The 69,730-nt window shown below is 41.0% G+C and overlaps 8 protein-coding genes across 10 annotated transcripts in view; 3 read left to right on the forward strand and 5 right to left on the reverse strand.

Annotated features, from left to right (window-relative positions):
* The first annotated feature begins 12,013 nt into the window (after positions 1–12,013).
* Positions 12,014–15,123, forward strand: LOC121055451 (dof zinc finger protein DOF3.1-like). Its single transcript, XM_040527923.1, has 2 exons — positions 12,014–12,091; positions 14,262–15,123. The coding sequence occupies exons 1-2, from the start codon at positions 12,014–12,016 to the stop codon at positions 14,898–14,900; spliced, it is 717 nt and encodes a 238-aa protein (XP_040383857.1). The 3' UTR covers positions 14,901–15,123.
* A 637-nt stretch (positions 15,124–15,760) lies between these two features.
* LOC102721604 lies at positions 15,761–18,422 on the forward strand. 2 transcript variants are annotated; one of them, XM_040519931.1, is made up of 3 exons: positions 15,761–15,827; positions 15,931–16,919; positions 17,013–18,422. In XM_040519931.1, exons 2-3 carry the CDS (start codon positions 15,940–15,942, stop codon positions 17,335–17,337), a joined length of 1,305 nt encoding a protein of 434 aa, XP_040375865.1. In that variant the 5' UTR covers positions 15,761–15,827; positions 15,931–15,939; the 3' UTR covers positions 17,338–18,422. The 2 variants fall into 2 exon arrangements, 1 of the variants encoding a protein (XP_040375865.1); XR_005810982.1 differs by having other exon boundaries at positions 15,794–16,919; positions 17,013–17,436; positions 17,516–18,422.
* Positions 17,638–20,117, reverse strand: LOC102701764 (F-box/LRR-repeat protein At4g29420). The gene is made up of 2 exons (XM_015841412.2): positions 19,571–20,117; positions 17,638–18,836 (listed from the first exon to the last, which is right to left on the reverse strand). Exons 1-2 carry the CDS (start codon positions 20,067–20,069, stop codon positions 17,989–17,991), a joined length of 1,347 nt encoding a protein of 448 aa, XP_015696898.2. The 5' UTR covers positions 20,070–20,117; the 3' UTR covers positions 17,638–17,988.
* Positions 20,118–22,477: 2,360 nt separating this feature from the next.
* LOC102721887 (uncharacterized RNA methyltransferase BH0687) lies at positions 22,478–26,890 on the reverse strand. Its single transcript, XM_006645531.3, has 10 exons — positions 26,172–26,890; positions 25,900–26,085; positions 24,979–25,088; positions 24,405–24,513; positions 24,068–24,223; positions 23,803–23,918; positions 23,477–23,643; positions 23,231–23,361; positions 22,947–23,132; positions 22,478–22,765 (listed from the first exon to the last, which is right to left on the reverse strand). Exons 1-9 carry the CDS (start codon positions 26,877–26,879, stop codon positions 23,025–23,027), a joined length of 1,791 nt encoding a protein of 596 aa, XP_006645594.2. The 5' UTR covers positions 26,880–26,890; the 3' UTR covers positions 22,478–22,765; positions 22,947–23,024.
* Positions 26,891–31,049: 4,159 nt separating this feature from the next.
* Positions 31,050–39,530, forward strand: LOC102702047 (protein ALWAYS EARLY 3-like). 2 transcript variants are annotated; one of them, XM_006643806.3, is made up of 16 exons: positions 31,050–31,119; positions 32,596–32,768; positions 32,889–32,984; positions 33,078–33,140; positions 33,415–33,492; positions 34,030–34,201; positions 34,386–34,766; positions 35,473–35,556; positions 35,634–35,782; positions 36,315–36,578; positions 36,647–36,828; positions 36,920–37,190; positions 37,898–38,092; positions 38,221–38,427; positions 38,525–38,677; positions 38,767–39,530. In XM_006643806.3, exons 2-16 carry the CDS (start codon positions 32,661–32,663, stop codon positions 38,962–38,964), a joined length of 2,601 nt encoding a protein of 866 aa, XP_006643869.1. In that variant the 5' UTR covers positions 31,050–31,119; positions 32,596–32,660; the 3' UTR covers positions 38,965–39,530. The 2 variants fall into 2 exon arrangements, with proteins under 2 accessions (XP_006643869.1, XP_015699150.1); XM_015843664.2 differs by having other exon boundaries at positions 34,033–34,201.
* Positions 39,531–39,650: 120 nt separating this feature from the next.
* Positions 39,651–43,118, reverse strand: LOC102702325. The gene is made up of 4 exons (XM_006643807.3): positions 42,672–43,118; positions 41,216–41,410; positions 40,665–41,084; positions 39,651–40,543 (listed from the first exon to the last, which is right to left on the reverse strand). Exons 1-4 carry the CDS (start codon positions 43,005–43,007, stop codon positions 39,695–39,697), a joined length of 1,800 nt encoding a protein of 599 aa, XP_006643870.3. The 5' UTR covers positions 43,008–43,118; the 3' UTR covers positions 39,651–39,694.
* Positions 43,119–55,160: 12,042 nt separating this feature from the next.
* On the reverse strand, positions 55,161–57,677 carry LOC102722169 (protein IQ-DOMAIN 1-like). The gene is made up of 5 exons (XM_040528848.1): positions 57,569–57,677; positions 56,725–57,012; positions 56,418–56,645; positions 56,182–56,322; positions 55,161–56,097 (listed from the first exon to the last, which is right to left on the reverse strand). Exons 1-5 carry the CDS (start codon positions 57,635–57,637, stop codon positions 55,504–55,506), a joined length of 1,320 nt encoding a protein of 439 aa, XP_040384782.1. The 5' UTR covers positions 57,638–57,677; the 3' UTR covers positions 55,161–55,503.
* An 8,675-nt stretch (positions 57,678–66,352) lies between these two features.
* Positions 66,353–69,730, reverse strand: part of LOC102722447 (BTB/POZ domain and ankyrin repeat-containing protein NPR1) — a 4,606-nt gene continuing 1,228 nt past the window's right edge. The window contains exons 2-4 of the mRNA XM_006645533.3: positions 67,852–68,599; positions 67,454–67,654; positions 66,353–66,668 (exon numbers count right to left, since the gene is read on the reverse strand). Coding sequence (XP_006645596.2) covers positions 66,430–66,668; positions 67,454–67,654; positions 67,852–68,599 — 1,188 coding nt within the window. The 3' untranslated portion in view covers positions 66,353–66,429. The remainder of the gene's footprint in view (positions 66,669–67,453; positions 67,655–67,851; positions 68,600–69,730) is intronic.

Genomic DNA, 69,730 nt, shown 5'->3' on the forward strand with positions numbered 1-69,730 from the left:
TGATTAAAGAAAGTGAGAAATTGGTGAAGCTCAAGCTTGACCTTCATAAGGTCGATTCTTTGCCCAATAATTGATCACTCCTCTCTCTCTCTCTCTGCCTGACCTTTCAGCAACGAGGAAGCTAGTAGTTGAAGCATAGCAACACACAGTGTAATATGCATTGCAGCGTGCTACAGCTGTAATCAGATCAGCTGCAAGGGCAGCTTCCGTTGTCGCCTTTCTCCTGCTGATCGAAGGAATTTCGCAGATGCAGCAGCTCAGGCGAGCGATCGTGTCTACAGGTGGAGTAGCTAGCTCCTCATCAGCTTCTCCTAACCCAACCCTTTGTTTAATCTGAGCTCTGATAGCCGCGTCGTCATCGTCGCGCCGTCGCCTCTCCTGGAGTTCAGCTATTTCTGTCGAGCTCTGATACCATGTTAGAATTTGATTTACGACGTAACGTCAAACTCGAAGTCTGATACTAATTAAGATAGGTTGGGTGGTTTATCGAAGAACCCTGCCGTTTGCCATACCTAAGTGACAGAGGACCGTCGACTATCTGTCTGAATGTCATTCAGAACTCTGAATAACAAGCATGGGATTTGAAGATTTCAATAATGGCGTTTGACCTCCAAACGCCAGCGATTAAACAAGGGTGTTCAAACCCTGTAACCAACTAACCATGGACGACTTGTCTAGCGATCTCGAGCTGTACGCGGAGCTTAGGTTTGCACTGAAACTAAACCTCATATTTAAACAACCGATCGATCAGCTTCTTCTCTGTTTGAGATGCCAGCCAAATTATAGAACTGGATTAACGACGGTCTCTGCTCACCGATTACGAGACCAGGCAATTTGATTATGCACCTCATGATCCACGAAAGTACTATGATAGTACGTCGGTTGCCGAATCATTGCATGTTCCACTGCAATATATATTCACAGCTAACCTTTTTTTCTCTTCTTTTTTGTTATATGTTGATCCAAAATCCTGTTTGCCATTTTGGATTTCAGGACGTACAAGTTAATTCCTACTCTTTTTTTTGGAGATAATAAAATGATTTGCATCTCTAGCCTCTAACGTTGGGCTTACAACCAATAAATCTTAAAATTAGAAACATAAATAATATGATGAGACAAACCCCTAATTTCCTCCAATAAAAGATAGACGATATAATGTTAATAAAATCACATGGATTAAGAGATATCAGGCAGCACCATTGAGCATAGACTCATAGTGTCAGTTAATTCCTGCTCTTACAAGTCAATAATACAACAGTTAAAAAGTTATTTGGGTGTAATGAACTTGATTACAACACTGAAGCTAATTGAAAAACCAGAAAAGCTCCGAAGCCTAGCAGCTGGAACACAGCGGTGGTTTTGCAAATCAGCTTTGACAGAAGAAGAGAAAACCACGGAACCTCTTCAACGGTTTTGGGAAATTGACATGCTATATTTAAAATTTTTCTCCCGCGGTGTTGATTGGGAAGCAATTGACAGCAAATAATCGACAAAAAAATTAAGTGGTAAGCCCACGTCAGCAACATAGGCATCACCGGCGTTGGTAGCACTAGAAAATGGATGCAGATTTTGGCAATGTTTCATGTCTCCTTGTTGCCATTTATGGTTGCACTTTTGGGGGTTTAAACACAGCAAATTGTAGTTAGGTGCTCTGGTTAGTTTAATTCATGTTGCTGTTTAAAATACCCATGTAACATGCATGGTCGTCTTTAATTAAACTCTCAGAAAAAAATCTTAAACATTATATTAAATTAGCAAATGGTTGTTCTTTTTAAGCAAGCTAAATTTTGTGCATGCGTGTGATCCTTGAAAAATGCAAGGTAATCTTAATCGTCCTTGTAGATCTTGTTTATTTCAAGGAAAAAAATACTCCTTTTTTTTCAGTGTTTTTGGTGGGCTCTGAAGAGAGAAACGTGGATTAGTCTAATGTCAGACAATAATTCTCCAATTAATCCCTGGAGGGAGCATTTCCTGCCTTAGAAGCAGAATCACATCAAGCATGACATCTCTGTTAGGTGAGTCGCCCAGTTGATCCCTAATTCTCCTATAGATCCAACAGCTAGAGCTTGCAGAATCAGATCATGATAAAAAGTTTCTTGATTACGATCTCATCCTCTTGGCATTATCTAAGATACAATACAGATTGTCATCTAGGTGCTGGTGAAATATAATCTATGCTTAAATGTAAACAGGAAATGCATGGCCCCACCATAACATAATCCATATACTCGTATTATTATTATTGTGTCATACGTCGTGAAGAGAGCGTAAACACAAGCTGTGCTGTACTACCGCTGTTGGAGCGTTGGAGACACTAGGCGGTGTATGCGTACTCCGTACGTCCCAAAATAAACCAATCTTTTGATTTCCGTACCCAGCGTTTGATCATCCGTCGAAATTTTAAAAAATTAAAAAAAATTAGTCACACATAAAGTACTATTAATGATTTATCATTTAATAAAAACAAAAATATTAATCATAATTTTTTTTAATAAGAGGAAGAGCCAAACATTATAGGTAAAAAATGAAAGATTGGTGCGACGGAGGGAGTACTATCGACGTATATAATTCTGGTTTCTGATGTTTGACGCAGTTGATTATTTATATTTATTTAATTATTTTTTTATTAAAAATACATTATTATTATTATTTATTCTCTTGTGATTTCTATAAGTACTTTAAATATAACTTATATGGTATATATATATTTACACATTGTTAATAATAAAATAAACGATCAACCCATTTTAAAAAACCATCAACGTTAAACGTTAAAAACTAGAGGGGGCACGTCATTAAGCTTCTGTCAATGTGCAAATGTGTCCATTAAATTGGAGTGTCGACAAGACGACTTGTGCTTGATTTGCCATGCTAATTAATCTACTGATAGCATTAGGTTAATGCCGGACGCATCCTCTCTGATTGATCAGACCAGTATATACGTACACAGAGTTGTACAGATGCTCAATGTGTACCACTTTTGAGAGCACTGTCTAGCTGGCTGGTATGCTACCCAAAAGGCAACTATGACAGAGAACCAGCTATGCATGCTACAACTTTATGTGTGCATAATTAACAGAATTAGACTATTAATTAGCACACGTTGGTGGAGTAGCTAGTGATAAGTATAGTTTGTTTACAATTGTTTGTGTGATTCAGCTGGACTGTACACATTACAGTACAAAGCAGCACACACATATTCAGAGATCAGAAGGCGTATGATCATGTTACTGGAAGATGAGAGACAATCAACAAACAGATGTCCCATGCATGTGTCCCTAGATGTAATTAACAATGCAATGATGTTGTTCTACTGTCGGCAACTCGATTAATTGGAGGAACAACTTGGGCCGTTTTTAACACATCTCACACATATCAATGTAATGTCATTTACTTCAGCAAACTTTATAAATTTCTTCTTTACCTTTTTAAATTATAATAAAGGTTCAGTACCTTACAAAATCTACTCAAAGATAAATATATTAACTTTTTATGTGGTAAATAAAAGGTTCAAGATGAAGCCTTCACAGGACTGATAGTAGGAAAAAGTGTTTTAAATCTTAGATGTGTAGGACGTAAAGGGTCTTTTCCACTCTAAAAGCTAACTATTAAGGTAAGGGGTTCCCCCACTTATATTCTAGGTTCTTTACCCTTCAACAACCAATGTGAGACTATTCAACAATTCTGCCTTCACACATTGGTGTCCCTCAGCCCTTCACCGTCCCTTCACCGTATACGTGCCCCCACCGGCCCCACGGGCCCCGTAGGTACCTACGGTCCACCAAGTCTTCACACACTGTGTCCATCGGAACAGAGATGTTAAACTAGCTGGGCTCATACCAATTGTAGGATCGTAAAGGGTCTTTTTCACCCCAAAGGTTAGCTTTTGAGGTGGGATAAACCCTTTATGATCCTACAAGATGTCATCTCGTTTCTTATATGTTATCTAAATAGTTACGAAAAATTAACAACATAAACTAAAATATGCTACATCATTCCACCAATAAGAAATGAATATGGATGAAAAGGTACGTGCACATTAAGAAAGAATTTTAAATTATAAATGATTGATATGATAGTCAGTGCTACGAATATAATCCTATAAATATTTATATATTAGAACCGCTAAAGTATTTGATATATGGAGGAAGTACAAAACGACCATTGGGCAGAAGGCAAACCTGTGACCTGCCCACTGCAAAGTTACAGTGCTCACAAGTGGCGTTTCTTTCATGTCTTTGTAGAGACGCGTCCGTACGTCCTCTAGTCTGTGCAGGGCAACAAGGTCTTTCTCCTCTTGCTCCAACTTGGCGGGAGGTGCAGATGCATCGGCCACCGGACAAGCGTGTATAGCACTCTCCTGTTCTCAAATACAATTATTTTTGTGTTATATAAGCGGTAACTATCTGTCTATTATCTATATAAAGTAATAGAAAAATAAGCATCTATCTCTCGCGAGCTAGGAATTTTAAGATTAATCGAAAAGATAAGAAAAGAAATATCAAAGAAGTAAAAAAGAGAACTGATTTGTATCTCTATTTCTCTATATAACTGATAAATAGATAAAAGGAGATAAAATAAAAGATAAAGATTACTAGCCGTGCAATATATGCAGGCCACGTACTAGTTAAGCTCTGGTCAAAACATTCTGTTTTTTATTTTAATGATTTGTTTTTTAAAAAATAAAATTATGAATGGTTTACATTCTGTGTGAACGGTCCGTGTATCGAGTATGACAAAAATCAGCGTAAAAATATTTGTATGGTGGTGCAAAATGTAAACATTTTTACGCATGTTTATACTATTTAAAACGGACTGGAGTAGAGACGCTAACGTTGTTTCGTGCAGTGCAGGTCAGGCACAGACAGGCATATTACATGAACCCGTACGGTGATAGCGAGTTGCCGATTTGGATGTGATCGCGAGATGTTTTATCGCTGCCGCGCGCGCGGCTTCGGCGGAGCGAGCAGCTGTTTCCCGGAAATTAGCAATCACTTCCCGACCACCGGCGGTTTCTTGATGTGCTCTGCTGCTTGCCGCTTTTGCATCCGTTGTAAACCAAGATTTGACGCCTCACGGCCACTGGGGAATCGTTTTGCAAAAGGCAAGTTTTAGGCCGTAGTCCGTGAAAGGGAGATTTTCGGGTATCATGTCTGACGCTTGACTGAATATTGGAATAGGCTTTTAGACAAGAAAAAAAAAACGAATTTCATAGCTCGCAGTTATGAACCATTTGAGCATAATTAGTTTATCATTAGCACTTATGATCCGTCTCACGATTTCCCTTCTAACTATATAGATAATTTTTTCATCTATTTTTAATATTCTATTTACATCTCCAAAATTTGATGTGATGGTTTTTAGAAAAACAAATTTGGCACTTAACGGGCCCTTAATTGTAGTTTACACCAAACTTTTGATTTTATAGTGCATTTTTTAATTTTTTTATTGTAGTTTATTTTTATAGCATTTATTTTTACAACAAAAAGAATATTTAGGTATTTTTTCCTTGTAATTGCTAATATGACTTTCGCTTATGCTGGTTATAACCGAAACAATAAATCCACTCTGCACTCATTGAGTCCGTTACCCTTGATATGCAACTAGCAGATTTTATACTCCCTTTATCCTAAAATATTTTATTTTTCACACATTCTATGCATATTAATAAAAAAAATAAAATAAAAGATAAAATGCATTCCTCCACTTTATCAAATGTTAATATATTTGACCTCCCCTTTATCTAGTTCTAATGCATCAGTTACTTTTTAAAGCTACAATGCTATGCTAGAAGATAAATTTATTTTGTGACAAACAAAAATGAGCAAAGATGATCTTATTTTTGGGCAAAGGGAGTACCCTCACTGTTGCTGTAGAATTCTTTTATTGAGGAAAATTGTTTTATAAAACTTTCATTTCGTATAATAATTTCTCAAGTTATAAATATTTTCTAGGGATAAAATTGCAATCTGGAGAGACTCCCTATAAGAATAAAAACATGCTCGGCAAATTCATACTCACTTCACTCCAAAATATTTTAAATCGTGTCCTACATTTCTATTACTATTCACATTACTAATTATCATATCATTCACTCATTCACTCTTAGTTCAAAGTTCTTCCTATTTCATCTCTAACTATCCTCCCATCCTCATAAAATTATTTTCTTTCTAATCTTAATTAGTTTCTAATGAACCACCGATTATATTTTGAAACGGAGGCGGTATGCAGAAAAGTCTATTTCGCACGCGCGTGCGAATACTCCTGAGTTGGCTGCTTAAGGCCCATGAAAGGCCCACGATTAGCCCAAAACAGCCCAAAACAGTTTTTTTTACTTTATGTGTATAAAGTTTTTTAGTTTATGGGTATAAAGTTTCCACATATAAATTTATGTATAAAGATTTTTCTATATTAAATTTATATCAATAATATATATATATATGTTTGTATGTTTAAAGTTTACGTGTCTAAAGTGTGTGTGTGTGTATATATATATATATATATATATGAAAGAGAGAGAAAGGGTACCGACTTACCGTATAGGACAAATCCGATCGCTGGCGCTAGGGGCGAGCGATCGGTCGCGTAATAGACCTGCCCGCAGTATGCCGTATTATAAACTGATTGGCACATCCGCCGTGTGGGCCGGCGCTCGAAGGCTTGCGGCCTGCCGCTGGAATCCGGCCAGGAGGGAGGCGTCCATTATGGGTTGTGCAGGGCCGTTGGTTGGGTCAGACCTCGCCGGATCGTTGCTTTTATGTATGGCCCTTCTCGAATCCCATGAGCAATCCTGGATCTTCGCAGGTGCTTTCGACCGGTCCGTTTTGCGTACAAATTTTGGATATATAAGTTATGTCTTAATTTCTGTTGATATGCGTGAGATAAATAAAAGATGGTGCTATTTTGAAATCGAGGGAGTAAGAACGTCTCCAAGAGAATAACTATTTCACTTGTCATATTTAAATTTGATAATTTTACAAAAAAAAATCTTCAAAGAGAGTGGCTATTTGACTTGCCATGCCGTTCGAATGACTAAACTTAAGGTCCTCAATGTTCAAATTTGGCAACTCATTCTCCCGCTAGAAAAATTGTTATCCGTGGATTACATGGGTGAGACCATTGTCATCCTTCCCTTGCCAGGATTTGGAGAGTAGGGATGGAGAGTCTCTTGAAAATAGAATGATAAACTTTTGTGAAATACTATACAACGGTATACCGTAGATGACAGGATACGCCAACAGTTGCGGCGATGACGCTACAGGTGCGGGGGTGACCCTGCCGAGCACGCTGGCAATGCTGGTCATGCAGATGATGCTGCCGCTACGGTGGAGCACCATGACGCGAGCGCCGTGCTTGACCCCGGCGAGGACGCAACGCATGTTGATCGCCATGACAACGTCGAAGTTGGCGAGGTCGAGCGAGCCAAGCGGGCGCTGCGCCAGGAGCCCACGATGTCGGCGTTGTGACGATGTCGTCGAGGTGGTTGTGTCGCGCCATCGCGAGGTCGACGGCCGCGACGACCTTAATTACAAGCTCACGACGGTGATGGCAGTAGTGGCCAGGAGCAGCTAGCGGCGGTCGATGGCAGCTACGGCATCGGCGACGACTAGGGGTGTTAACGAAGTGGATTCGGACGGATAGTGATACCTAAACCATATCTTTTAAGCGGGTGCGGAGCTGATACGGATGTTTTTGGATGCGGATGCGAATACGGATTGTTGCGGATGTCTGAAATGATGCGGAGTCGGTGCAGAGTCGGCTCGGAAACGGATTATTATGACTGGATGTGATATGTATATGCAATCAATGCATTGTCATTCAATATTGGATAAAAATACTTGGTTATTGATGGGCTTTTGGTTGAGTGCTTTATGGGCTAAAAAACTCGGATTATTCACCAAAATGACTTTCGGATAATCCAGTAAGAAAATCGTATAATCCGCATCCACCGGGTATTAACGATACAACATCTGTATCCGAATCCACAACTCACTATCCGAATCCGACTCCTTATCCGTCAGATAGTTGTAAACCCCTACCACATTCTCAATTTGAGTGGATTCGGATCGGATTGGATCGGATAATAACACCCCTAGCGACGGCTACGACGACGACGGTGACGACGAGGAGGATTCGCTACCGGTGATATGATATTATTTATGATACCACTAGTACCAGATATGATACTGTTATAGTATAATACATGGTGCATGTGAGGTACCATGTTACTTGAGAAGGTACCATATTACCTGAGCATGCTACCTTCAAGTATCATACACGATACACAGTGGCGGAGCTAGGATTTAGGATATGGGTGGCTCGACTGATTTTTTTTCGTAAACACAGTATGATATATATATATATATATATATATATATATATATATATATATATATATATATATATATATATATATATATATATATATATATAAAATAGAATAGATTACAGGTACACTAGAATATATGAATAAAGCATCTTAAAACATATAAAGTTATTAGTTAAGTAAAATTTTGATTCAAAGAAACATATATGGCTTCCCCGCAATAAAATAGAAGCTTAAATGCCTAGAAAAATTTAAAGAATATTACCGTACTATATTTCTTCTTATCAAGTCTATGCCTTCTAAATTCTAATGGCTATAAAAGTATTCATTATATCTTCTGCATCCATTTAAAAAAAAACATCCCGCTCAATAAAGATGATCATGTTACGTCATTTGCGAGAATACCAATCGATAAAAAATATTATTTTTTGGGTATTAAGGGCTGATTAGCATTTCTTTGGGTGGTCCGGGGACCACCTGGACCACCCCCTGCTCCATCGGTGACGATACATCTACCATGTTACCTGCATATGGTATCGTGTTTGATACATTTAAGGTACCATGTGAGCTAGGAAGCAACATATTACTTAGACAAGGTAATATGACTAGAGGTTATCCCATTGCTTAACGCCTTAACGGTACACCGTACCATAGCAGCCCCCAAACTTTTATATAAAAACATTATTTAAAAATTACTCCCTCGGTCTCAAAATAAACCAATTTTTCACTTTTTACCTATAATTTTTGACTCTTTGTCTTATTTAATTTTTTTGCGATTGATATTTTTGTTTTTATTAGATGATAAATCATTAATAGTACTTTACGTGTGACTAATTTTTTTAATTTCCTAAAAAAATTTTAAATAAGACGGATGATCAAACGTTGGACACGAAAATTAGAGAATTGGTTTTTTTTAGGACAGAGGGAGTATATGTTTAACAGTTTAGAATTTGTATTTTATAGAAATCAGGTGGCTCGACATAACGCAGTTGAACATGACGCAGCGTAATCGTGTATACTAGTCCTATTCTACTTGTATTCAGCCGGAGTAGTATAGGCTAGTAGCGCAGGCAGCTAGGTGAGGTACAGTAGCTGCTGCATGCGATCCTACGCACGGCAAGCCTCTGCAACCAGGACGGACGGCCTGGATCGTAGTAGGAGTTGGCAATCGCCATCCTAGCTACCCACGACAGATCATCGATCAGGGACTCAGGGGGACACGATGTGACCGACGCGACACCGAACCGAAATCCATACTACGCTCGCCCGTCGCCGGTCTGCCGCCGGCCGGCAAACACAGCACACGGTCACCGCCGATCGTCTTCCACAATGAGAGCTTGTTCCGAATAAATAGTTATAATTCCTATATTTTCTTTTTAAAAAATCCTTCAAATCGAAGAGGCTCTATGACCATAACGAGACAGACAATCAAGCATTCGAGCCAAACACAATTGGTTAGGTCAGGTTTTTTAAGGAAAAAAATCAAACAAACGTTATATTTATAAATAAAAGTTAATTTATAAATAAAATATTTATATGATTGTGCTTAATAATTTAAAAGCAAAAAACTACTGTATGAAATACTATGTCATAGTAAAAGGAAACCTTAAAATTAACGTAAAATTTAAGATTGGAATTTTAAATTTAAGTTTATAAATATAGGTCAGAACTAAAAGACGATCGCGAATTTGACCGTTGCGCGGCAAAACGGGTTTTGCAGTCGTGCTCGATCGATCTGCAAGTGCAAGGACTCCAGTTGCGTCCTGCATGCGCTCTGGACTGGACGCCATCGCCATGGCGCAGGCAGCAGCTGAAGACCGGCCTCCTCTTCCACCGCCGCAGCCGCAAGCAGACAAATCGCTGGACAACTTGTACCACCGCGGCATCAGCCCAGCCCGCGCCGTTGGCCGGTCCAACCCCTGCCCCTGCACCTGCACTGGACTACTACGCAGCTGCTTGCTTGCCTGCCTCTCTGTCGCCGGCTCGCCAAACCGCTTTGTGATAGAAGAGACACAGAGAGAGAGAGAGAGAGAGAGAGAGAGAGAGAGAGAGAGGGGTGTGTGTGTCAGTATGAGTGTATGAGTGTCAGAGCGTCAGGCAGGGCTGGGCTGGGAGCATATCTGTACAGCTTGATGCCTTTCCTTGTGCTGCATGGCGTGAGGACTGATCGATCATCTGTACTCGATCCTCCTGTCTCCCTTGCAAACTTGCGATTGCCCGTCGGTCTCCCGCTCCTGTTCATCGCGACTTCGGGAGAAAAATTTTCAGAGATGCCACCACTAGTATAGTAGTAGTAGCACCGGCGCACAACGCTCCATGGCCTCAAATCTGCAGCGTGCGCGGCAAAAATCCTCTCTGACTTTCGATCCATGCGAAAAGGGAGGAGAGTATAAAAGTTAGGGCAAACCTAACACGTTTTACGTGGCTAATCGTCCTATCTTACCAAAATATTGAAGACGCTGGAGGTGTTCGGATAGAGCGATTTTTTTTCTCGTCATATCATATCGGATGTTTGTATGTTAACTTGGAGTATTAAATATGGACTGGTAATAAAACTAATTATATAAATAAAGGCTATTTCGTTAGACAAATTTTTTAAGTCTAATTAATTCACGATTAGCAAATGTTTACTGTAGCATCACGTTCGCTAATCATGGACTAATTAGGCTCAATAGATTCGTCTCGCGAAATAGTTCAGGGTATAGGGTGGGTTTTATTAATAGCCTATATTTAATACTTCTAATTAGTGTCCAAATATTTGATGTGACAGGGTCTAAAACCAAATTGCCTACTTTAACCGAATATCGAACCCCTACCGAAGGATGGTGCCATATCCACTAGGAGAGAGGACGAGGGGAGGAGTAGAGAGAGCTAAGGGCTAATAGTCACAGGTTACCCCAAAAAAGGAGTGGTATCAAGTAGCTTAGTTAGAACAACTCCCCACACAATGTAGTGTGATTTTGGATGAGGCCCAAACAATCCAGAGATATCACTGGTAACACTGAACCCACAATGCTAATATCCACATCCCAAGCTATCGTAATATACCGGCAATTCTACCATTTTAGCCTGATAGAAGGGTCATTGAAACCGATTGGATCCCCCATGGAGTCAGTCGATTGAGCTTTTGACAGACTCCAGTTGCTTTCTTGCTTTTCATCCAATCCAACGCAGCAAGTTCTTGCCGTCCCGAGCGGTGGAGCTTGAGGAGCAAGAAGGATGTGGCTGAGGAGCGCATTGTTGACTCCGTATCTATACCCTTAATTTGGTCAGTCAACTTCTGCTGAAACTTGTTCATGTCCTCCAATTCCTCCTTCTGGTTTGAGTGAGCTTCCACCAATGCCTTCAGATGCTCCTTCACCTCCACTGCTATCTCATCTGATTTTCGCTTACCCTTCTTAGCCCTCTTGATACCAATGGGGTGCTTTATGGGCTTTGGGTTCCTATTCAAATTAGGGGTATGCTTCTTTGGACCCGACCCATAGCTTGTGACATGAGCATTTCATTTTGGTGAGTCCGCCACAATCTTTCACCAATGCTTGTACGCGAAGGGATGCCTTTATCAAACCCTGTAAAGCTCCAACGCCTGATCCATTAGCTAGCATGGCTCCTCTCCTTGAAACATAGGAGCCTCTAAGTTGAATGTAACACCAATTCAATAGACACCTTATTTGTGATCTTGTGCCAATGTCCCTTCAAATGCTGCATCTCCCGCCTCCTATTGTCTTGTGTAGTGGAGTTGTAAACCTCAGCAACCTTGGACCGGTATGTTTCACCTTTTATTGAATTGCCTAATATTGGATCAGTCAAGTTATTCAGCTATACACTGACATGTTTGTGTTTATAGGAAAAGACAATGTATGACATAGGCAAGTGCACAGTATCGATCACACAGTTAACCACAACAATCCTACAAAGCTACAATTTCTATGTCAGGTTTCTCCTTAAGCCTCTTTCAATTAACCACAACACATATCAACGTATCACTAACAAATCATGTCATATCTCATCTTCCATAAATCAGGCAACACATTCCCGAGAAAATCAACTGCAATTCAGCTAATACTTCTACCTATTCCATCACAAACATATGTTACGATGAATTTACATGTGCAACAAATACATACCAATCTTATGTACTCTTCTTGAGTGTATTCTTGAGTGTAGTACATCCTCCTCCGATGCTCGTCAGCTGGCTTTGGACTTGTCCTGACTCGACGACTTCTCATATTTATTATTTGACGCTGTTGATTCTTGAATATATGTTGGACTATTAGTCTTATTTCTTATAATTATTATTATTATATTATAATTTATTTTATTACTCAAGAAACTTTAAGCGTGACTTATTATTTTATATATTTGCATAAAAAATTTAAATAAAACAAATGGTCACACGTAAATTCAAAACTTAAAAGTGTAAAAACACAGAGAAAGTACTTATCCCATCGATCATCTTACATTCAATATTATTTATATTTATCTCTCCCTGCCATCTTACCCCATCTATTTGTTATTTATTAAGTTGTACTCCCTCCTTCTCTAGCTATTTGATACTGTTGATTTTTTGACATATGTTTAACCATTTGATTTATTTATTTTTTTAAAAAAATATGTAAAGCTATATATATGTGCATAAAAGTATATTTTACAATAAGTAAAATGATATGAAAGTAATTAATAATTATATAATTTTTTAATAAGATGAATAATCAAACGCGTATAAAAAAATCAACAACATTAAATATTTAGGGATAGAGGAACTATATTATTTTCTCTTCAACCTTAATTTCTACTCAACAATCTAATATTGTTTGCGAACCCAAATCCATACTCTATATTCGCATGAGAAGAAAAACAATCATACGAGACGAAAAATGGTTCGAATACTTCTCTCGGCCAAGTGACTGGAGAAAATATGGCGGTTACAGTACTACCTACAGCAACAATGATCATACGGTGTTTGGTTGCCGCTAATCACACGGATTGGCGATTGCAATGACACTGGCAGTTTGCATGCAAATACACTAGAGTACTACTCCTACTAGTAGAGGCGATGTGGAGTAGAGAGAATCAAACAAGAAATGCGGCCATGGCAGCAGCTGCTGCAACATTCTGCAACAAACCAAACGCTCTCTTTGACTGGCGGTTCCAAACCAAACCCTGAGCCGCGAACCACAGGTCTCAGGCGGTGTTTATTGAGAAAATTTTTAGAACAAATGTTACGTTAAATGTTTGTCCAAATATCGGAAGTGGTTTTCAGATACGAATAAAAAAACGAATTTCACGGCTAGTTTAGAAACCGAGAGACGAATCTTTTGAGTATAATTAATCCGTCATTAGCACATGCTGGTTACTGTAGCACTTATGGCTAATCATGGACTAATTAGGCTCAAAATATTAGTCTCTAGATTTCTTCCATAACTGTGTAATTAGTTTTTTTGATTCATCTATGTTTAATGTTTTATTTAGGTGTCTAAAAATTCGATGTGTTGTTTTTGGGAAAAAAATTTTGAGAACTGAATAAGGCATCAACCTATCTTGTCGCCTTCCCCGGAATAGAAGTCCCTGCCCCCGAATCGCCAGCGGCGATCAAACACCCCTCTGTTCCAACAGAGTCTCCATCTGCCACCTCTGCCCGCCTCTGCGACGCCATCAGAGCAGAGCAGCAGCTCAGCGAGATGCTTCTTGTACATGTCCTGCTCCCCGCCCGCCTCCACCTTGTCTTCTTCCTTGGCTTCCTTTTGCTGCCAAGCTCTGGTATATAGTGGTGTTGTCCGGCAAGAAAAGGCTGTGCATTTCTTGATCTTTTTGCCTGCCGGCGGTGGAGTGAGTGAGGTGTGCTGCTATGGAGGTGGTGGAGGGGAGGACGGCGGCGGCGGCGGCGGGAGGGGGTGGGGGTGGCGGTGCGGTGGGAGGAGGGGCGAGGTCGGAGCCGGAGGGGCTGCCGTGCCCGCGGTGCGAGTCGACGAACACCAAGTTCTGCTACTACAACAACTACAACCTGGCGCAGCCGCGGCACTTCTGCAAGGGCTGCCGCCGCTACTGGACCCGCGGCGGCGCGCTCCGCAACGTCCCCGTCGGCGGCGGCACGCGGAAGGCCACCCCGGCCTGCGCCAGCCGCCGCAAGCGCGCGGGCGCCGGCGCCGGCGCCACGCACGCTCCTCCTACTCCTACTCCTACTCCTACTCCTCCTCCTCCTCCTCCGGTGCAGCAGGCGCCGGCTCCGGCGCCGGCGGGGCACGTCTCGGTGTCCGCCGCGCTGCCGCTGCCGCTCCTGCCGCCGGCGCCGTACGAGCTGCCGTTCCTGGCGACCCCGCTGCCCCTGACGTCCATGGACCCCGACCGCCGGCTGCTCGACCTCGGCGGCAGCTTCACCTCGCTGCTCGCGCCCACGCCGGCGCCCCTCCCCGGCGGCCACTTCACCACCACCGGCTTCCTCTTAGGCATGGCGCCGCCGGCTCCTTCTCCTGCGCCGCCCGCACACCCGCCGCCGACGCACCCACACCCGCCGGTGTCGCAGGCGGTGCCGGAGGGCATCTGGGCCATGGGGTGGCCGCACCTCTCCATCTAGCTCGTCGCCATCGCCCGCCATTGGCAGCAGCAACTCGCCACTAATCTACACATCGCTCGAGTTTCATCTGTTGTTCCTAGTTGCACCAAAGTTATCTTTTTTTTGAGAGCTACTAGCTTCCAAGCACGCGGCCAGTAGAAGAAGTCATTACTAGCGTAGTGTTAATCACCTAGGTTAATTCAGTAAGCAAAACGGTTAGGAGAGTTACTACTACTCGACGATGGTTGATGCATGCATGGTAGCCATGCCAATCCGTGTCGTCGTCGTCTCTTGTATGAAATTTAAGCTTCAAGCTTGGGCTGCTTATGCATGAGAATGATCCATGGTGGTGTTGCCATTTTTTTTCTCTTTTTTGTTCTTGCGATGATGCAGTTGAATTCTGAATCCATGGAAGCCCGGTTCAGTGCTTGAGTTTAATTTCCTCGATCCATCAATTTTTGTTCGATTTTCCTTGATGAATTTCTCCTTTAGTTTGGGGATTAATGTCGCAAGTTTATGTGCGATGCCCATCAAATCTGGGCCGAGGTTCGGAGGCCCATATCGAGCCGGACAGAAGAGCTGTTACTTGCGGCCCAGGCTGCAAATTTATTCCCCAAACTATTAAATCAAAAGTACAACTATTAAATCAAAACCATCACTTTGCTGCAAATTTAGCCATATATTTCACAAAACTACAATAATAACTCCAAGAAATCATTATTCACAAATGGCGGCTTGACGATGGTTTGAGTAATGGTTTCGTGCTGCGAATTGGGTGGTTTCCCGGGCTCGTAGCGCGGGAATTTGCAGCGCGACGAGTCAACCAAAAATAGCTTCGAGACGGGACGGCGGTGTGCCCCCCTCTTTACCCGCAACGGTTGCGTCCGATCGACGGACTCCTCCCGCCATTTCGAGTCGGGGCTCCGGCCCCCTCTTCTTCCTCCTCAGGTGAGACACCGAGAATTCGATGATTTGATTTCGTGCTGTTTCGTGTCATGTCGAGAAGGCCAAGAATCTTGCGTGATCATGGTGCTAGTGTCGTGGATGACAGGGCGTGGTCATGGAGCCCCAGCCCGGCTCGCCGCCGGCGCCGTCGTCGACGGAGACTGCCGAGGTGTCTACGCCTTCGGTAGAAATGCTGCCGTCGGATGCGGTGGAGGAGGAGGCTGCTGGCGATAGGCCTGATAGGCGGTCGTCGTCGTCGTCGTCGTCGTCTTCGTCATCCTCGTCGGAGGCGTCGAAGGCGGAGAACTTGTTCCATCCCGACGCGGTAGAGACCAGCAGCATCCCGTTGGTGGTGGTCGTCACCTCGCCGGGCGATGAGGCTGTCGCTTCCGGTGACGGTGCGGTGGTTAGGCGACCCGACGAGGAGGCCGCCGCTTCCGGTGACGGCGCGGTGGTCAGATTACCGGACGATGAGGCCGCCGTCGCTTCCGGTGACGGCGCGGTGGTCAGACGACCTGACGATGAGGCCGTCGTTCCCGGTGACGGTCCAGTGGTTAGACCAGACGATTGGGCGTCATGGCCGCAGCAGCCGCCGGCCCAGGCCGCCGACTCCCCTGTCGTGGAGGACGGCGGCGTACCCGGGTTGACGACGCAGGCGCCGGAGGTCCAGACCATGGCGCAGCCGGCGGCAGAGCCCGCCCCGGCGGCGGGGTTCGATCCGGGGAGGATCCCGGCGTCCATCTTCCAGGCCAAGCCGCCGTCGTCGTCGCAGGCGGAGTGGAGCGTGGCGTCCAACGAGTCGCTGTTCAGCATCCACGGCGCCAGGCCGTCCACCGACCTCTGCGGGTTCTACGCCGGCGAGAGCAGGTCGCACTTCGACTACTTCTACGACGAGGCGATGGCGGCGGCCGGCGGCGCGGACCAGCCGGACTGGAGGCTGGCGACCGTCGCGGAGGGGTCACCCGGCAGCGGGAGGTCGGACTCCAGCGGCGGCGGGAGCAGCGACAGGGCCAAGCAGAAGGCGGCCATCGCGTTCCGGCGCCACGAGAGCGGCTCCGCCGGCAGCTCCAGCAACTTCTCCTTCGCCTTCCCCATGTACACACGCCATGGCCGTCCCGTCTCGTCCCCTTGATCTCACCTCTCACCCGTTCCCCGAGCTGACACGACGAATACAATACCCCCTCGCAGATTGCCGGAGACGACGACGTCGCCGAGGAAGAGGGAGTACGGCGGCGGCGGCAGCGGGATGTACCAGCCGCTGCAGAAGGAGCTGGAGCAGCAGTCGCCGCCGCCGGTGCCGTCGTTCGAGGAGATGACGACGGAGGAGGAGCGGCAGCGGCGGACGTCGAGGTGGTGCTGCTGCTGCGGCGAGTACTGCGGCTGCTGCTGGTTCGCCTGCTCCTGCTCCTGGTCGTCGTGCTGCTGCTGCCGCCGGTGGCGGCAGTGGTGGTGCTGCGACTGCCGCTGCTCCTGCCCCACCGTCTGCCGGTGCAACTGGTGCCTCTGCGCATGAGCAATTTGGCGGGAAAAGGAAACCGAAACGGACTCCGGCTAATCACATTAGCCGCCATAGTTAATCACCAGATTAGGCATCACTGCATCTGCATGAGAGGTAGACGCCATCCTGCACGTCCATTTTTCTTTTCTTTGTGTATTAATGTATTCGGAGGATCATATATATGTATGTGCAGATGGGTTGGAACGTACATGAAGATACACTGTAAATGAGGATCATATATATGTAAGAGATGAAGATAACACTGTACACTATTGACAAGGAAATGCTTGATCTACATGCTAACCTGCAGAGGGACTGAGGAAGCAATATCATGGTATGCAGATAGCCTATCAAAAACACAATTTAGCAGATTCTAGGTTACAAGTACTAAATAATTTCAACATTAAGTGAGTTGTACAACAGAAGGGGTAGATCAAGCACAGAGACTAGCCAAAAGTAAGTTATCTTACCACATTTTGTGTATAGGTGCAATGAGCAAAACAGAGCCCTATGTGCAATTGAGCATCCATCTATTCACCAAAATTAAGCAACAGCAAACCTAACAGTTTATAACACTTCGAAAGAGTCTACTACGTTAACAGAAGGTACCAGATGTAGTGTTAGTTCTGTGATCCTTTATCTCCATGTCGATGCATATATGCGTGATTAGTTCCAGGTACCCCACTGCCATATGATCTCCGGAAACCTTTGTGTCCAAATTGATGCCACGGCTCGGCGGATATCATCACTGGAATCGGCATGGAAAAGAATAGTCACCTCGCAAGATGGAGCACAGTTCTCAAACAAGGGTGCAAGCAGAGGAACATCCTTCACTGGTGGTAGATGCAACAGAAGTCTCCTCGAACGGCTTCTAAAGTGATTGATGGTGCACAAGATTAGGCAACGCATCATTTCACGAGAAAATCGTGGGGCCAACTTGACTTCGCTGATGCTGGCAAACAGCTGCAGAAGATACTCAGGCTTCACTGCTTCAAAAAGTTCATAGTCCTTTGTAGAGGCGGGCAGCTCAAGCTCTAATGTAGTGATATCACGATTGTCGATGAATACCTGCAATAGGGACTTGAGATCCAATGACTCTACCCTCAGATTTTTTAAACTCGCAAGGCCATCAACTATGGCATTTGGTCCAAGTTTGTCCATTGTTAACTTCAGAGTAGACATGGATGGAGTATCCAAAATGAGCATATCTGGTCGAACACATTTCAACTCAAGATGAACCAAGTTAGGTGCATGGATAGTTAAAGATCTTGGAACATTTGATACCTCCCAGTGGCAAGTATTTAGTTGATGAAGGCAAATTTTGGGGTCTTTAAGCCCTCCAACCCCAATAAGATTGAGGATCTGAAGGCAAGGGAAGCACTCGTTCAATTTGTTGAGGTCCTCATCATCTAATCTGATGAACTCAAGTGTCAGATGAGTAAGATTAGGCATTATCCTGAGCCCATCAACGGATAGCCATGCATTTTTCAGACGCAATTTCATAAGATTACTACCTGCATAGACAAAGTTTCAATCAGAGATCACACCAAGGAGGCAAGGAGGGTCAAGTTGATCAATTAAATATCTATATAATCAAATGTTCTTAAAAGCATATGTTTATTTGCTTGGGATTCCCACATAACGTATGCAAGATCAAGTTTTGACATGATAATGTTGAGTCAAACAGGATGTACTTGTTTCTGATTGTTCATGGCGTTAAATGAAATGGTCAAATGGCTGCATTTGATTCAAATTGGGCTAGTGAGAGGAATGAAAATATTCAGCCACCCTTTAAAGCTCTACGCATAAGTGAAAAATCTAATAGCCCACAAATACCCAAATCTATGAGCAATAGGTTCAACTGGCATGCGGCCATATTGCCATGAGATCATTATATCATAATTTTTCCTTGGTGATCAAACTATTTGATTAATTCTTGCTATGGAGTGGACTGGTAATGCGTAGCACAAATTCCCCAGATTCCAGTAGCAAAATAGCAATCATATTTCAGCACAACTTTGAATCTCTTCCATAATTCGATAAATGAATGAGTGATCAGTTTTCTCCATCAATCCTAACTGGACAACATAAAGTTTTCACTTTTCACCAAAAGTTCAGTTTCTATATCCACCAAGACTACAGTTCAACCAACGTGAGAAGCTAACTCTACAACGAGATTTTTAACACAGAGTTTATATCGGCAGGAAGATGAAACAAACAGTAAAAATGCAGAGAGAGAGGAGCTTACAGAAGTGGGAGATGACAGGTAGCGCCTCCGCCTTCCGCCAGCACGACTGCGGCCAGTAGTCGGCGACATCTACCGCCCGGAGAGCGGGGCCGGCGGCGGTACCCGCCCACGCCACCACGGTCTCCCGGGCCGTGAGGTGCAGGTCGTCGCCCTCGTCGAACTCACCCTCCTCCACCCACGTCGCGTCGTCCGGGTGGCCCCAGCCCTCGGACGCGTCGAGCTCGAGGGAGCGGAGGTGCGGCCCGAGGAGGGACGCGACGTTCCCGGCGGCCGCTCGGATGGCAGGGCGGCGGCGGGGCTCACCCCGCCCCCCGCCGCGTCGCCGTGCGAGGGCGGCGGCGCGGAGGCGGACCCGGGAGCAGGCGTAGGAGGCCGCGAGGAGTGCCCGCGAGGCGAGGCGGCATGCCCCGATGTCGGCGGCGTCGGCGACGAGGGCGAGGACGTCGGCGGCGATCGCCGGCGGTAGAGAATCGAAGGGGTCGCCGCCGTCCCCCGACATGTGTTCTTCTCTCACCGGTGGAAGCGTTCTCGTGTTCCAAATGAAGGTTGATTTTTTTTTTTTGGCTCTGGGAGAAATTTAAATAATTTAATATCACCTTAATGTTAGAGGAATCAACCCAACCATCAGACCCTGATTGGTTGGTGATAAGCCGGAGAAATATGGATGAAACAGCTATAATGTCTAATATATTATCTTTAAAAAAATTAAATCAATACTTTTATATGACTCTATTAATTTTATATTTACGTTTGATCATTCGTCCTATTTATTTTTTAATAAGTCATCACTACGTAAACGTAAACGGCGTTATATATTTGTAATAATTAATACTCAATTAAATATGTGGTAACTACATCTTATTTTGTACCCAAATGTAACTCTTAGGCTGCATTTAGTTCACAAAAAATTTTTAGGAGAGAGACACATCAATATGAACGATTACATATTTGAAGTATTAAACGTAGTTTAATTATAAAATAAATTTTAGATTCTACCTAAAAACCACGAGACGTATCTTTTGAGTCTAATTAAGTCGTCACTAGCACATGTTGATTAATGTAGCGCTTATGGCTAATCATGTCTAATTAGACTTAAAAATGTTGTCTCACGATTTCCCCCATAACTTTTAATGTTCGTATATATTTAATGTTTTATTTAGGTGTCTAAAGATTCGGTAAAAGAAAATTAAGAACTAAATAGGCCCTCAGCCGAAGAGCCGATTCGAACGTGCCTGATGAGATTGAATGTGAGAAGTAATATATATTCATCTCTTGTTACGTTACATTACATAACTATGAGATCCTTGTTCGGCTCATGTATTCACGCTTTGGGTGCAACAAAACGTACCTCTCAATTAAATTGTTTCTTTATATGAAGTATATCTTGTCTCTCTACCAATCCACCAACAATTGAATTATACTAGATTACTAGTAACTTCCATATCACTAGTAGAAATTTGTATTGAACGGTACTAGCATATACTTTGTTCAATCAATCAACGGCACAGGCATTCGTGTATCTTCTGCATAATGAGTACTTCGTATGTACCTTCAAGCTATCAAATATCTTCAGTTCTTAGCATATGTACCCAAAAGTTTTGAAATGTATCACATACAATCCACCGTTTATTCTGATGTTCATTAGCAAAGGCACTGCAAACTTTTGGAAGTAAATCCAAGCATTGGTCCAACCATTTTTCACAAGACCTTTTGGCCAGTTATTTACTCAAAAACCAGATAACTCCTTAATTTTTATTATACTTTTCACTAGTGTGGGGGCAAAAACCCTACATTAAATTATGTAAGTATCATAAACATCATTGACCTCTAATTTGGCTGAAGCAGCTACTCAAAAAAAATCTTCAACTCCGCTAAATAAAACATATTCCCATTTAGATTCTGAGATTAGTAGATACAAAATCTAGAAAATGAACAGGAAGACTACTTCTTTAGAGCATCTCCAAGAGAATAGCCACATACTTATATTTGACAATTTTTTTTAAAAAAAATATCCTCCAAAAGACTGACTATTTGACTTGGCATGTTATTTGAATGGTTAAACTTGAATCCTCAATGATCAAATCTAGCAACCCATTCCCCTACTAGCACAATTGCTATCCGTGGGTCCCACATGGGTGGGACCCTCTTGTCATCCTCCTCTTGCCAGGATTTGGAGAATGAAGATGGATAGTCTCTTGGAGATGCTCTATGAATTCGACTTGCCAAAACTAAAATGAATGACTAAATTTTAGTTTGGAGAGCCAAAATTTAGCCATTATCTTAAAGATGCTCTAGATCTCTAGGGCCATGTTTGGCTGCCGAGATAACTTATTCATATTCGCTTGTTTTTCGTGTATACGCTTCCCAAACCACTAAACGGTGTATTTTTGTGAAAATTTTATATAAAAAAGTTGTTTCAAAATATCATATTAATCTATTTTTAATTTTTTATAATTAATAATCAATTACTTATGTACTAATCTATTGATATGTTTTCCGCGTTTGGGTAAATTATCCCAAAACAACTCCAAACGAACGCAGCCCTCTGAAACAAGGCATGGCCGTTGTTTTTATTCTAGATACAAAATCTATAAAATAAACATTTTTCTTTATTGATTTTTTCCAGACTAATTGGTTGGCCCATTTGTAGATTTGAGGGATCTCGTACAGAAAAAGAAAAAAGAAAAAGAAGAAAAAAGAAAAAGAAGATGGCTACCAACTCAAACTTTCATGCCTTTTGCTTCTAGTTCTGTGCCCTACAAGAGTATGAGAAACTCTTCGATATAGTTAGCTGCAGCTCATCAGTGGTAGCCAAAATTCCAAAAATATCAATCAATTGCCATATATAAAACGAAGAACAAAAAAATAAAATTTAGCATTAGATGCAATTTTAGCCACAAGAAAAGAATCAGAAAACAATTTCTTTAACGTATGGGTAGCTCCAATCACAATTCAGGTTGATGAGCTACATCAAAATCCCTTCTCATCTGTTTGTTCTTTAAGAGAACCTCTCCTCTTAATCTGCAGGCATGAGATATGTCAACTGAAGAATTCATTCAGCGAAGCAGCATACTCCCAGCTGTACTACCATGAAACCCAAAACGTGATCTTCAAGTATCTTGTAACTCTAAACAGGCTTTAGTAAAAAAAAACACCAACTCCATGGCTTGTAAGACCACCATCCGATCTGCAAGTCTGTCATAAAAGAGAAGAAAACAGGTTCCTCAATCAGGTGCTTTATATCACATATGGGAAATGCCAGATCAAATACCTCATTATGAAACTTTGTGCATTATATCACATCAAAGGCAAAAAAAAAAAACTCTCTTCCCAGCATATCAACAGTAAATATAGAGCATAAGACATAAATAATCACCTAATTGTCAGGAAATGAGGACAAGATGGAGCATGTTTGAAATCCCTGTGCTTGTTTTCAGCTGAACAAAACAGACAATCAACACAGCTCTAGCACGCAGATACACTCGATATGAGGAGTGTGGGGGAACATATCTACAGGTACTACAGTCTTCAGCTGGTAGCATCCTCTCAAATCTTTATCCTCCTGCACACAAATTAATTATTTAATTTAAGTGACTATGCACTAGCAGAGCTAAAATAATACAAGGTAATGGGCATGTGCAATATCAGGGAAAAACGTACCACGCCATGACATAAGTAATCCAAATCACGTGCACAGGTAGCTGGATTACACGAAACATACACTATTCGAGGGGATTTAACTTCTAGTAGCCACTTGATTAGTTTCATGTGCATCCCTGGCCGATTAGGATCTGGAAATTTAATGATGTCTATTAGGATATAGAGCAAAGCACCGTAAACTCTACTAACCAGGAATACCTTGAATTGCTAAAAAGTATGTAGTAAAAGATATGAGCCAAGACAAACCTGATATGATTATGTCAGGCTTAGGAAATTCCTTCCCAAATGTTTCATTGATTTTATTAAGGTCTCCCTGAACAAATGTAGCATTGCTGATACCATTCAGCTTAGCATTCTTTTTAGCATCTGCAATGGCTTCTGGAACAACTTCATATCCATATACGTGCTTTGCCCTGGTCAAATCAGAAGAATGTTTACTAACCATGCTTTTAAATAAATGAGCTACCAGAACAATGAGTTTTGTGTTATAACTTGATACAAATGAAAAGAATTGGCTTCACATAGTTGGTAGCAACTGCTTTCTAATAACACGAGAATAGCAAGAAAAATACCTTCTTGCAAGGGTCAAACCAATGGTTCCGGTTCCACAGAATAAGTCAAGAATAATCTCAGAGCCATCTCCCTTAAGCCCAGCAGAGTCCCCGATAAGCTTGTACAGAACATCGGCCTGCAGTACATGCAACCATGCAGGTAACTGATCAACAGCTGAAATGCTCAAGCACTAGACACCATTTTTTAACCGACACATGAATTGGAACATAAATCACATGGCATAAGCATGTTAAATACTTCAAACCTATCAGAACATTAACAAACCTGTTTTGTATTAGTCTGGAAAAAGGAGTTGGCAGATATCTGGAATGTAAGTCCTCTCAACATCTCTGTAATGGTCGGTTTCCCATACAAGGTATATTCTTCTTCCCCCACAGATGTATTGCCAACAGATGTGTTCACATTATTCATGATGCTGACCTACATCAAAACTACAGGCGCATCAACATTGGAGACTAATACTTGTTTTAATTGGCAAAAAAGCTTGTGAATTTATGCACAGTAGAACTCTGACTGACATACATAGACAGCACATGAAGTAGTTTAAACATTACAGTTTACACCATAGTACACTTGAAATGAGAAGGCATCAATTACATACGACTTCTGGTATTTCTGTGATCTTGTTAATAAGAGGTCCCAGTAGCTCTGGTTTATAACATGATGTCACAAAATTAACCATGACTTCTGGAACTCCAGTGTTGACGTTTCTGGAAAATTGACAAAGGTCAAATGTTCAAAGTGCCATGCAAAACAATCAAATAGAGAGGAAATGTGCAAACGGAAACAGAAAGGTTCAAAGTTTTTTTTTTTTTTGAGGGAACAACATGACTTGTTTGGCTATCCAGTTATCCATTTTTATCAATTAAATCTACTTTTAACAGAACAATTATACAAGATGCGTTTGTAGATAGAGATGGTCGACAGAGCAGGTAATGAAGCCAAATGCACTAACTTGAGTAATATGATAGAATACCAAATAATGCTATACTGAAGATTGAAATATTTGCTCTGTTCTAAAAGCGCCTCATCAGTATTACAGTGCTAGAAATAAGTCCACACTTGTATACTGAATAACATTTGCATCCATTACAGATGTACTTCTGTATGATCAAAATGCAAGATGGCCTCTTAGATTCATGGGTGGAACTGCACAATCACAAAAGGCACCATACCTTCCTGTTCTTATCATAAGATGCTTGAGAAACCCAATGTGCTTGTGCACATCATAAGGTGTGAGACCAAGAGATGGATCCATCCAGGTTTCTTGAACAATGGCAAGTACCTACCAAAAGATAGCAGATATTTTAAATAGACATCCCATCACCAATAGGCAAGCCCTTAGAACCACTCTGTTCCCTAGTTTGATGATAACTTCCAACTCCAAATGATTAGCATGATGGTCCTGAAAATGTATCTGTGCATGTACTTAAACTGACTCCAAATATGTGTAGTGCATGTACTTAAACTGACTCCAAATATGTGTAGCTTTATGTAGTATGACACAAGCAATTTAGATTTCAACAATTTCATGTCACATAGTTCTATACTTCTTTAGTTGATGATACATCAGTTCATAAATAATACCATCCTTGCAACGCAAGTGATTATTTGTCCAACTCACGTCAACTCCAAAGCATATCAACAGCATGCATAGCATGAGCTGTTCTTGTTCTGAAATTATATAAGGATGTGATGCCAACGCAAATCTAAGCTAACCAACTAAGAAACTCATCTTTTCGCTTATGCTTATAAGCCAAATTTTGAATTCTCAACTTTAAATTTAGAGTTGATTTTGGGGTTTATTTAATCGTGGTTTATTTTTCAGCTTTGGCTTTTTCGTTACGAACACGTATATAAAAATTTTATTCACAATTTATGTATCGTTCGCAAGTACACCGTTTAGCCTTTTCAACTATCACCCCCTAAATCTAACTATAAAGGTTCAATGGTGGTGGTACTGCAACCATCAACAAAAAAAAATGGACTTTCAATAAACACACTCAAGCCAAATTTGTGTAATTCAACAAGAACCTAAATTTAAATTCTAGTACAGATGCACAGAATCCAAAACATCATCATTGACCAGTTTTTACCTTATCTGCTGGCTCGCTCTGCAGTAAGCATTTCTCTACATGCAGCACCTTATCAAAGAACCCTGGCGCGTGCAATCCAAGCGAATAGCCATCACCTTCAATCTTTTCCTCCCTCACCACCTCATCGTCCTTCTCCTCCTTCCACTCTCTTTTCATCCATCTCTTCGTCCCGAAAGAGAATTCCATCTGCAAACAAGTGTACCACAGAAAGGCGTCATCTTTTGTGCCCAAAACTTCGCCTAAACCCCCCACACCAAAAACCAAAAACCCACCTTGTTCCTGTACCGGAATATCTCGTCGCACGGCACGATGGGCTTCAAGATTGCGTCGGGCTCATCGCTCTCCAGTTTCTTGGGATTGAACTTGCCAAAGTTCACGAGCAGCTCGCGCACCTGGAGGTACTTGTGCCGGACTTGCGCGGCGTACGCGAGGGACTGAGTCTTGCAGCCGCCGCAGTCGGCGGCGAGGGGGCAGGGCGCGTCGACGGCGTCGTGGTGGGGCTCGAGGGTCCTGAGCTTGGCGGCCTCGGCGAAGGCGCCGCGGCGGATGCGGCGGACGCGGGCGACGAGGCGCTCGCCGGGGAGGGCGCCGTCGCAGAGCAGGACGAAGCTGGAGCCGTCGACCCTGCAGACGCCCTTCCCCTTGAACGCGAGCCCCTCGCAGGTCAGCTCGAGGACCTCGTTCCGCTTCGGGAAGTAGCCCTTGCGCGGCGGTGGGGAAGCCGCCGCCGGCGGCGGCGGGGGCGAGGCGGGAGCAGGCGAGGGGGCTTCCGGGGAGACAGCCGCGACGGCGAGAAGGCGTCCACTGCGGCGGAGCGGAAAGCAGCGGCGGTGGCGGAGGAAGGCGCCGGAGAGTGGGGAAAAGGCGGCGGCGGCGGCGGCCGTGGCCATGAGGGCGGGCGGCGGGTGTGGCGCGGTTTGGATGGAGAGTGGACGGCGGAGATGGCACGGCGGCAGAGAAACCGGCGACGATGCGGGCATTCGGTGGTAGGTGCTCTGTCCAAGTGGGCCCACTTCTGACAGAAAGCACACCGAGGACAATTTGTGGCATGAACCTTGCTAGTATTAGGCAAAAATCTACTAAAAATATATTTCCAATCCAAATCTTTTAGAGCATCCACGACACTTTATATATCTAATTTTTCGTCTTGAAAATAGAGGATGAGAGATAAAAAGTAAGCTCCAACAGAACATTTATTTTATCCTCTATTTTTAGATGTTATTCATATTAGGAGAGAGACTCTATATTTGATGTTCTTTTTTCATTCCCCAAAGAAATACGAAGGATGTCATATATGGCTCATCTACTGGAGTATGAAGAGATATAAAGGATAAAATTATTTTAGATGATCACCTAAGTAAAAATATAGATGATCATATTTAGATAGGCTGTTAAGGATGCTCTTAGGTAGTGCTACCTCGTCTCGGAGTTAGCGTGGCCAAGTACTATAGAGCAGGTACAATAGTAGAGAGTATAAGTCAGTTCTAAACATATTTTAAGAAGATAAGAGAGGAGAGAGAAGATTAACGGACTATAGACTTGTATCTAGCTACAACACAGACTCCAAGATACATGTATGTATGACATGTAGGACCAGATATTAATTATGTAGTATACGTTTATAGGTAACTATCGTATGAATTGACTATTAAATTGATATAGATAATTTAAAGTCAGTTGTTGGCGGTACTCTTGAACTTGCTATTATTATATCAGTATACCTCTACTACTCTAGTTTCGTGGCGTAGCTAAATAATGTTGTCATGTAGGTAGACTAGCGTAATGTTATGTAGTCATGATTCAGATTCGAAATTAAGTTTTAAACGTGTTTAGTTTAATAGACGAAATAAAAACTCTAGATTTTGTACGATTTCAATTAGCCTGTACAATTTGGCGAAGTATTGAATCTTAAAGAGATTTTGTGAAATTTCTCCTCCTAGGCAAGTTTTTGAGAAATTTTAACATGAGGTCTAAGCTCGTGGAAGATTTTTTTTTATATCTCTCATTAAATTCGTGTGGTTTTTATTTTCCTGTGGTCGCCATTAATGTGACTTCAGTATATTTTCTAATCTTTTGTTTTGCAGTCACATTTCTATCGAAATTCTTTTTCGCTACCCTGTTCGAAACAGGGGACTTAATCTTTTTCAGTTAATTCGATTGTCTGACATGAATTCTGTAAAAAAATGGTATTACTAAGGTTTTAGTTGCCTTCTCCTGGCAATGGTCACTCTTATACCATCTCTCAAAACAGACCCATGTTTTCCCTTATCACTTGTGTTTCCTGTATAGGCTCAAAGATACTATAGACTTACAAACCTTTAATTAGCCCCGTCCACTTAGAAAAAAATTTAGGAGAGATGTCACATCGACACGTATGGTCATACATTTGAAGTATTAAACGTAGTCTAATTACAAAATAAATTTTAGATTTCGTCTAGAAACCGCAAGACGGATCTTTTGGGTCTAATTATCCGTCTTTACAACATGTTGGTTACTATAGCACTTACGACTAATCATGTATTAATTAGGCTCAAAAGATTTGTCTCATGATTTCCCCTATAACTGTGTAATTAGTTTTAATGTTCATGTATATTAATTCTTTATTTAAGTGGTGTTTGGATCCAGGGATTTTTTAAGTTCTTATCACATCGGATGTTTGGACGTTAATTAGGAGTATTAAATATAGACCGATAACAAAACTAATTTCATAAATAAAGGCTAATTCATTATACAATTTTTAAGCCTAATTAATCCATGATTAACAAATATTTACTGTGGCATCACATTCGTCAATCATGAACTAATTAGGCTCAATAGATTCGTTTCGTGAAATAGTCTAAAATATGGTGTGAATTTTATTAATAGTCTATATTTAATATTTCTAATTAAGTTCAAACATTTGATATAACAGGACAAAAAAATCCCTGAAAACAAGCAGAGTCTTAGGTGTCCAAACACTCAATACGAACTAACCAGGGCCTTATTTCACCGAATCATCGTCAATCAGCACGCTATCAGTAAGCAACACTATTAGACAGAATGCGCGTCAGCCATTAAAATAAGAGCAAAGGTATGTTCAAAGGTACCGTTTAGAATTGACTTTTTACTCAACCATATCAGTGATACTAATTTTTTATTTTATAATGCTATGTATAAACTATAAAGATATATATTCATGTATGGTTTTTTCGTTAATAAAAATATTTTTATTACTCTTTCTTCCTTTTTATTTATCACGTGCAACAAAAACATCTTTAAAAAAAATAGAAGTGCTTTTCGTTTTCATCATTTATCTCTTCTTCGTATCATTATTTTTACTCGTGTAACACTGGAGAGAGTGAACTAATAATCGTTACGTGTCCTAAGGAGTACATGTGGATTCTATTCGTGGAAAGTGCAGCAAGAGCAAATGTGCTGCAGTAAGCTAATTAAATGGAAAGTAACTCAGGACAATACGTGTCTGTCCGAAAAAGGTGCACCGTGTACCTTTACCCTTCTTTGAGACACCATACGACCAACAGGTTTAGCTCTGAATTAATCCATAAGTAAGAACTAAAGAATAATTATAAATTTATCCCGGTTTTAAATCGTTATGGTATCACAAATAATACTATGAAAACTAAAATTGAAATGGAAAAACAAACAATAACAGATTTGTAAATGCGGCCACAACTTTTGCCGTGTGTGGACAATGATAAAGGCTCACACTTTCTTACTAGTAATGAGCCATTAGTCTACTCAAAATCTCAGTTAGTTTGCACCATCCTCCGTCAATCCTCAATCCGGTGATCTCCATCGTAGCTAACAGTATTGTGGCAGTAAAATTACCGCTAGTATGATTTATTCACATTTGTTGCTAAAATGTAGCTTCTTTTGAAAAAAAATGAATAATGATGACTTTTTTCCATAGCTTTTGTGTGAATGGTGTAAGTCTTCTTAAAAATTTAGATACCCTCATACTCACAAAATAAACTAAGAGTAAATTATACTTTGCGCTAGATCATATTGAAATAAGTTTCCCTTAACGCCATGAAACGTCATCAAAATCATGAAAAATTAATGAATTTTCATAGAACTCAGAAAATGTTTTATAAAATTAAAATGAAAGTTGGTGATAGTCTAAACGTATAAAAATTTCTCCTTAGTTTTAGGGTGTTTGGATACTCCTAATTTTTTTTAAGTACCTCTCACATCGAATATTTAAACACTAATTAGAAGTATTAAATATAGACTATTAATAAAACCCACCTCATATTCTGGACTATTTCATCAGACGAATCTATTGAGCCTAATTAGTCCATGATTAGCGAATGTGATGGTACCGTAAACATTTGCTAATCGTGGATTAATTAGGTTTAAAAAATTTATAATGAAATAGTCTTTATTTATACAATTAGTTTTGTTATCAGTCTAAATTCAGTACTCCTAATTGACATCCAAACATCCAATATATGACCAGGGACAAAAAAAAAAACCTGGAACCAAACAGCCCCTTAATCATATTTTACAAAGATTTCCTTTCAACTATGCGATGGAACGTACTGTAAAATAGAACTACCCCAGTGAAAAGTGGAAACATATGCTAAACCCGGTACAAATTAAAAAGAATATATATCCCATTTACCTGCTGCAAAGTGCAATGGACCATTTAATCCTAAACTAATTATATTATAAAAAAAAAGCCTTCCAAAATTGGCGTAACCGCTTCCATGGAAAGCGGAAAGATTAGCGTAAAAGGTAAACCTGAATTACCTCCGCACAAAACTGAAACCCAACACGGCCCACGGCCCACGGCCCACGGCCCAGTTTCCTCCTGCCCCAAGGAGAGGACGGGAGGACCCCCTAATTTTCAAAAAGGTAAACTTACAATCTGACCCCCGGAATCCCACCCATCTCGCAAATCCGTCCTTCTCTCCCCCTCCTCCTCCCTCCCCTACTTGTATCCAGCGCCCGCCAAGCCGCCGCAGCCGCAGCCGCAGCCGCAGCCAAACGCAACCCACCACCTCCACCTCCGCCTCCGATCCACCCCACGCCGCCCAAAACCTACAGCCACCTCCTCCCTGTCGGACGCGCGGGAGAGGGAGTGGGAGTGGGAGAGGGAGAGGGAGAGGGGGAGGGCGCGCGCGGCGGCGGTGGCGGTGGCCGTGGCCGAGCTGCGGGGCGCGGGGAGGGTGGTGCTCTCTGTGGGAGAGGGAGGGATTTGGGCCTGATCCGAGGAAGGTGAGCTCCGGTTTGGGAATTCTTCTTCTTCTTCGTCGTCGTGGGTTTGGTGCAATCTGCGGTGAGATGGTTCCCGGCTGGGGACTCGGGGGTTGGGGGGTTGGGTGCTGGTGATGAATCGCGGCGTTCGGGTTGGGACTCTCCCCAGCGAGTTGTTGGATTCTGCGTCCGTTCGTGCTGTTTCGGTGGTTTGCCGAGTCGAGCAGATTGTATGCTTCATCTCCCGCGGCTTTCCTCTCTCGCTTTTGCTCTCTCCATGGTTTGGAGGTTTCGAGTTTTTCTGTTACTGGTACTTCTTGAGGAGAGTAGGTGCGTGTAGGGGAATTTGAGACCCCGCGCGTTGCGGATTCTGGTGGCGTCTTCTCCTCCGACCAGATGCTTGCTTCATCCGCTTGGATTTCTGATAGACGATCTGGTTCCCCCCCCCCCCCCCAACCAAGTTCATCGTTTTGATTCGGCGGCAAAGCGTTCTTCTGCGTATCCGTCTGTCTCTTTGATGCGCCGTGATCCCCGCTGAGACGCTTGCTCGATTTCATCTCTGGTATCCTTAAGATCGCGGCTTGGGTTTTGCTTGATTTCCCCTCCTGCTTGAGTTGTGCTGCGGCAGCGTGGGATTTTGGGGGTTCTTCACTGTAGCTTCTTCGGTTGACGTCGTATCCCCCTTACCTCTCTAATGCCCCCTAATTAGGAATCTGTGGCGGAAAATTTTCATTTTCCTCCGTTCTCTAATCTTGGACGGGGATCCGTATTTCCGTTATCGACTCGCTGAATTGTCTAACTTACCAGTTGTAGTACCATCCATTGCTTTGAACAAACACCAGTGTTTAGTCATTGGTTCGGGAAAGTCCAGGTTTTCCCCTGTGACTATGAGTATCCCCTGGAAAATGGTCTATTTAGTTGGGATGTGGAATGAGTAGCAATGCGATATTTCTTGATTTTTGGTCTGTTGGCATGTCAGATATAACCTATGTGTAAATTTGGAAGGCCTTTTTAGTAGATTTCTAATGTTATACGTAGAGTTGATGTGAAAATCTTTAATAAAGTTTCTTTCTTTTGTACTTGCTGTCCGAAATCTTATTTTGCAATGAAATTCTCTTCACAATTGAGTCTTAATCTGGGACAGGCCTTTTGTTTTACCACTTCTTTCGTAAACTGATAACTTGCTTAATCTGATTACTGAATAGATTGCAGAATGAATTTTTCATTTGATCCTTCCTGCCACTCTTTTAAATTTTCTAGCTACATAATTAGCACTCTTTACAACTTGGTCATATTAGTTTAGTGGGTGAGGAACATATAGTTTATTTTGCTTTCTTATAGTGAGGATGTGAAACTTAGAAGTTAGAACTAATAGAACCTACTAATATAATTCATGTTTTCAGTTTTTGTTGTAATTTGTAGTCCAATCTATATAGGTGTTGAGTATATATGCTGGATTAACTTTTGTCTTACTGAGATTTCATATGTAACTTGCAGAAATATTTGTTGGGGTCTCAAGTCAAGGACGAATTTTCCTCTACAACAAGTCAAGGAAGATTTCCATGGGTCCAGCAAAAGGTTCTCGAACAATAACTAAGATCACAATAAAAGGATATGACGATCAACAGCATGACGAGGATCCAACTAGCTCAAGCAAGGTTAAACTGAAAGTAAGATGCATTGATACTTTTTAGATGACACCCAGTAACTGTAGTGCCTTAAAATATCATTCCACTCTGCAACTGTGTAGACATGTTATTCTCCTGTTTCACTAAAATTTGATTTTGCAGAAGAGAAAAATGTCAGATTTAGGTCCTCAATGGAGCAAGGATGAGCTTATGCGCTTTTATGAAGCCTACCATCGATATGGAAAAAACTGGAAAAAGGTTTGCAATTCAATTTTCCATCCACCTTTCTGTATTCATATTTCATTGCTGTCTTTGGTTGCAAGGTAAGAAAGCTGATTGTTGATTCTGCAGATCAGTGCATCTGTGGGTGGAAAATCAGCAGACACAGTAGAAGCCCTTTACAGTGCGCATCGGGTGAGTTTGTGTTCCATAATTAGACTGCCCTACTGATTTGCAAAATCTACCATCTTGCATCCTTTACTGTTTTTTTTTGGTTTCATGAATTAAAGTTGATTATTTGCTCATCTAGAACAGGACGGTATATTACAGGATGATTTATATGGAAGGTTAAGAATATTTGGTTGTAGTATATAATTCACCTTGCAGCCATGCCTAATTACCTAGATGGAAAAGGTTTAATTCGATAACAGAACCTAAAGTATTTACACACTGCCATTTCTTGCTGTAGACTTTCTTATCTCTTCCTGAACGTGAAGGGACTGCCATGGGATTTGTTGCTTTGGTGACTGGTCATCACAATGTTTCGGTAAGCATACGATGGATTTACTTACGTTGAATCTTTGATTGTGTCTACTCCTGGTTTCTGGATATGTCAGATTGCAGTAGTTTCTTGTTAGGAGTTTTCAATCATGTGTAAATATTTGCTGTTTGAAGCTACCATGCAGAGGTCAGTTTCATTTTAGCAAAAGACCAAGCGTGAACACTCCTGACCATTGTGGCTTTTGTTAATGTTTATAACAGAAAAGTTATATTATATAACAGTTGTTTCCATATGATGATGGGCATGCAGTATATTGTGATATAAGAAAGTTATATTATGATGATGGACTTTACTAACATTGAAAGTAACAGACAATATAGATTGTGTTGATAGCAGAGTGATTGTTTTGCATTTCCTACATTTTAGTCTCTGAAGAGTGATACCATGCCTTGTTCTTTTTATGTTGAGCTAATCTGTTTACCGCAAGGTCTGAATTGACATACAAATTTTCCCAACTTTTATTTTTCCGAAGAACCAAATTTCCCTACCTTTTACTTAAATCACTTGAAATTCTTAAAATAGCAGGATGAATCCAAGAGTCATAAAGAAAATGATCAAATGGGTAGATCATCTGGGAAGGCACGGAAACGTGGAGAAGCTACAGGGCAGAAAGAGAAGGAAGTATGCCATGTTCACAGCTCCTATCATGAAAGAACTTATGGATTGTCTTCTTTCAAGAAAAGATACTATGGAGGTAAGTATTGTAAGGAAAATATATTTCTCCATTTTATACCTTAATCTTCGCTTGCCCTCCTCAAAATGAAATTGCCAATGAAAGAAGCAAGAGTTAGTTTAACAAAAGATAGTGGTATGTTTCTATAGGATAATAACTTTATTCTATTGGCTGCATTGTTTTACTACTTTGTGTGGTTTTCCAGAACTTGTCAAGAGCATTCCAAGACATCCGACAGGGAGACGTACTCCTCGAGTACCAGTTATTGTTCCTGCAGACATGAATGCTGCTCATGCTGCCGCACCAGAAATAGAAAATGCTATCAACTATACCAAAAAGGATAGTGAAGCTATCAATAATGAGCTTGGATGCTCACCTGATGGAAGTTCTGGAATCTCAGAATCAGCTAAAGTTGTTCAAGGCCAGACTTCCTTGGAAACTAAAGGTACTGTAGACTCTCAGATACATCAGACTCTGGGGGGCTTGAAAAAGAGAAGAATTAAGCAGAGTATGGATCACGGTCAGGCAGTTAAAGATGAGCATGAAACCACGGTTTATCAGAGTCTTATGAGAATGTTTTCTCCAGGTACTTCGACACACTTCCCCCTGTCATTAGTGTCGAGCTTATTGTTTGACCAAGTCCATTTGAATATACAAGTTAAGTTATTGGTTCCATTTTCTGTTCACCAAACTAAGCAGTATATTTTTATATGAACTAAGCATTATTTACTGTGCTATTGTTATATACAACCTGTCCAGCATTTTGGATTGGGGGTAGCCTGTTTAGCATTTTAATAGGTAATTAGCATACTGCAAATAGGGTTTTAGACTATTCTAAGCTTATGCAAGCAATTTTCTCAGAAGTAAGTTCTCACTGGGATGCCCTTAGCTGCTATTTCCTATTTCTTTCAGGAACTGGAACAACTTTCAGGAATTTAAAATCATGGCTGGAGTTTTGTGCGATGGCAATCTAAGATGACCTACAAAATGAAACAAAGTGCATTACCATTTTGACACTAGTGAGATAGGGAAATATTACCAAGCCTAAACAACTCATTAGGTGGCCAACAAACTAATAAATACAAACTAATGAGCACATGCTCATAGTGTTTGATTGTCAAATCCATTTCTTCTGCTATCTGACTGGTTCTCATAACAGCTTCCTTTTCAGTTTTGGTTGGTGAAAAATCTTCAGCTACTTTGTTTGATCTTATATGAACTTTCAGTAGTAATGATTGGAACTGCTAAGCTTAATCCATAACGTTAAATATTTGATAACCACTGTTTTGCAGATGAAATGTTGGTCTTAGACGTTTTGGAGAGTTTGGTGACTGTACCCAGTAAAATTTCAGAGCCTAAAATTAATATTCCTTCAGGTTGGTTATATTATTTCAGACTTCTGGTCTGTCTTGTTTCACAACATATGTTATCTCATCCCGTGCGTATTGATCAGGTACACTTGGAAAGGATGATTCTGCATTGTCTCACAGAAGGGAGGAAGGCCCTTCTTCAGTTAAGAGATCCAAACAAGGGAAGCAAGCTGGTGAATGCAATTCTTCCAAGACAAGGAATAAAAGGAGAAAGAAGTTAATAGCTGAAGAGGTAAGAAATTGTGAATACTGAGCAATGTTGTGTTTACAGTCCGAATAAAAGGAAATTTAAAACTACCCTTTCTTGCTTGTGGAAAATAAACCAAAATTGATGAACTGATACTTATTGTCTAATTTGAGCCTACTGTTCCTTCAATTAAATGTTACCATTCTTACATATAAAAATTCAGTATGTCTTTGCACCCCCTTAAACTCATAAGGTTCTGGGCTTGGTGTCAATGTAAAAACATCCTCACTTCAATTTAGTAACAGGGTGCATTTTATCCTTCAATTAAATGCTTCCATTTTTGCCTTTAAAATTTAGCATTTCCCTTTATCCCCTTTAACTCATAAAATTCTGGTGGTTTGATGTCAATGGGAAGTCATCCCTTGCTTCATTTTAACAGGGTGCATTTTTATTTTGTTATATTTATCCTTTGTGATCTTGATGTGCACCTTAAACCAGTCAAAGTTTATGTTCGATCCAGTATTTGCTCTCTTCAGTTAGTCTGATCGCACCTCTGTTTTCACACTTCCTTTTGCAGGCGCCTACTGAAGAACCAAACATTTCTAATCATTTAGATTTGCTAGAAGAACGTCAAGTTGATGCCACTGGGTGTGCCTTGAATTCTGATCCTGAAAGGGGAATGATTAATTTACCTGAATCAACTGCAAATATTTCTTCCGAAGTCCCTGACCGGCTACCACCAATGAAGCCTGAGATAAATATGTCAAGGAGGACCAAAAGAAAATCCATGAAACAATGTGGGTCTAAGTATGCCATTTGCAATGGAGCAGATAGTTTACAGGTACAATCACCATTCATCAACACTACGGATTGAGTTCAACCGTAGACTTAACTCTGGCTTATTTTCAGGCTAGAAGATTGCATCATTGCTTGTCATCGGAATCACTTCGTAGATGGTGTACCTATGAGTGGTTCTACAGTGCCGTTGATTATCCATGGTTTATGGATAATGATTTTGTGAACTACTTGAATCATGCAAAATTGAGCCATTTGTCAAGGCTCACTCGATCTGAGTGGAGCACAATAAGGAGGTATTTACTGGCAAATTCTGTTAGCGTCGTTTTTCTTTGCCCTTCTTTCTTTCTTTTGTTTTTTCTATACTAAGTTTTTTTTTATCTGCAGCTCGCTTGGCAGGCCCCGACGCTTTTCTGATCATTTTCTGGTGGCAGAAAAAGAAAAGGTTGAAGATTATCGCAAAAAAGTTAGGCAATACTATGCTGATTCACGGGATTCTCTACCACCAGACCTAGCTCGGCCATTTTTAATTGGCCAGGAGGTAATTGTTCGTCACCCAAGGACACGAGAGCTTTGCGATGGTAAAGTGGTGATGATGGAACATGATGGTTATATGGTCCAGTTTGATAGGCCTGACCTTGGTGTTGATAAAGTAAAGGTACACCTTTGCAATTTTATTTGCTTTTCACGATTGTCAACTGTTATATTATGAGGTTATTAGGCCCTTTCTCATAATTCTTTCATCTATCTTCTGCAAAAGATTTCAACCATTCTTTTTGAACTAATGGCTGGCAATAAACTTTATAGTGTATTAAACACTGTCCTGCAATTGAGTATGATTTTTGTTTTAACTCATATCAAAGCGTGGTATCAAGCTTTTGAACTACAATAATGTTTGACACCCATGTACCGCATGTGAGTAATGGAGGGTCTGCCTTTTTAGTCCCAATATAGACTATAGTGTTCATAAAATTTTCATCTTCCTATGTATAACCAATCACATCCCCCACAGTATGCATAAAAAAAACACTGAACTAATACCAATTGCTTATCTCCAATTAACAGTATGGGTCACCCATGCATTTTTGCCTGCTGTCCATCAGATATGCGTTAAATTTGAGTGGTTATTCATTTAAAAACACAAAAAAGGGTCCAACTGTAACACAGTTTCCAGGTACTTCATTTATTCTCTCACATCCTGGAAATTAATTCATGGGATTCCTCACATTTTCTTCTGCAATTGGCAAAGCATTTATTTAATGATTTACAATCTTTTGCTTTTCATGTAAATTCAAGAATCTCAAAATGATATTTAAGCAGATGATATACTTTTATGTCAAGACATGCATATTGTTTCTTTTTCAGGACACTGATTGTATGCCTGTAAACTGGTCGGATAATCTGCCCGATGACCTCAAAAAGAGGATCTTCCTTCCAAATAATTCTCACAGCAGAGCAGAAGCTGAGCAAATTCCAAAGCTTACTTCAAAAGAGAACTGGGATCATATCAGTGGAGAGGCCGAGCCATCCAAAACTATGCACATAACTTCAGATGAACAGGTTAAAGTTGTTGCCTAAATCTATTTGTTAAGAAGCATTAGAATTATTGTCTATTGTCCGTACTCCATGAAATGCAACTGCTGACGATTCTGAAATATTCTAATGGTGATTAATGCATTTACTCTCAGATTGAAATTGCTGTGGATATTGAAGGACTACCCAACAAGAGTGCCTCTAGTAATTGTGGACCACTACAACCGCTCCAGTCTGTAGATGACATTGTACGGGCTAGAGACTGGTCAAAGCACAGCAATGGTTACAATGATGAGCTAATTTCCTCATTTGTCGAAATGTCATTGTCAAAAGCTAAACAGATGGTTGACGAAGTTATTCAGGTAGGTTAAATTAAGATATCAATTCCCAACTTCTGTGCAATCAAGGTATATAAGTTTGCAATTTTAATTCACTATGTTCTTTTTTATGTTTTGATAGACAATCTTTGAGAATGGTAAAAGTTCTCTAGAAGAGACAGTCATATCAAATGAAACAACCGAGACTAAAAGTCCAGAACCGGAATTTGCTGCCCATTCCGAACTTCCATGCAACCTGATATTCAATTGCGTTGCCACAATTCTTGCAATCAAGGTAAAACAATTACCTGATTCACTAGCACTGATCTATATGGTTAATAGGATCATTCCAATTCAGTACATTTTCCTTTTTCAATTATGCAGCACCTTAGCGAGAACCGGCATCCACCTGCTAACATAGCAGGCGTCCTGGAGCGTGCTTGCTTAATGCTGCGCCCAAGCTGTTCAGAGAATCTCCCGATCTACAACGACATAGAGAATTGTATCTCTGTCATAAAGAACCAGATAGTTGCTCTTGTGCCAACAACATCAAGCAACGCCAGGCTGCCCATGTACATGTAAACAGTTCCAGTCTTCTCGCAGACGGAAGACGTGGTTCCTGGCTGATTGATGTCTAGAAGAATTGATGAATCCATTGCGTCTGGGGGAGTGCTTGAAAATTGTGAGCTTGGATCTGCAGCATCAAGAGTAGGCGGCGGGTCATTCGATTGATTTGGCTGTCCAGCTCTCTTGTAAAATGTGTATAGATTCTTGGAGGAATAAACTCTTACAGTTTTTTAGTTCCATAGATTTCGCAATATAGTTTTAGGATAAAGGAATCAACATTCCAGTTGTAGTTAATAATGATTCCTAGAGTCATGAATACAATGCCCAGGTGATTCACAGAGAAGAATACCATCTTGATGGTCATTAGATTTTCCTTAAATGGAAAAACAACTGTGTTACAGAAAGGAACACAAAGATGCTGGTTGTAACTTCCATATACATTACTGTGAAATAAATAATGTGCAGTGAGTCCTGGGCATGCTTACAAAATGGCTGTGACAACTGAGATGAAATGCATCCTATTCCTGCCTCCAAAAGAAAGAAAGGTAGCAAGACAAACCATATGAACTCCGTATTTTCTGTAAATCCCTGTGCCTACTATGCTATATTTCCTATCCAAAAATCCCTGTAGGATGTAACAATGCTGTATTTTTTCCTGTTCCTTATACTGTTATGTGTAGAAATGTACATTATGTTTGTTAGTACAGGCTACAGTTGAGTCAGCTTGCAGCAGAGCTGCCACTGATCATCTTGCTTGGTCGTCGTCTTCTTTCAGGACGGTGAAGTGGAACTCGATCTGCAGCCGGCGGTGCGGCGCGTCGGCGCAGCCCTTCTTCTCCAGCTCCAGCTCCTCCCTCAGCGGGATGGCGGCCAAGAACCTCTTGATGAACTCCCTGCAGCACTCCTTCCCGGTGACGATCACCTCCTCGTCTTCTTTCGCCGGCGACGACGACGGCGGCGGCACGGAGCGCATCTCCGACGTGGCGTCGAACCGGAGCATGTAGGCCTTGTCGCAGCCCTCGAAGAGCCTCTCGCCGAGCGTGTCGACGACGTAGTAGCAGTCGCCCTCCACCTTGAGCACGAAGAAGTGGTCGTTCCAGCTCACGATGTACACGTCTGCACGCCCCGGCTCGTCAGCACCGGCGCCGGAGGAGGAGGAGGCGCTGATCTCGCGCCAGATGTCGTCGAACGACATGGCGCCGGAGAGCGACGCGAAGCTCTCCGGCTGGAAGAAGCCGACGAAGGCCCTGTCGTGCTGCACGGCGATGGGCCTCGCCCTCGTCGCGAGCACCGTGTCGAGGTCGAAGTGCCTGTTCGGGAACCGCTCCATGTGCGCCTCGTCGTCGCACAGCCGCCTCCACTCCGACGAGCCGTCCCTGATGAGCGCGTCCAGCTCCGGCCTGGTCGGCATCGTCGGGTGGTTTGCGTGGAGCGCCGCCGCCAGCACGGCGACCAGCGCCGTGCACGCGCTCTCCCCGCCGGCGCTGTCGTCGCGCTGGTCGATCGAGGCGAAGAACACCGGCGTCCTCAGCTTCGTCTCCGCGTCCCTGCTCGTGAACTCGCGCGTCTCCCAGCTGCCGGTCGGATCATCCTCCTGGTAAGAGAGATCACCAGCTCACAATTATTCACACGAATTGATCACTCCACCACCATTGCCAAACGCCAATGCACGCATGATGCCACCACCAAGATCAGAAGCGGCTAGCTAATCTCACCATGAATTTCATGGGCAGTTCTTGGGACAGCGACTCGTTGCTCCTCTTGTCGAAGTCCCTGCTCTTCCTCCTCCACGGGAGGAGCCGGCGCTTCGACGTCAGGCCGGGCTCAGGGCTGGCGCCGCCGCTCGAGCTGGCGCTGCTGATGCTGCTGATGGCGCTGCTGCTGCTCATGCTGCTGACGCTGCTGCTGTCCGAATTCCTCTTGCTCCTGTTGTACACCGCCACCTTGTGCTCCCTGTCGGCCAGATCGAGCAGCTGCTTCAGATCAAGAACCTCATGGTACGTCCCTGCCTCCAAGCTCTTCCGATCATCCCGCATTGCCGGTGCCGGGATCGTCCTCGCCCTGCTCTCCCTGAATGAAACCGTCCTTCCGATACTCTCGGAAGGCGTGTTCAGAGACACAAGCTCCACATTTACCTGAATCAATAATCAACCATGCAATTCTTCTGTTACAATTTGTTAAAATGCAGCCAAAGGTTAGGTACAAATACTCCACAGATTTCACTAGAAATACAATTGGGAAGGTAAATGAGGAAGATATTGCTTACATAAAGTATGGCATCACTTGCCCATCCATCCTTCCTCACCCTGATGGGGACAACCACCACCTGCTGCTGAGGTGCCCCCCTTTTCTGCTGCTGCTGCAGTTGCATCTCCCAGCAGCATTCCTCAAGGTTTATCATGGCTGTCCCAATCTCCTCAAGCTTCACCAGGTCCTTGCCTCTTCCTTGTTCTTGGAATCCCTGCATCACAAAGCAATTCTTATTTGGCGGCCTCAGTGGCTAAAAAGCCTAAGCATTCACAGGAAGGGACCTAATAAATAAAAGATGCTTGATTGCTACTCTGATTCCTCTGTAATAACTTTCAAGATTACCCTGAACTGGCAAAGGTTGATCTGATCCCCAAGGAACAACAATTCCCTGTCATGTAGTAAGTACAAGCTTGCAGTACTCCTCAAGGCTGTTGCTTTAGAAGGAACCTAAAATATGCTCTGATTCCTACTTTGGTTCTCTTCCATTGGAGGTTACAGTAATACACAGTTATTAACAAAGATTTACTATTTCCCATCCAGAAAAAAAGTTACTAATGTGTTCTGGTTGATAAATAAGGGAAAGAACCATAACCACACACAGAGACACAGAAGAAAACAGTCCAGATATCAGCATTGAACCGAAAACAAACAATTCAGAGAGAGGCACTAATGAAATGCAACTTTAACGTACATGAAAGCGAAGGGTACTGTTCGAACTTAGCCCTCAAAACTTAATACCATGACATAGATCTTGCTACCTAAAACTAATTAACAAGAATAACCGAAGTCAAAACTGACAAGGCCAATAGGACAGCGCCACGCGGCCACACCAACCTTTCCTCAATTTCAAACCTCTCATTAATCCTTTAGACAAAATGGGCCGGACCAAAGGAGATTACTTTGTTTTTCTCTTCAACTCCGCACTAAAGATATATGAATTATGAAAGCATGCTTAGCCTAACTATTGACTTGTCCTCTCCAAATGCTGACCGCTACTTGCAAAAAGCTATGCATTGACCTGAAGCATTTCTACATCGAAACTACGGTCACAAACTTTCATTTTTCAAGAAATGGTGTCCACACCTTAGCTCAGAGAGCAGGCGTGCTCTGAAACACCGACAATAATTTGATTGAAAAAAATATCAATCAAGCAATAATAAATTAGGTTAACATCAGTGGTAATCATGCTTATGCCCAAGGTTAACCACTACAAGCTTAAATTAATTATTAGTTGTAGATTGAAATTAACCGCTGTAATTAATGAATTATTAGTTGTAGATTGAAACTAACCGCTGTAATTAATGAATTTGATTTCACCAAATCGGTGGCAACTGGCAAAGGGAAAAAAGCAAGCTTGATATGAAAGTTGTAAGCTTTGATAGTTTGAAAGTTGTAAGCTTTGATAGTTTGATTGATCAATATGCTTGGAGAAGGGAGGTAGAAGAAGATCGAAGAAGAAGCAGGGTGCTCACATAGAGGATGGAGAAGAAGACGCCGCGCTCGGGCCGGCCAACGCGCGCGGCGGCGGCGGCGGCGGTGGCCGGCTCGACGTCGAAGCGGAACCGGTTGGCCTCGCCGGCGTCGTCCCAGCGGACGGCGCCGTCGCGGCCGACGGCCTCGACGGCGGTGACCCCGCGGGCCCACCTCCCGTGGATCATCTGCGAGAGCGCCCCGCCGGAGACGGGCCACTTCACCTTCACCGCCGCGACGCCCGGCCACGCCGCCGGCAGGCCCTCTAGCCTCGTCGGCCCCACCCTCACCCCGCACCGCCGCCGCCCCCCCGCCGGCGACGCCCTCCTCTCCACCATCCCCACCTTCTCCACCTCGCGTTATCCTCCTCGCCGCCGCCGACGCCGCCGCGGAGACGGACGCGTTCTCGCGTGGACGGACGGACCGACGGACGTATGACTCCTCCCCCCTCGGTGGCTTCGGGCTCTCGCTCGCTGCGCGACGCGCCTGCGTTTAATAGAGGGGGGGGGGGGGGGGGGGGGGGGCACCCCCCCTCGGCCACACGGGATCCGGGCTCGCGCGCGCACACGGGGTGGGTCCCGCACGTCAGTGGCACACCCGCTGCCGCCGCGAGGATCGGCTGTGATGGCGGGGGGGAGACACCGACAGGGAGCGGCGCGCGCCACGTCACCAAACGCGGGAACCAATCGCGCGCGCAAATGCACGTTTTTTTTCTTCTCCCGTCTTTTCCTTCTTCTTATTATTCGCCGCGTTTTAATATTTTTTGTTTATGTTTTTTGTTTTGACGTCATTATTTCGTGAGCTCGCCTTTGGCGTTGCTTATTTTGGCGCGCGAATCACATGGCGCATGAGAAACTGATTCCTCCCTCTTCCCGCGAAAATCTTGGCGATGCAAACACTACCTTTCGTATCCAGAATTATACGGTGTAATCACCAGGCTGATTCTGCTCTCTGATGAGTCGCCGTCAGGTCGCTAACGAACAGCAACGAACGGCCCGTAAAATAGTCCATCCGTTTAGATTTACCTATCATTACAAATTATGAGGAATTATGTGGTTACCATCGTTAAATACACCATAATCAATATTTATAAGAAATTTCTTTTGAAAAGTTTTAAGTATGGTTGGAGTATTAATAAAGGGTAGAAAAAACACATATAAAATGCCTTGGAACATGAGAGCGACTAGTATTTTAAGAAAAATAACTAAATATTACAACAATAAGTAATTTATAACATATTGAGGATTGGTGTTGTTTTTACTATCACCGCCACAATTATCATCGTTCTTTTCTGATTTTTGATTTTGATGGCAAGCTTTTCAAGCTGCTAAATGGGTATATTTCATGTGAAACTATTCTACGTAAAAGTCCCTAACCTAACTTTTTGTAAAACAAAAGTTTCAACCTCTTAATAATTAATTTAATTATTTATATCCGGAAACAACTATCATGGAATCAGTTAATCTATTGTTCTAAGGATTCGGGCAGTCCCCGACAGGGGAATCCACGACCTCCGGCGAGATTCATTATTAAAAAATTCAAAAGTAATAAAACATATGTAAAAATTAAACATGATTAGTATACTCTAACATCTATAATAGAGGCATTTAACTTTTTACCACTCTTAAGAATGTATAACAGATTCGTCATTGGATCTACATGTCATAGATTAATGAAGACACACATATCATAGACAGTAAATGATAAATCTGTTTTGACCACTCGTAAAAGTGGCAAAAAATAAATTTCCCTCTATAACACCGATAAACTGAATTTCTGGCTCTTCCGGGGGGCACGTTTGGTGGCATGGCACCACGGCGGTCAGGCGGTGGAGCGGTCGATCCACCGAAGCACGGCCATGGCGCCCCAAGGTATAGCAGAGACAGAAACAAGTCCATCGTAAGTGTTATTTGGTGTGGCGTGAGCTGTATACGGTAGGCGTCGCAGCATGTGTGCGTACAGGTGGCCTGCGAAAGACATGACAGGAGGAAGTGGAGCTGGACACACCGGCGGGGGTGGGGCCCACCTGTCGGCGACGGTGAGTCGGTGGCAGCGGCGGCAGGGACAGAGGGGGTGGTTGGTCGATCGGGGTCCAGAGGTGGTTGACGGGTTGATTCACACTCGATCGACGACGCACCGCGATTCGACGGCCAAGATGCCTACGTCTCGGCCGCATCTACGTATATTCTCAAATTATCAGACCCTCCGTTCGTGTCCAATATAATTTATAAATAAAATTTTTTATATACGTGTTCTTAGTGATCTAAAAATTAAGACTGAAAAATAAATTATAATGAAAAAACTTAAAATTCACTTTACTTAAATTTTAACTTTTATATTTATTTGTATAAATATAAACGAAAAGATGAATGAACTGAACGATAATGAGGCAGCTGTACTGAACTCGTCGAATGATCAGTACAGTAATGACATGGAGTTAACTAATGATTAGTTAGGTCAAAGTTAATCCTGGACACATGTGTAGTTGAAGTTCGGTTAATTGACTAATTGATTGACTAACTGATCGAGCCGGCCGGGCGTTGTCAGAAACGGAATTGACATGGTCCATAGTCTGTGGCGTAATTTGGGCGTGTTCTTCCAGAACGACGGCGTGCATAAATCGCTACGACGACCACTACCGTTAGGTCCGTTACTATTGATTCATTCGACGCATTAATCATCCATCGATCGATCGCTTTATATATATACCTTGATAATCTAGATGTGTCTGACCTGTTCATCTTTAATTTCGATGGTTCGATTCAGGCTGGCAGACAGATGATATAGTATTAGTAGAAGAGAGAGATATAGATCGATCAAAAAGGTAACTGCCCTCCGGTTCCATAATAGTTACCGTTTTATTTTAGACAAAACAATATAACCTTTTAAAATTTTTGATTCCAAGTAAATTTTAAAATATTTACTTTATCAACCGGAGACTATATATATATGTAAGTTAATCTTAAAAGAAAATTTAATAAAATCATATATTCATTGATATTTTGTAATAGAAAACATAATCAAAATTGGCTTGCAAACATTATCAGTTTAAAACAATAAGTAATACGAAATCGGACAGAACGGTAAGAAACAGCTTTAGTTGTACCTGTAGTTGGATCGACGGATGTGGTTTATGATTTGGGGATGGTGGTGGCGCATTAATTTCAGTTAGTGGGCAAATTAAGGGCCAGCGAGCCACGAGCATGAGCAAACCAGCGACATCTCAGCTGGCGATCGATCGAGATGCTTGCTTCGATCTCGATAGATAGATAGATTGGATGGATGGACGACATCTGCACGTGCAGGGTAATGCCTCCAAGAATACGTAATAACATGCGTACGTATATATATTTGCCTTGACTAAACTACACCAGGAAGAGAGAAAGAAAGAAAGATAAGTAATCAGGTTTAAAGCTAGCTACGACAATCGTTTTGTGGTTAATTTGGGGATGGTGACATGGAATTGAGTAGCTTTAATTTGTCCATCCAGGATAAATCTAGAACTTGCTTCCAGACCAGGTAATTAACTTGCTTAGGAAGGAAGAAAAAAAAAGAAAAACAACAAGAGAAGAAAACAAACGTGAGTAGGAGTAGTATTTAATTTGTCTGAAGGTGCCGGGAAGGAAAGTTAACCGCGTGCAGGCATTGCGCGCGCATGCAGGATTATTAACCTGAATTCTGGCCGTATATTAAGAGCTAGAAGCGCACACGTATTACTCCCGCTTCACTTCTAATCATTTACTATATATATTGATATAGATATTAAAATAGATTACGCATATAAAAATAAATTTTCACGGAGTACTATATTAATTTATAAATAAATCTACGTATAAACAAAATATACGGGTGGAATAGTAATTACTTAGCCAAGGGGGCAATACACCGCAAGATGCAGCTGCAAGCGGCGAGCGGTTACGCACGTGTGCGTACGTAGCTTGCCGTGGTGGACGACGTGTATACGCTCGCCTGATCGAGACGCCACGGCTCGCCGTCGTGAACTTGACTGCATGCGCTACATGCTGTTTGTTTCACCCATGGGCGGACATCGACAACAAAAAGGAGGCGGCATCGCTCGCTTTTTCTCGCTATGCTTTGAACCAAGCATGGGTAATTTGATCTTTGGACTCAAACTCTCGTAAACTACGTTATCGTAATATTTAATAGGCTGTCTTCTCTAAAAATAATTTCTAGATTTTTTTATATATTGTTTTTGCGTACATATTTTCCGAACGGCTAAATGACATGTTATTATAAAAAAACTAAGCTCTAGAGTATATTTTTAGCTTTATGCTAGTTGATTTTATCGATGGTTTATACTTTTAAATAGCTAAATAAATCAGATATTTTTTATCTTTTATATACAAAAGAACGCAGTAATACGTAGCCTGCTTTGACCCGACCCAGCCGGGCGAGTTTGTTCTCTAGTCTCTACCATGTCGTGCGGCAACGTACGTACCGCGTAGATCGCGCCAAAAACAGTTTCTGCACATGCAAATTAATGTACGTGCATTACGTGTACACAGCTATATGTAAGGCACCAGTTACATGTGTTAATTTGGATACGGCGTTGCAATTTTTAAATGCGGGTTTCGTCGTGGCTTAAGTTAAGTTGGTGGTAATATACGAAGTTTGCTGCACGTAATTGTTCTAGATAGTTAATTAGTTTTTGCCAACATGGAGAGCTAAGCATTAGCTGTATGCATGCCTGTGTGTATGGGTGTCCCGTCACGTGCATGCCAACCCTCGACAAGCTAGCTAACCACGATTGCTGGATCATCGTCTTATCCCTTATTTTATTTTTATAACTTAAAATCTAAAATTTTAACTTTAATTTAGAATTAATTTTGAGTTTTTTTACCGAAATTTATTTTTCATCTTTCTATTTTATACCGCTAAGAATATATATATATATATATAATTTTTTATTTGTAAATATATTGTTTTACTTTTATGATAAAACGACCCATCAATTACTCCTGCTAGGACTGTAATATACTTCATCCGTTTCATAATATAAGATGTTTGATTTTTTTGCTTGCAATATTTGACTATTTGTTTTATTCAACAAATTATGGAAATATTATTTATTTTGCTTGTGATTTTCTTTATTATCAAAAAATTTAAGTATGACTTGTTATTTTTTTATATTTATACTAAATTTTTAAATAAGACGAATGGTCAAACATTACAATCGCGAATAAGTCAAACATCAAGCAGTAGTATTTACCATACAGTAATGGGCCAGCTGCGATAGGCAGCCAAGCCTCCATCCTACGCTTCCCAGCTGCGATAGGCAGCCAAGCCTCCATCCTACGCTTCCCACCTTGCTTCTAGCAGTAATATTTTCATATTGGTAGCAAGGAGCGAGGTTTTTTTAAAAAAGATTATGGTGCCTGTAAAAAATAAAAAATAAATAGAGTTAAGAGGATATGTGAGGATAAAATAGAAATAATTTTATATGGAAAGTGATTGATGAGGAAATATTAATGTGAATAATAACATAAATATTTATTACATTTGTTTCATATTATTATCGTAAAATTATATAATGATAATAAATATGAATACATATATAAATTATATTTATTAATCTACAATCTAAAATGGATGGAATATTCTTTAGGGCAGCATTTCAATCATAAAAATAGTTACATTTTACGTATTGGAATGGAGCGAATAGTATTTTACCACTTGCATTCTATATCTCTCAATGGTAGCTAGATTCGTGCCAATTATTGCCAACAATAACAACAACAACAATGAACTGCAGATGCAGATGCTACGAACACAAATTAACCAAATCGATCTCCAACCACCGCGCAAGATTAACGCCGTCCGTGCGTTTGTTTTTGCGCTCTCGCGCCAGCTACCATGCTCCTCGCCGGCTCGACTCGCCGTGGTCCACGACTGGACACCCTTGGCATGATGGTGGTCGATCGACATATGTCACTAACAAGTATATTTACAAGGAGATGATTTTTTTTGGCTTTTTTAATAAAAAAAACTCGAACAACATATTCACAAACGAAAATAATTTATAAATAAAAATTATATATATATATATTTTCTTAGTGATCTAAAAACTAAAGTTAAAAAGTAAACTTTGATAAAAAAATTAACAAAATTAACTTTAAATTTAAGGTTAAAAATTTAAATCTTGACTTATAAATACAAACAAAAAAATTAGGGTGAAGATAGTGCAGTAGATCAAATCACCTGATTCCGTCTCACTCCCTATGCAGCAGTAGCAGCAGCAGCAGCAAACGCAACGGCATGTGTGGGCTCGTCGTGTACCTGTGTCGACCACCTCATCTCCGGTGCCCGCGGTCGCGCGAAAGCGGTGGCCGGCGACGGCGACGGCGACGGCGACATGTCCTCTGCAGCGACGGCGACGGCGACGGCGACGGCGAAGCGTACGTCCGTCCGTCGTCGTATATATGCAGCCCCCACGTCCACACGCGGTTCAGCTTCCTCTGCACATCCTTTTTCTTAATTAGCTGCCAGATTTTCTTTCCGTAACACCATAATTAGCATGTGAAAATCGAAAAACACGTGTACGGCCTCGTTCGTTTGTGTTTATTGCTAACCTAAATTCTTTCATTTTTCGTACGCACGCTTCTCAAACTGTATTCCTTAACTAATTTTTTATACAAAAAATGCTTTAGAAAACATATTAATCAATTTTTTTAATTTTTATAGCTAACGATTATTAGCCCCTGCAAAGAATGGAGTCGTAGTGCGTATCGATGACGTGGACCCACCCGCCAGTGGCACATCGACGTCCTTTTCTAAACCCTTATGAAGCTGTGATTTGCTAACTGTACCAACAGATCTGAAGAGATGTGGCATCTGGGAGTTGGACCCACTCGTCAGTGACAGACTGGTGTCATTTTCTAGCCTTTGTGATTTGCATTTTTTTTTTATTAGACGGGTGCTTGTTGCGACTTGGGAGTACAAAATCAATTGATTGAAGGATCATTTGCGAGTGCTAAAAGACGGTGACAACATGCCTGTCGGGTGAGTTGTAAAAGTTGTTTTAGTATTAAAACCAATATGGACAAATGCCTTTTTTAAAAAAAAAATTGATTCGACTACTACATAACTTAAATTACTACTTGGAAATATTTTCTATTTTTCCAACCGTAACTTTATTTTTAAGTTAGAGTGAAGTGCACCCACGGTCTTTAAACTTATGTACAAGTGTCATTTAGATTCCTGAACTCGCAAAATGTATTTTTAGGTCTCCGAACTTGTCCGGGGGTGTCATATAGGTCCAAACGGGCTCCGACCCGCTTCATCCGTTGACGTGCCATGCCACGGTAGCGCTTACGAGAAGGGAGAGAAAAGAATGAGGAGACATCCTGACATGTGAGACCCACATGACACCACCAATATGTAGGTGCCACCGTGGTATACCACGTCAGTGGATGAAGCGGGTCGGAGCCTATTTGGACCTATATGACACCCCTGGACAAGTTCGGGGACCCAAAAATACATTTTGAGAGTTTAGGGACCTAAATGACACATGCACATAAGTTTAGAGACCGCTGATGCTCTTCACTCTTTAAGTTATCTTTGGCATCTTGCATGGGTAACGTCGGTCAGAGTTTGTTCTCTTCTCCGAGGTAGAGGAGGTTGATGGTATAAAACAAGAGGGTTGTTGTAATGTTCACATACTTAAAACGAACACAACCATTTCATAACTCTGAACTTTGGTGAATGTTTGGTAAACAATGATCAACTTAAAAATGACATCTCTTTTAAGTACTTTATAAACAGCTACCAACTTTAAGAAGCATACATGTTGATTTACTACCTACTAGTCCCACTAGCGTAACGTTCCATATTACAATACCTTTTGGGTTAATTAAATTTATCCTTATATCAATGTATATGTTTTGTATATAGTTTCCTTTTTGGTGTATTCTACTTATAGTACTATACGTACAACTAATCTCAACCATCGATTAAAAAGAATATTTTTTACTTTGCTAATTAATTGATTAGTATTATTTTGTTTTTTTGGCAATAAAGATCCCAATAAAAAAGATGATATTACCCCTTTAAATTTCTACTGCATCTAATATTGTTGGTAGTATAATTTAATCATAGTTATCCGATAAAATAGATTACCAGTGTCGATTAAATTCTATTACCAGTAGAATGCACTGGAGACGGACAATAGAATTTAATCAACATTATTGATCTATTTTTATCGAATGACTATGATTAAATTATATTGTCAACGATATTAGTAGTCGAAATATGGATAAGTATTATCATCTTTTAAGTGTGAGCTACCTTTTTGTTTGCCAAAAAAAATCTAAATTATAAAATACTACTAACCAATTGATTAGCAAATTACTAAAATATTATTTTTAATCAATGACTACGATTAGTTCTACTGCTAGCATAATACTACCAATATAATGCATCGGCTAAATTTATTAGCATACAAATAGATCTACACAATGACAAAAAGTCTTACTGCTACTACTATAACATAAAACTGAGGGAATACATAATACTACATCCATCTCATAATAACATTATTTTTCGATTTCAATGTCTAACACTTTAACCATTTGTCTTATTTGAAAAATTTATAAAAAACTTAAAAAAAAATTAGCCACACATAAAGTACTATTTATGTTTTATCGTCTGGTAACAATAAAAATATTAATCGTAAAATTTTTTAAATAAAATAAAGAGTCAAATATTATATCTAAAAACTGAAAATAATCTTATTTCGAGACGAAGTTACGGCAGTAATACTACCAGTTTAACGAAGAGTAAGAGTACGCAATTGTTCCCGTCATTGAGACGGATCATTCGGGGCACGAACAAGAACACGCAGAGAGAGGCATTCTACAGGAGCGACTCGTCATTAATGGAAGAAGTGCTTCAGATTTCTGCATGGCTGCATCGAGTCGTTGTACAACACTTGTACTACTACTACTCAGACCATGAATGAAACAGGAGCCTCCTGTCTGAATCCACAGCGGAGCCATCGCCATCGCCATCGCCATCGCTAGCTTCACTGCTGCTGCTGCTCCCCACTGGTAGTGTCTACTGTTCCTGCGTGCAATGCGTCGTTCCCTCAGGAGAGGCATAGCTGCCATTGCAGTTTCAAAACCTTATCAAGTTTGAAAAAGTTACCTGGCTTGCAGAGTTTGAAAAAGTTGCTGTCTCACGGTAAAAACATCACGTACTGTACTAACTAACGGTTCTTTGGTCTCCCTCCACTCCAAAATACGTTATTGACATAGTGCGTGTTCGGCCACGCTGAGTCAGATACTATCTCCATCCCATAATAACTCTATTTTTTGTTTTTCCGTGCCTAACGTTTGATCATTCGTCTTATTTGAAAGATTTATGCAAAAACCTAAAAAAATAGTCACGCATAAAGTACTATTCATGTTTTATCATCTAGTAAAAAAACAAATATTAATCATAAAAAATTTCAAATAAGACGAAGAGTCAAAACATTATATCAAAAATCTAAAAAATGATCTTATTACAGGACAGAGATAATATCTAACTTCTCTCTTTTTTTCGCGTGCACGCTTCCCGAACTGTTAAACGGTGTATTTTTTTACGAAAAATTTCTATAGGAAAGTTGTTTTAAAAAAATCATATTAATCTATTTATATTTTTTAATAATTAATTAATTATTTAATAATCTATTACTACGTTCTCCGCGCCAGATGACTAACCCTCTCCCTCTCCAAACGAATGCAGCCATAGTAGCTTTAACATATTTATATAAATCTATAAGTTAGTATAAATACTATAACATTATTCACTTTTTTCAACACCAATGCACACGTCCTCTCTCTCAATATATTTTCTCTTACTTTATCAAACTCTAATGTAATAATTGATAAAAATAAGCTAAACATGAACTCCTTGTGGTACGGAGTTAAGAGGTATTTGGGACAAGGGACTTATTTTTAGTCTCTTGTCCCATCAATTGTTTCGACACTTATTATAATTATTATAAATAGTAAACGCAGACTATTAATAAAACTCATCCATAATCTTAGACTAATTCACGAGACGAATCTATTGAGCCTAATTAATCCATGATTAGCCTATGTGATGCTACAGTACACATGCTCTAATTATGGATTAATTAGGCTTAAAAAATTCACCTCGTGGATTACCACTCGTTTATGAAATTAGTTTTTTTATTAGCCTATGTTTATTACTTTAAATTAGTGTCCAAACATCCGATATGACATAGGACTAAAAATTTTAGCCACGTCTAAACAACCCCTAAGTTAATTTAGGAGGCGTTTGTATTCTTGTGAAGTTTCTGTGCTGCAGGAAGCATTTTCACAGTTCAGTTTTGAGACGAAAAAGGAGTATTTGACTGTTGTATTGCTGAAATGCAGTCCATCAGTGACCACTGAAAACATGAGTCGTCTACTACTACTCCTAGTCTATGGTCCTGAAGTATGTCCGGACTCTAGGTCTCGTTTAGTTCTCAATTTTTTTTAAAAAACATCACATCAAATTTTTAGACACCTAAATAAAACATTAAATATAGATGAACCAAAAAACTAATTGCATAGTTATGGAAGAAATCTTAAGGTGAATCTTTTAAGCCTAATTAGCCTATGATTAACCATAAGTGCTACAGTAACCAACATTGCTAATGACGGATTAATTAGGCTCAAAAGATTCGTCTCGCGGTTTCTAGGCTAGCCGTGAAATTCGTTTTTTTATTCGTGTCCAAAAATCCCTTTGAACATCCGATCAAACATTTGACGTGACACTTCTCTCAAAAAATTTTCTCAATCTAAACGCCACCTAAAATCAACTCCATATTGATACCAGGTGGTCCTGAAGTTCGCAATGAGATTCTGATACCTCGAGCACAATCAATGCACTTTCAGTATGGAGCACCAGGAATCATATCAGTAGTAAAATATTTTGCCCACTCAGTCGGTACTCGGTATGATTGCGGTGGCAGTTTCAGGGCCAACATGCAAGCAAATCAAAAGGTAAAACGCTTTGCAAATAATCGCAACATTTCAAAACTCTGCCAAGTAATCCATGATTCATACTTGCATCTGTTTTCCGACGATGAAACTTGAGTTTTTACCTTACAATTTTCGTTTCTGTTTATGTTTAAAAGCTAAAATTTATTTTTTTAACGTTAAATTTATAGTTGATTTTAGGGTTTTTTTACGGAAATTTATTTTCTTGCCTTGACTTTCATATCATAAAGAATGCATATAAAAAAATTATTTACAAATAATTTTTCATTTACAAATATGTCGTATGGCCTTTTTCAATAAAACTAAGAGTCTTCTCATGACAAATTACAGTACAGTGAGCAATTACATTAGATTGGACGCGTACTTGTATTTTACGCATTACTCAACTATTCAAATGCTAGTAACAAATGATGCATAGATCGCTAGGTTCTTTGTTCTGTCATCTGTGGGACAACAGTGTTCTTTTACCGAGATTATCTATCTTGCCTGTTTCAAGAGACATCAGCAGTTCAAGGAGGTCAAACAAGGTTAACCATGCCATTTTTCTGAGCAGATTCTACTGAGATCATTAATGCTCAACCATTAGTTTACTTGTTAAAAGTGCATACAGGGCATAGATTAGTTCTGAAAGTGTGCAGACTGCACGGTGCGCATTATTAAGCCGAGCATCTGTTGCAGTGTCCTTCTGTCCTGTTCTTGGTCTTGGCAATCGCTAATTAAACTGAAATGAAATGGTTTTGGACCATTGTTTAAGTGATCAGTGATTTCTGTTTTGTCTTACTCCTGCTTAGTTTACCATCAGGTGTTCAAGTTAGGATCATCTGTCTCTAGTAATTTGACCCTAAGTAGTAGCCATGTATCCTACTTCTTCAGCTAGGTGTGTCTGTCGGAAGGAGAAAACATAATATAGTTTCTCAGAGCCTAATTGGTCATTTTAGAGAATAAACCCTAAGGGGCCCTTTTGAATTATAGGAATAAAAAAACAAAGAAATAGTAAAAACATAGGATTCCGATAGAAATATAAGTATAAAACAGAAAATAGGATTCCGATAGGAATATAAGTGTAAAACAGAGAATTGCAAGACACAGAAAAAATATAGGAATGACCGTTTGATTAGACCACAGGAAAAACATAGGAATTTAAGAAGAGATAAAGACTCAAAAGATTTTTTCCATGAGGTTCTACCTCTTGTTAAATTTTTCTTCAAAACTTATATGGGAAGAGGCATTTCATAGAAGTTTCATAGGATTCCATAGGGTTAATTAATTCATTTGATTCAAAGGGTTTTGTAGGAAAAATTTCTGTAGGAATGAAATCTTCTAAAATTCCTATAAATTTTCTTTGAATCAAAGGGGGCCTAAATAACAAGAATTCCATGCATAATGGTCAATGATTAAGAACCACTACACTGTACAGCACATTGGTTTTAGCTTTGAAAGTTGGAACCTTTGCTTGAGACCACAGTATAGTGCTAATGATCATGCGAGATGTTAATGCAATCCTTTTTTCTGAAACTCGCAGCCTGCAACAAATCCACACCATTTTTTTTTCTAGTCAAACGAGCTATCTTACAAAGACACTGCCATTGACAATGAGGACATCCCCCAAAATGGGATGACTCGACAACAAGACGTTGAACATGAGATCTTGGCAGCAGACACAAACACAACTCAAAGATTTCAAGAATGCAGCAGCAAGACATCGAAAAACCGATGGATGGAGCAAAATCCACCTTACAAACAACCCTAGAGAGGTAGAACCGTAGAACTCGGTTTCATCTTCAGCATACAGCTCCATGAACACTACTACAGATTTCGCAGCTCATCAAGCGACCTTCACGTCGACGACACCTGACACCTTCCTGTCCTCCATCTGCTTCGCTGCCGCGGCTGTTCTCTGAGCATTGCACACCTTTTGTTTCGCCTTGATCGACTCCGTCATGTTCATGTAGTTGGGCCTCGTCCTGACGCTGTCCTCGTTCTTCTCCGTCGTGACAATGGTGGAGAACGATATCGGAGTGGAGGCGAAGCACGACGACGACGACGCCGAGCTCTCGTCGTTGTGCAGCTCGGTGCTCAGAGACGAGATCGACTGGGCCTTGACGCGATGATGGTGCGACGCGACCGGCGGTTTCGCGCAGACCCTCTTGCTGACATTGTTCTTGCGCACCTTCACCGAATTCGGCTCGGAGAAGTCTCCAAGAACACCGAACGAATCCTCGCAGTTCTTGGAGGACAGGAGGTCAGGTGAGCTTGAGCGAGTCTGGTTGTGCTCCTCCATTAGCCTGTTCTCCCATGGCCGCGCCGCCATCCACCTCTCCAGCCAGCTCCAATTGCCATTGCTCTTGTCGAAACTCTGATGCTTGAGCAGCATCCCGGACTGGTTCAGCCGTCCATACGAGGTAGGCTTCGGTTGCAGCTGAGCAAAAGACGATAAAAACATTAGCGAATTCAGTCCAAAGCTACAATTCGAAACAAGAAAAAGTTCAGACCAAGAACACACATTGTTGCATTTCGTGGCGCCTTCGATCTGCTGCGAATACGCGTACGCGATAGCTCGTTCGCGCTTGATTGCGCCTTCCTGCCGCTTCTGCAGCTTCACCCTCACGTCCTCCAGGGTTCCCTGGCTATCGCACCATCCTTCCTGCAAAAACAACAGCGCGGACGGACGAACACGTATGATCCACCATGAATTTGCTGCAAATAAGTGAGGATGAATGAATCAGGGTGAGGATGAACCTCGGCGTCGCGGAGGATGTCGAGCTTGGTGCGGCGCGCCTCGAGCAGCTTCTGCACGGCCTGGCCCTCGGTGGACATGCGCACGCGGCGCGCCCGGATGCGCGCCTGCACCCGGACCAGCGCCTGCATGCACCGGAGCGTCACCGCCGCCTGCTTCCGCACCTGCCGCCCGCGCACGATCGCCTGCAGCCGCACCAGCCCCTTGAGCGCCCGCAGCGCCCGCCGCGCCTGCGACAAAGCACGGATTCAATCAATGGCGGCCCGACGGAGGAGGAGGAAGGGGAGGAGAGAGGGAGAGGGGAGCTACCAGGAAGCCGCGGAACGCGGTCTGGATGCGGATGGAGGCCCACTCTTGGCGGACGGCCATGAAGTCCTTGGCCGGGGCGCGGGCGACGGTGGCGACGGCGGCGGTGAACGGGTCGGTGGCCACCGAGGAGGCGTCGTCGGAGGCCTCCGACGCGGCGGGGCGGTGGTGTGCGCCGCCCCTCGAGCCCCGCCACAGGGAGCCATGCTCGCCGGAGGAGCCCCTCCACAGCTTCCACTTCCGGCCCTTGCCTCCTCCTCCGCCATTGCCTGATGGAACTTGCAGCTTCTCCTATCCCATCACAAGAGCACAAAAATCGCATAAAAAATCGCTGCCTTTTCATCCCAAACTCCTAGAAATTCCGAGATAAGCATTCAGCAAATCTTCTATCACTTCTTTTCTGAAAAAGATTTGAACTTTGCCACCAACACTAATGTCAAAAAAATGGTCAATACAGTAAAAAGAATGGTTTTTGACCAGATGAATACACTCCCAAGGTTCGGAGCTAAACATAGCAGTACATCATTAACTTTATTCCTCGAGAAGGAGAGTACGCTTGAGGATGAAACCAGTGCTATTACTTGAATCTGATCTGAGACAAGTACCAGCAAAGAAATGGACATTTCAGGCATAGAAGAAATGGCCCATTCTGGGAGGGGAAACAATTAACCAATCTTGAAGTACATTTTTTTTTTCTCTTTGGGGGAAAGAAAAACAACACAACTCCAATCAGTTTGTGCAAACGTACTACTTACACAAATTTCTGCAACCTCCAAACAAAAGAATATATAAATAAGAACAAACTTAAGCAAACATTTAAGAGGTTGTAAAAACCGAAGCTACAAACCTTGCAATCTTCCCTGTCCGGCTTCTTGAGCCCTATGAGCGACTTCACCCACTTCCCTGACCCTCCCATCTGCTCCCCCCGTTCTTGCCAAGAACAGCACAGGGGAGGACGCCAAGAACACAGCACAGAGAGAGAGAGAGAGAGAGAGAGAGAGAGAGAGAGAGAGAGAGAGAGAGAGAGAGAGAGAGAGGAAGGAGACCAAAGCAAGAGCAAGACGAAGACGAAGACCAAAGCGCACAACACCAGGTCGGTGGTGGAGGAGGAGAGGGAGACAGAATCAGAGACAGAGAGTCAGGTGCGCGTGCGAGAGGGCTTTGCAGAGGAAGAGGAGAAAGACTAGGCGTTGGGGAGCGGAGGACTGGGAGGAGGCCGGGATTTGAAATTCGAAATGGAGGGAAGCAGAGGCGAGAGCACGCATGCAAGCAAAAGCCACAGATCAGCAGCTCAGCTCCACTGAGACAGCTGCTCACCACCACTCGCAGTCTCAGAGCCACTGTTTACTCACCGCTAATTAATCACTCACACAAACAAATTAAATACTTCTCCAAGTCGGTGTGCTGCTGCTGCTGCTACTGGACAAATACTTTCAAGAACCAGCACTAGTAAAAATAAAATAAAAATGTATACTTTCAAGAAGCAACGCCAAAAACACGGGTGGAAAAACTTGGAAGCACAAGAAGGATCCTATGTAAAAATCTCCCGGGTAAAGACTAATTTCACATCGCGTTTGCATTGGATCCTCTTTTTACCATGGCAACTCTTTTTATTTTTTATCCCTTGTCTTCGTTCTTGGGCGATACTCTGATGGACATCTGTGACACATTCATTGGAGCTCTCTCACACTTAACACACTCTTTCTCTGAATGTGGGGTGTGTTCTTTTTATTTGGGTCCCAAGAAAAATTATTGGCATTGGGAAGAAAGAACAGGGAGCTGGCTTGCCTCCTTTTCTGGGTTCTTGCGAAAGGAGCGAGAGGGGGAGTGTGGGGTTGTTTAGAGTATTCCCTACTGTTTATCTAAAGTTGGTTATCTATATTTTTATTTGAATAATCATCTAAAATAGTTTTATCTTTTATATTTCTTTGTACTCCAGAAGATCATTTATATATGATATTCTCCATATCTCTTTGGAAGATAGAAAAAACATCAAATTATAGAGTTTCTCTCTCCTAATATAGATGACATCCAGAAACAGATGATAAGATAGATATTCCGCTAATGTTTAATTTTTACTCTTTATTCTCTATTTCTAGGATAGAGGGTGTGATGGATATGCTGTTAGGGATGCTCTTACTTCCCAAAATTTGTTAGGTTGGGTGTCCTATTAGATGTTTGATCAATATCGAAAGACTATTTTGAGTTTTGACGACTAACTAAAAACTAATTACATATGGTGTCAGGAAACCATAAAATGAATTTTTAAGCCTAATCAATTCGTCATTGGTACATGTGATTTACTGTATAGCAGTTATACTAATCATGAACTAATTAGGCTTAAAATGTTCACCTCGTAAATTCCTTCTAAATTGTATAATTAGTTATTTTTAACTATATTTAGTACTTTATGCATGCGGCGAAGATTTAATGTGATGGGTGAATGTGAAAACTTTTAGGAACTAAAAAGGAGCGTGTGATAGTGCAGGGAGGGAGGATTAGGAACAAGAAAAGCTGGAATGGCGGTTTTCGGTCAGTGGAGCAGACTACACTGCTCTTCCTCTGGTGACCTTTTCTGGGCTTTTTGGGTGCAAGATTACAATTGCACACAGTGGTTTTGTGTGCAGAGGAGCCATGGTCCTGGGGGGTCAAATGGTTTGTTTCACCTTCGCAGTTTGTTCTTGTGTGACCTGTGACTGAATGAGTGACCATGGATACGATGCGTGTGATTTTTTGGCCATCTGGGGCCTGGTTGATCGATACTGCCACACCGTGTGGGAACTGTGGATTGATGTAACATTGCTATCAAACTGTTTGCGTCTTTTCCATGATTTTTCACTATAGTACAAAATACTCCAAACGCATGGATTTTTTTCTTAAATGTACAATTTTTATTTTTTTATTTTTAAAAATAAAACATCTCAAGACTTATTTTCAAAACCTGCGGTGTAGTTGTATAATGTATTGCCATGCTAGTCTTGGCTGCCACGTCAGTCCCTCTGGAGTAGTGATAGCATTTCCTTAGGGAAAAAAATTGTTACGCCAACAAATTATAACATGGTATATTGTCACGTCAACTAGAAAGACAGCATCAAATGCTGCATTAGTTGGAAATAAGGAGTGGAACTAATCAGGTTATGAATTCATCAATAATATTCATATGTTTATTAAGCTGGATTACTTTTTTCTTCATTTTATTACGTAAGACATTCATCATCGATGGAAGAATCTACACAAAGTAAAAAATCTTATAATATGAAATGGATGTAGCAATAATATTACTTTCATTCTCCAATTATTGATGTTAACACCATTCATGTTTAATGTTTGATTGATTTTTTTAACAAAATATAGACACATAAAAAACATTTTGCTATTAAAACTACATCACTGTTCTGTTATAAACACAACCATACATCTTTCATTCATTATAATATGATAATTTAAAAGAAACTTTTGGTTAGAGTGAGACGACCATAGTCAACGGTGACCGCTATTCGAGAACATATGACTAAAATCTAACATACCATAAATTCCACACTCAAAAGTAACCATCATCATAAAACCATCAGAGAACCATACATAAACCCTGTTTTACTAGAGCTAGAGAGGAATATTCCAAAATAAATAATTTAAAAAACAAAGGAACACAAAATCGGACTTTGAGGGTCCTACACACTATCAAGCATCCTCCACAAAAACCTGGCTTGTGCAGGGCTAGAAAGCATGTACTTCCAACCAAATGCACAAAAAAAGTCTTCATTACAAGCCACTTGGCTCCCTTGGCTGCTAGCCTGATATCCTCCCCATCTGTTACACTTTCTTGGCATCATTTGGGCATCATGGGCCCATCAACTGCAAAGCTTATCTTAGTTTAATGCAGCTGTTTATTTGAACTGAGCTAAAAGATCTACACTGGCTAGCTCCTGCAAGATTGGTACTACAGTGAAGAGCCATATTAATGTGTACCAGCCAGATGCCTATGGCATATTTGCTACCTACATGCATGTGCAGATCATCAGTTCAAACCTGTTTAAAATGGTCATACCAGTTTGAAAAGAGAGAGAGAAGACCAAGTAATGGAGTCAGACATGAGTGAGTGACAAAGTGTTTGGTGCCTCAAAAAGAGTAAAGGGGCATTGATCCATCCATTCAAAGGAGAAGGGCATCATGCAAGAAAAGGTTAAAAGATAGGAATATGTTTCCTGCTATTTGCATGAAGTAAAGAGAATCTTGAGATTTGAACAATGGATCAGCTTTATCCCAAATTGGTGCACTCTGCCAAACAAATGCCAGAAAGATGGTTTAGGATTAGATAATCAGGGGCAGTAGGTAATTTAAAAGTTGAGCCTGTCTGCCCCTCCCTTACCCCTAGTACTATGTGTCAGTGTCAAGGGCCAGACTCTGAATGATTAACATTGGTTGTTTTTTCAAGGATAATGCTCATTAGGCTTTTTTTTTTTGGTTACAGATGATGACATGAATGCTAGTAGTAAACGCGAATGCGTTTCTCAACACATCTATCATAACATGGTAAACGGGTAGGGAAGGGTCATGAAAAATGTATGAACCTTGGGCGTGATTGTTTGGATTTTTGGGAGAAACAAACGATATATTTACAAGTAAAAAATAATCTGTAAACAAAAAATTGTATATACGAGTTTTTACTGATCTAAACATAAAGATTGAAAAATACTCTATAATAAAAAAAATCCTAAATTAACTTTAAATTTAAAGTTAAAAATTTACTTATAAGCAGCTTATAATAAGCAGGGGATGAAAAGATGAGGATGCTTAATAAGGCCGCGTATATGTATATGAGGTTTCGAAGCCATGACTACGTTGCCAGACAAACCCATATACTGCGAGGTTCAGTGTTCTTTGCGAAAAGAATTGTAGAAGCACTGGACAAGCCCATATATTGCAGTGGAATTCAGAACGACTGGGCCGGGCCCAGTGGCATTGCAGCAAATCATACCGGCGGCTGCTTCACCTCTCGACATGGCCGGCGCCGGCAGAGTGGAGGAGAAGACGACGAGGAGCCAAGCCGCCGAGCTCTGCTTCTTCTCGTGCAGGCGGCGTGCTCCACAAAGCATCATGCAGGTGCAATGCAGTGCGACGGCCGACGGCAGCAAATCGCCGGTGATCACCCACTTCCCTCTGCTGAAAGTCTTCATAGGACAGAAAGTTCTTCAGACTAGAGATGGCAACGGCATATAGCTATGATAACCAAAAGTTTCTGCACCAACTCCCATACATACACTTGTTTAGTTTGTAAAACGGATTTGCTAGTTTTCAGTTGCCTGAAAACTACTGAAATCTCAGTCAAATTTTCAGGCCGTTGATTGTCTTCAAGATTCGTGCTTAGGATATGGATGTGGAATTTGTGGGCTGGACCGGCCAGTGCATCTGCGTTGGTCCACTTCTGACCAAACCATCTCATTTTTTGTGTGTCAGTGATCTAAACTATGACAAAAAAGTGCTTAGACATGTGCTTTAAGAAGTGACCAGATTTCTTGACGGACAGAGTTTTTGTTTACTAATCGCTGTTTAACTTGTTTTTCATATTGTTCATATCATTGATTTTACATGGACTTAATGCTTAATTTTGTCTATTGTTTAATTACACGTGAATCACCTTTTAACTTACCAGATTATCACCCAGTGTTATTCTATTTTATAATGCAAGTTCATCTAGAGGTTATAAATTTTTACTCCATGCAAGCAACCTAATGAAAATGAATTAGTGGGTACAATTCATGCTGCAGTAGAAAAGCTTTATTCCATTTATATGAATTAATGCTTTTACTTTGTTATGTGCAATTGTTGGCTGACTAATCAAAACACATTGTAAGTTAACAAGTGCTATTAACTGTTTTTTCTATTCTACGGAAAACGGTAGCAAATTACAATACATGTGAATTTTTTCGGTTGCACAATACTTGTATAGAAATTGCACAAGTTAATAATGTGTAAGTTACAACAAATTTTGTTGTAAGTAGTAAAATAGCCTCAATATAGGCTTACTTGGCTCTATATTATCTGCGCACCTGAAGAATTTCCTGGTTTTAGATGGTTGTCAAAGTTCCCATGACAATAGGAGATAATGCTTTCTTGATTAAATTTTCATTGTAATTGTCCATGGATGCAGTCTTTCAATTCCTTTCTTAATTGTCTAATTGTTTGAGAAGATTTTAGTTGTCAAATCCTAAATGTTAACTAGTTGTGATGACTAAATACTAAGATGTTTGCATCATTCAGCAAATTAATCTGCAACTAGTTTCATTATTTATGTAAGATCAGTTATGGTTCACTCTAGCCTTTATCAGCCCATATGATTTTCCTAGTAGACATATATGATGGAGTTGAAAATTGGAAAATTTTAGACAATTATTAGAGGACAACAATGGCAGGTTGCTCAGATTTGTGCTTTCAAGTTCAAAATGCTGTTGCTTTTTAATTTGTTACGGTTCATATGCATGTGCAATTTTTAAATTAACCACTTGCAGTTATAGATGAGACCATATGTAAATTTTAGGTGTCTTTTTATAGAAAATTTGCAACTGTGCCATTATGATTTTGTAAAGTTGGAGATATGTCATTGGTATCTCACTAACATATGAGCCACATATGAGTCAATGACACAGGGCCAAAATGACATAGATATAATTTAGCAAAATTATAATGATAGTCTCTTAATTTTCCCTTTTTAACAGGAAAGTTCAAAACTTGTTCATTTCCAATTATTATTGGACAAACAATTGCAGATTGATCGGGTTGTGCTTTAAGGTCAAATTGCAGTTGATATCTCAATTTGTTACGGTTCATATGTATGTGCAATTTTTAAATTAACCACTTGCAATTATAGAAGGAGCCATATGTAACTTTTTGACAATTTAAACATGATGGATAGGTTGAATTTGTTATAACTGGATCGGCAGCTCATATGATTTTAGTCAAATTGCAGTTTTATTTCAATTTCTTATAGTTCAATATTTAAACAGAAGGAACCCATACATGATTCAGAAAGCCAAAAAAAATTACAAGGAAGACAGATCTGGCCAGTTATCACCTAACGAGCATGCACGTACGCCGTTCCTCTTTTGAATACACACCACTGATAGGAAATCCAACGGTGGGAGAAAAGGTGACTGAAATTTTTTGAAATCTCAGGCGGTTGAAGACTAGACGGTCCCTTTGTAAAAACCTTTCATAAAAACATCACATCGAATTTTTAGACACACATTTAAAGTATTAAACGTAGTCTAACTATAAAATAAATTTTAGATTCCATCTGGAAACCGCGGGACGAATCATTGAGTCTAATTAATCCGTCATTAGCACATGTTAGTTACTGTAGCACTTATGACTAATCACATCCTAATTAGGCTCAAAAGGTTCGTCTCAGATTTCTCCCATAACTATATAATTATTTTTAGTGTTTATGTATATTTAATACTTTATTTAGATTTCCAAATATTCGATAGGATTTTTTTGGGAAAAATTTTTTGGAACTAAACAGGGCCTATAGTCGCGGGTGCAAGATTTTCCTCGTGCCCATACCAGGTGAACGTGTACCCATACCAATAACACTTTACACTTACAACGCTTGTAATATTATACGAGGATTTAAGCATCAAAATCATGTTTAGTAAAAGGATTTTAGTATTAACGTTGAAAAGAAAGTAAACAAACCTACAACCACGATTCAAAATCAAAATATTAGGTAACAATTCCATAGAACTAGACTAGGCATGGCCATAGGCTCCCGTGTGGGGCTTCTTTTTCCACTCCATTCATCTCAAAATGTAAGCATTATTAGTATTTAAGTTTTGTACCAAAATATAATTATTTTTGCCATTAATTTTCATGATTCTAGTCATTCCAATGGTTACATGGGCAACCAAATGCTTAGAAAGAGAATTTAATAAATTCCAAATTTTAAAAATAACCACTGAAATAATTGAACTAGAATCTTTTAACATCTCATTTGTTTATGTTTAAAACCTACAAATATTTATATTTTAGAAATGGTGTAGTATCGGTTAGTGGGTTTGAGCATCTAAAGAACAAACTTATCCACTTACCCAATGGGTAAGATTTTTTATCGATTATTAAACACATCTATATAAGAATATACGGGGTGTTTAGTTGGTGAAACAAAAATTTTTGGATGTCACATTAGACGTTTGATCGGATATCAGAAGGGGTTTTTGGACATGAATGAAAAAACGAATTTCACGGTTGACCTGTAAACCGCGAGACAAATCTTTTGAGCCTAATTAATTCGTCATTAGCACATGTGGATTACTGTAGCAATGGATAATTACGTACTAATTAGGCTCAAAAGATTCTTCTCACGATTTCTCACGTAACCGTGTAATTAGTTTTTCATTTTATTTATATTTAATACTCTATTTAGATGTCCAAAGATTTGATGTGATATTTTTGAGCGAAAATTTTTTAGAACTAAACAACCCCTAAGAATTAAACCCATCTCTACCTGAGACTTCAGAGTCGAGAGATTTCTTTGATGAGGTCTGCTGGCTTTCTGCTCTGCATGTGGCCTGAAATGTGATGACGATGATTGCAGTTGCAGTTGTCAGTTTGACACCAACGCACGCAATGCATCCTTGTCCTTGCAATGGCCGACGATGGCTCCGTGAATGCAACAGTGCAAGTTCTGCCGTCTCAGAGAGAGTTTTTGGCTGTGCCGTGGTAGCGCCAAGAGGCTACTTTACTCGTAGGCTGCATTCATCTCTGTTGCTGCTCCATCGGGAGGTACCTCGCATTAACGGCATTTGGTTGTAGTTTGGTAGGAGCGATTACCATAAGTGATGTAATTAAGTGGTAAAAATTGTCACCTCACGTTTATGTTTATATAGAGGAGAGATGAAATAAGAAGAAAGAAAAACAAACTACATGTTTACACCCAGCTATACAAGCTTCAAGATATCACATGTGCATGATTTATGGACCATACATTGATAATATATTATATGTTTGTGTCTAACTATTATTTTCTATGTTAATTCTTAATGATATGAAAAAATTTTAGAGCTAGTAGTTAACTATTCTGTTGACCTTAACTTGCTCGTAGAATAGAGAACACTAAAGAGGTGTCTGATCCACCGAATCTCCTACTTTCACCTAAGAATAGCAGATGAAACAGTAAAGATATCAGTTTTTCTGTTGCACTGCTTCATCCATAGTATGTTGTAGTAGTACTCCCGTAGGCAACAGGGTAGCATTATAACAAGTGCAGTGTAGTTACTTGATCTCTGGGAGTAGATGCGTCAGGCCTTCAGCATCAGGGTAACAAGTGCAGTGTAATTCTCAGTGGTCTCTGGTCACCACTAGGAAGCAGAAAGGCCTCTTTCATCGATCATCAGAGCTGAAAGCCAAGAGATTTACCAGCAAACCACTGGAAATACTAACCACAACTCAAAATTCAAGCACCTTTTGTATTACACCTCAAGTCCAAGCACTAGTGAAACTTGTGCTTTTCACAACCTACTGGCAATACCTGTAAGAACTACTACTGTACAAGCAAAAGTGAGCAAAACTATCTAGATGACCATTGACAATATCTAGTGATAGTAGACTGTCCATAAAATATTTTGGACATTTAACAGCAGACAAACACCAGGTGAGCAGCCCCAGAAGGACAATCAGCTATCATATGGCAAAGAATGTGACCAAAGGTGTTCATCTCCTAGGTCGAATGGCCCCAATTGATGTCGATGACGAGGACGAAGAAAGCGCTGACCTGTCATACGCCTCCTTGTCCTCATGGAATGCCTTCCGAAGCACATCCTGCAGGTCATTAAATCTCCTCTTCTTCTCTGCGGATGTATCCCTTCCGAGGGAAACTGGATCAGTTTCATCATCCATGATTTTGTCGAGCACATTTGAACATCGTGGGAAGAAGCGTTTCCCAAGCTCCACTGGTACAAACATTCACCTTGCAATTAGTCTATATCCAATTAAGAAAATGCAATGATTTTACAGCTTATGTGATGTGCCATATGATTGAGGAACCTCAACCAGATATCCCTATTAATGCCTAGATATATTATGTGCTCTTTATCTAAAAAAAAGGGGTTGACTCCGGTGCATTTTACTAGTAGTAGAATTTAATCCACACCGTCGATCTATTTTTATCGGACGACTGTGATTAAATTATACTACCAACAATATTAGGTGTAGTAGAAATTTGAAGGAACGATATCGTCCTTTTTGTTGTGATCTTCATTATAAAAAAAACAAAATTACAAAATACTACTAATCAGTTACTACCAGTAATTAGTAATTAACAAAATACAAAAATAACCTTTTTAATCAATAGCTGAGATTAGTTCTACTGATAGTATAATACTACCAGTGAAATGCACCGGAGAATTGCCCCTACAAAAAATATTCAACCCCAAAAGTCTATAGCCAACACATGCACCCCCAAGAAAGATTAACAGGGTTATCTATTCAAAACCAGATTAAATTATAAATGATCGCATTGAAGTGTACATATCTAAGTCGATTATTGAATCTTCAGTCAGTATGAAACATCATTTTCAAAGAGCAAAAAAGTGTGGAACATTGCAGAAGAGTTCAACCGTAAAAATCAGTGAAAAGGAAAACATCTGCAGTTTTAGCCTCCACAAGAAAATATATGCTACACAAATTTATATAGCGGATAAAAGCAGTTGGAATAAATATGGGTGCTCTGTATCACCTGTTTTGGAGAGTGCTGTCATCCGAGCTAAGTGTTCTTCTTTCATTATGAAAGGGGATTCATTTAGATCAACAGCTGTCCGTTTTCTCTCAGGAAGAGGATTTTCACCAGAACTAAGGTTAAATTCCAAAGTTCCATCCACTTGAGCAATATCCATTGCTACTCTTGCCTCCATTGGAAACATTATCCTAGCCAAAGCAACTGCATAGTACAAAAATTATAAACATATAACTCCAAAAGAAAAAGGGAAAGTTTAAAAAATTGCACTGGGAACTCTTGACACAGTACTCTGCATGCAACAGACACCGACACATAATCCATTTTTTCCGCCAAGACCATAAGTAATTAACTCTAAAGAAATCAGCACTACGAACCATTCTGATATATGCAAAGGTTACCTCGGTTTTCAAGATACAAGAGCCTTACACGCAGACTGTCACCTGCCATTGCAAGAGAAACTGATGCTTCTCCGACTTGTGGGTCCCTTCTTTCAGCTTGCTCCAGTATCTCAATACATAGCCTATCTTTTGGAGAAGGTTTTCCTTCTTCGGTAACCCCGAAGTAATCCCCGTGTTTTGTCAGTCTTTTTGAGATTTGAACTGCCTTTCTTCCATCAAATGTAAGATCTGCTGACCGAGCCCCCTTGGTTAAAAGGGAGACAATGATTTTAGGTTCTCTTCGCCTGGCAGCAATGTGAAGAACAGTATAACCTCTTGGGTTTCTATGATTAACATCTGCAAGTGCAAGATCCAAAAGCTCCGTTGTAATTTTGGAGTCACAATGTTCGACGGCGTAGTGCAGAGCAAATGCATCATCAAGATTAGTCTGTCCTTCTGTGAGCAGCAATCTGACTAGCTCTACATCATCAGAATCAAGGGCTCTGTGTATCCTCCTTACATGTTTGTTAGGAAATCCCTTGTCTTCAGGTGAAATTAATCCAAGGCTTATGCGTGCATCAATAATTTGCTTGATAACATCTGGAGTCAATGATTTCTCAAGAGTAATCATGTCAAGGTTTGATCGGACTACCATATCAAGGCATCTCTCAAGCAGTTTCGGGCAAGATTTGTTGCATAAGTTTGCAACAGATAAGATCAATAGAAGGTTATCCACTTCAACCTTATCAAGGACATCAAGGAGACGCCGCTGCATGAACAAGAACAATATGATGGCTTGGTTCTGGCTTCTTAAAATGGTATAAGACAGTAAGACCAATAACCAACTAACACCACATGTATAGGGCTAACTAGCAATGAACAATGAATTTAAGTATGGAACAACCTTATCTGAAGAACAGTACCACCTTCTAAAGCAACAGTCAACAAAAACAAGTGGCATCAAGGCCCATTTTTATTAGAATAGGAAATCTCCTGATTTTTATTCTTTTTACAGAAGAAAACAATACAAGCCAAGCACTAACATAATACTTGAAATAGCAAGTCCAATGCAGAGTAACGTTAACACAACAGCTTTACAAATAGCAATTCAAGTCAGAGGGACATCTGTTGGACCAATAGAAACCAACACCAGCAAATACAATTACGTTTGATTCATGTCACACTATCTCTGATGCATATATTTTAAGATAGGATTATCGTAGTGTAGCCGCTATAACTCCTAGAAACAATTTCCAAAGCCTAAACAGAATGAGAAGCTAACTGGTATACAAACGTTAGTGACCTTAAGCGTTTAAATTGAATTTTAGTTTTGTGTTTTTGGAAAAAAGACATCATGGTTGGATTGTAGAGGTTGTCATTCTTTTCCACACAATATAGCAAAGGCAAGTTTTACCATAAGATACAAACATAACGTAATTCCTCATCTGCAAATTTGTTTGATTGTTCCACCATTTTTTTTTCTATGTTAGAGGGATCATTGGGGTTCTAGCACTACATACAAAAACCAAAAGATAGCATGCATTACTTTTTGTTGTTCATTTGTTGTCACTTCAAATATGTGTGTGACATTTCAATGTAGAAATGCTGAGACACAGTTAATTTTAAGTGGAAAGCACATGATTTTGTTCCCTGTGACATGAATATCACTGTCATAGTAATGCAGTATTGACAAATTTGGAAAGATGGGAGTGCTTCTCTGTCCCTATCATGGTACAGTTGGGCGAAACATCAGTACTGAATCAGCCTAGAATAGGATGGTGCACAGCCCAATCATCTTTATCTGAAGGTACTTCACTAAGAAACAGCGCTTTTGTTGGGGAAAAAAGAGATAAACCATCTTTACTATATCAGCACCATTCCTGTTGGGAGTTGAACGCAG

The sequence above is a fragment of the Oryza brachyantha genome, chromosome 1, assembly GCF_000231095.2.
Source record: "Oryza brachyantha chromosome 1, ObraRS2, whole genome shotgun sequence".
NCBI lineage: Eukaryota > Viridiplantae > Streptophyta > Magnoliopsida > Poales > Poaceae > Oryza > Oryza brachyantha.

Excerpts from the sequence above, each read along its gene's own strand:
- LOC102701764 (XM_015841412.2), bottom strand. The coding sequence starts at position 20,069 with ATGTCGGGGGACGGCGGCGACCCCTTCGATTCTCTACCGCCGGCGATC. Across the intron at positions 18,837-19,570 it reads ACCTGTCATCTCCCACTTCT|GTAGTAATCTTATGAAATTG; the intron begins GTAAGCTCCTCT and ends TTGTCTATGCAG.
- LOC102702047 (XM_006643806.3), top strand. The coding sequence starts at position 32,661 with ATGGGTCCAGCAAAAGGTTCTCGAACAATAACTAAGATCACAATAAAA. Across the intron at positions 32,769-32,888 it reads CAAGCAAGGTTAAACTGAAA|AAGAGAAAAATGTCAGATTT; the intron begins GTAAGATGCATT and ends TTGATTTTGCAG. Across the intron at positions 34,767-35,472 it reads TATGAGAATGTTTTCTCCAG|ATGAAATGTTGGTCTTAGAC; the intron begins GTACTTCGACAC and ends ACTGTTTTGCAG.
- LOC102721604 (XM_040519931.1), top strand. The coding sequence starts at position 15,940 with ATGGAGCCCCAGCCCGGCTCGCCGCCGGCGCCGTCGTCGACGGAGACT. Across the intron at positions 16,920-17,012 it reads TTCTCCTTCGCCTTCCCCAT|ATTGCCGGAGACGACGACGT; the intron begins GTACACACGCCA and ends ACCCCCTCGCAG.
- LOC102702325 (XM_006643807.3), bottom strand. The coding sequence starts at position 43,007 with ATGGTGGAGAGGAGGGCGTCGCCGGCGGGGGGGCGGCGGCGGTGCGGG. Across the intron at positions 41,411-42,671 it reads TCTTCTTCTCCATCCTCTAT|GGATTCCAAGAACAAGGAAG; the intron begins GTGAGCACCCTG and ends TTTGTGATGCAG. Across the intron at positions 41,085-41,215 it reads CAAGTGATGCCATACTTTAT|GTAAATGTGGAGCTTGTGTC; the intron begins GTAAGCAATATC and ends TTATTGATTCAG.
- LOC121055451 (XM_040527923.1), top strand. The coding sequence starts at position 12,014 with ATGTCCCTTCAAATGCTGCATCTCCCGCCTCCTATTGTCTTGTGTAGT. Across the intron at positions 12,092-14,261 it reads ACCTCAGCAACCTTGGACCG|CCGGAGGGGCTGCCGTGCCC; the intron begins GTATGTTTCACC and ends GCGAGGTCGGAG.
- LOC102722169 (XM_040528848.1), bottom strand. The coding sequence starts at position 57,637 with ATGGGAGGGTCAGGGAAGTGGGTGAAGTCGCTCATAGGGCTCAAGAAG. Across the intron at positions 57,013-57,568 it reads CGGACAGGGAAGATTGCAAG|GAGAAGCTGCAAGTTCCATC; the intron begins GTTTGTAGCTTC and ends GTGATGGGATAG. Across the intron at positions 56,098-56,181 it reads GCGCCACGAAATGCAACAAT|CTGCAACCGAAGCCTACCTC; the intron begins GTGTGTTCTTGG and ends TCTTTTGCTCAG.
- LOC102721887 (XM_006645531.3), bottom strand. The coding sequence starts at position 26,879 with ATGCCCGCATCGTCGCCGGTTTCTCTGCCGCCGTGCCATCTCCGCCGT. Across the intron at positions 24,514-24,978 it reads CTTATGATAAGAACAGGAAG|AAACGTCAACACTGGAGTTC; the intron begins GTATGGTGCCTT and ends TCAATTTTCCAG. Across the intron at positions 23,133-23,230 it reads ATTACTTATGTCATGGCGTG|GAGGATAAAGATTTGAGAGG; the intron begins GTACGTTTTTCC and ends ATTTGTGTGCAG.